The sequence below is a fragment of the Nerophis lumbriciformis genome, linkage group LG05 (genome assembly GCF_033978685.3).
Source record: "Nerophis lumbriciformis linkage group LG05, RoL_Nlum_v2.1, whole genome shotgun sequence".
NCBI lineage: Eukaryota > Metazoa > Chordata > Actinopteri > Syngnathiformes > Syngnathidae > Nerophis > Nerophis lumbriciformis.
Window position 1 is genome coordinate 16,662,733 of NC_084552.2, and position 72,089 is coordinate 16,734,821.

General features: G+C 39.7%; 2 protein-coding genes and 1 non-coding gene across 3 annotated transcripts in view; all 3 read left to right on the top strand.

The window, feature by feature from the left end:
* The window catches only part of LOC133606841 (eukaryotic initiation factor 4A-I-like), a 25,677-nt gene extending 8,892 nt beyond the window's left edge, over positions 1-16,785 (top strand). The window contains exons 4-11 of the mRNA XM_061961208.1: positions 2,580-2,719; positions 10,133-10,301; positions 11,984-12,093; positions 12,183-12,326; positions 12,394-12,531; positions 12,617-12,706; positions 16,167-16,246; positions 16,332-16,785. Of these exons, the coding sequence (XP_061817192.1) occupies positions 2,580-2,719; positions 10,133-10,301; positions 11,984-12,093; positions 12,183-12,326; positions 12,394-12,531; positions 12,617-12,706; positions 16,167-16,246; positions 16,332-16,476 (1,016 nt within the window). The 3' untranslated portion in view covers positions 16,477-16,785. The remainder of the gene's footprint in view (positions 1-2,579; positions 2,720-10,132; positions 10,302-11,983; positions 12,094-12,182; positions 12,327-12,393; positions 12,532-12,616; positions 12,707-16,166; positions 16,247-16,331) is intronic.
* LOC133607035 (small nucleolar RNA SNORD10) lies at positions 11,745-11,885 on the top strand. Its single transcript, XR_009815365.1, has one exon. It is a non-coding gene; the product is annotated as a small nucleolar RNA SNORD10 (small nucleolar RNA).
* A 29,484-nt stretch (positions 16,786-46,269) lies between the features above and the next one.
* On the top strand, positions 46,270-50,833 carry LOC133606840 (transcription factor Sox-19a-like). The gene is made up of 2 exons (XM_061961207.2): positions 46,270-47,262; positions 50,207-50,833. Exons 1-2 carry the CDS (start codon positions 46,607-46,609, stop codon positions 50,484-50,486), a joined length of 936 nt encoding a protein of 311 aa, XP_061817191.1. The 5' UTR covers positions 46,270-46,606; the 3' UTR covers positions 50,487-50,833.
* The last annotated feature ends 21,256 nt before the right edge of the window (positions 50,834-72,089 follow it).

Genomic DNA, 72,089 nt, shown 5'->3' on the forward strand with positions numbered 1-72,089 from the left:
TTTACTAACCCATACATGGAAATACCCGTTGACGTAACTAAATCTCCACCATGCCTTGATTTTAAATTCACAAAAACGAGTTTAAGGTGGTGGAAAAAAACTTATTTTACTGACCAGTTCCTCCAACTTTGTTTATTCCGTGTTTAAGACGTGTGTGAACAACTGGAGCCCCACTCCCCTCTGTGCATGGAGGAGGAAGAAAGGACACACGGCTCAATCACAGTCCCATTTGGTTATGGTTTACATTTATTTCAAACATGCTATACAGATAGGTGAACATTTTACTCTGGTTTGGATGGATTTATTTTGAAAGCAAAATGCGATGAAAGAGTTGCAATCTGTGGGCTCCTTTTTTTTTTTTTTTTTTTTTTTTTTTTTTTTTTATTACCCCCAAAACTCACACAACCTATTTTTAGTTGCAAATGTGACTAAAATGCTTGCACTGTACAGTGCTGCTACTCTGTTCTCACATTAGGCCCTTTTCCTGGAGCTATGTAAAAGTGTGTGGTTTGTGTTTCAACCACATTTCACAGTTCAAAGTAGTTGATACAAATCAGGTTGATGGCGTCTCGAGGAATGGTTTAATATAAATCTACAGATACATGTAAAAAAACAGACAATATTAGATTGCAGTTCTTTTACTAACAAATAAGGAAATGGAAAGCAACAAAACGGTATGCTTTGGAAAATTAAAGTGTACCGAATTGTTCATAAAAAGTCAGGCTTTGTCTGCAATGTCCAACAGTCAGAAAGTTGTCCTGTGGGTAAATGATAAATTCATGAGGCGGTTTCTTTTGCTTAATTTTATATATTTGACATGTTTACCTTTTTTACTTTTTTTGACGTTAAGAATGAGGAAATACTACAAACATGTCACTTTTACAGAATGTGCTTTTTTATATTTAAAGATGAATGTGCCTTAGGGTGTTCTCATTTATCAGGTTATAGTTAGTCTCATGGCATTTAATTTATCAGTTGTCTTAGAAGATGTTTAGCCTCTCAGTATTTTTCGTCAGTTCATGTTTATAAACTGAGCTTGGACAGATCTAGTCCGAGCGCTTGGTGCCAAGGTCCTAACTGTCACGAATGACACAATGTGTCAGCTGACTAAGCGCCCTCTGGATTGAATGCCGCTACTCCAATCAGAGCAGGTGCAAGCAGTCAGCTGCGCCTGTTGTGGCTGGCAGCAGACTGATGTAGTGTAGACGCGCAACACCTTCTTTCATTGTAAATGATCAACTCAACGGGTAAAAAATGATAAGATGCAAAGACTTAAGTCAACATGATCATCATCTTTGTAGTTGGAGTTCCATGCAGCACTCTCAATTGGTTGACGACTCGATGCGCACCCTGAACTCCACTGTTTAAAAAAACAAAAAAACCCCACATTGTTCTATTTTATTTTATGCTTAATTAAATCTACCATGTTCACATTGGTTAAAGTTTGTAGTTATGTTACCTTGGATTGATGGATAGTGTCATTTTGATAATAGTTTAGTTTATATTGTAATTTGTAATATTTGAATGATAACTGTGTTGTGGCAGTTGTGGATGTCACCTTTTGTGGAGGTATGAGGAAACACTTGATTAATTTTTCCAAACACATTTTTATTGGTAAACTGCCAACAAGACAATACTAAACTGGAAGTGCTTAAAGTTTACTGGCTTTGTATGTACACTGAGAAAGTCTTAAATCCATAGTGTTTTTAATTGTGTTTTTGAAACGACCCAAAGTGTTTTGCCAAGAGGGTTATTTATAATGTGCTTGTTCTATTTTTGACCAAAGTGAAACAAAGAAAATAATTGGAAGTTGTCTTTATTTTTTAAGTTGTTATGCCGTGATTTTACCAGTCTGGCCCACGTGGGAATACATTTTCCTCCATGTGGCCCCTGAGCGTAACTGAGTGACACCCCTGCTCTAATATAGGGAGAAGCATAAAGGGATAAGCAGTAGAAAATGGATGGATGGATATCGCACAGGAAGGAAAGCTTACATTCTTTTGTGGTGTAAAAATTGTGTCCATCAACAAATGTTAACCATTGAATCAATTCGTTCATACATTATTGAATCTTATTGAATTGTTCATACACTAAATTCAATTGCATCAAATCGCTCTGTTTTATAGTTTTTGAATCGCTTCGTAACACATGTATCGAGATGCGAGGCGCATCGTCCATCACAAAGATATTTACATCCTTAATTCTAGCGCATTATTTAGTCTATATAATACATATTTGACCCCCCCCCCCCCCCCCCCCCCTCCCCTCTCCAATTAGGCAAAGCCCAGTATTACTTGCAGTCTTAGAGCAGTCGCCACTGCTGGATATCTACTGTATATCCCCAACAGGTCTCAAGATGAACCGCCTGTGGCATGTTCAAACAAGGTGGGTAAGGGAAGTCAGCAAGTCAGATCGGTAATTTTGGGACAACTGTTTGCTCTAAGGGCTGGGTCAGTTAAGCAGGCCGTAATCAAATCTGATTTTAAACATTGCTTGTTGACCTAGTTTGGCATCCCAAGTCGAGGGTGCCTTTTTGTCCATAAAACCTCATAGAATTAAACCTTTGTGTTGTGTTGCAGGTTATGATGTGATTGCTCAGGCCCAGTCTGGAACTGGAAAGACTGCCACCTTTGCCATTTCCATTCTCCAGCAGATCAACATGTCCCTGAAGGGCACCCAGGCTCTGGTATTGGCCCCTACCAGGGAGCTGGCTCAACAGGTAATCAAGAGAGAGTGTGTACACATTCCTCTAGATTGCCACAATATCATAATTACATTGTTTGCATATATTTTCTTTTAAAAAGGCAAACAAATTGTACATATATTTAAAAACAAACCTTAATTATTGTATTAACAGTATTAACTTTGGAACGCTCAATCTCTCAACAGCAACATCTCGATATTTTTAAATCTTCTTTAAAAAGACTTACCTGCGCTGGCTTTTAACACAAGCTGAGCTGGACATGTGTATTGACATGTTTATCTTTTTCTTTTTATCAATTTTTTAACTGTTTTATATAATTTATAATTTATTTTTTTATAGAATTGTTGTGCTTATTTTGATTATTTTTAATTTATCTTTCAGGCTAAATCTGTGCAGCACTTTGGGGCAGTAGTCTCTTTTAGAAATGTGCTATATAAATCTACCATGACCATATATATTTTTTTCTTACATCATATTGTTTTGCTCGGTTTGTCAGTTGTTGCTGCTTATTGTACTTTGTTGAGATGCATTTTCTTCTAGAGAAGTCTCCAATCCTTTTAGTCACCATGGAAGACCACTTGCACTAAATCTAGCATCTATTTCTGGTGTTTTTGTAGACTCTACTCGTGTTTCGAGATGCTTTACCTCTGTCGCTCCATGTCCGTGACAAAAAGCAATAGCTCCAGAGAGCCTGACGTCATAATTGCTTTGCGCTGCTGGTAGCCTTTCTCTCTTTTAAAAGCCGCTTCCGTCCTCTTTAAGTTTTGCAGATCGCTGTCTGCGGGTATATCTCGGATACATAAAAGTACGCCCACATTGCAGACGTGCTGCCTCCAATTCAGACAATCCCGTGCGTATTGCTTGCATCATCACAACATTCGGTTTAGGCAGCGCTGTTCCGGTGATCAAAGTATTTTTTTAATGGCCCAAATTTTACTGCATCACTAATCAATAGTGCACGAATAATAAACTCTATACAGTGGGTTCAGAAGGTATTCAAAACCTTTTACATTTTTCACTTTGTTTCATTACAGCCATTTGCCAAAATATCAAATTCAGCACCCTATCTTGACAGAAAAAAAGGGAAATGTAGATATTTTTGCTAATTTATTCAAAAAGGAAAACCGAAATATCTCATGGTCATAAGTATTCAGACCATTTCTCAGTATTGAGTAAAAGCACCCTTTGGAGCTAGTACAGCCATAAGTCTTTTTGGGAATGATGCAACAAGTTTTTCACACCTGGATTTGGGGATCTTCTGCCATTCTTCTTTGCAGATCCTTTCCAGTTCTGGTGAACATTGGTAGACAGCCATTTTCAGGTTTCTACAAAGATTTTCAATTGGGTTTAAGTTGGGGCTCAGACTGGGCCAGTCAAGAATGGGCACAGAGTTCTTTGAAGCCACTCTTGTGTTATTTTAGCTGTGTACTTGGGGTCATTGTCTTGTTGGAAGGTGAACCTTCAGCCCTGTCAGAGTTCCTGAGAAAAGGTTTTCTTCCAGGATATCTCTGTACTTGTCTGAATTCATCTTTCCTTTGGTTGGAACTAGTTGTCTTGTCCCTGCAGCTAAAAACATCCCATAGCATGATGCTGCCACCACCTTGTTTCACTGTTGGGATTGCAAATGCCCAATACAAAACAGTGCCTGTTTTTCTCCACACTTACCGCTTAGAATTAACACCAAAAAGTTCAATCTTGGTCTCAACAGACCAGAGAATCTTATGTCTCATGGTGTTCTCATGTGTTTTTTGGCAAACTCTATGCAGGCTTTCTTGCACTGAGAGTCTTTCATCGGGCCACTCTGCCATAAAGCCCCGACTGGTTGAGGGCTGTAGTGATGGTTGACTTTGTGGAACTTGCTCTCAACCTACTGCACAGTGATCTTTGGGTTCTTCTTTACCTCTCTCACCGGGGAAAGTCTATTCCAGGGTGAAGGAGAGGAGAGTTAGTCGAGCCTCGGATTCAGGAGGAGCAATGTGGTTTTCGTCCTGGTCGTGGAAGACGGGACCAGATTTATACCCTCGCTAGAGTACTGGAGTGGGCATGGGAATTTGTACAACCAGTCCACATGTATTTTGTGGATTTGGAAAAGGCCTTCAATCGTGTCCCTTACTGTGTACTGTGGGGGGTGCTCCAGGAGTACGGGGTCCAGGCTCTGTTGCTACGGGCCATACGGCCCCTGTACAAGCGGAGCAGGAGTCTGATTTGAATTGTCGGTAATAAGTCAGACATGTTCCCAGTGGACGTTGAACTCCGTCAGGGCAGCCCTTGGTCACCGGTTCTGTTCATTATCTTTATGGACAGACTTCCTAGGAGCAGTCAGGGTGTGGAGGGTTTCCAGTTTGGTGGCCAGATCACATCTCTGCTTTTTGCAGATAATGTGGTCCTGTTGGCTTCATCGGGCTGGGACCTTCACCTTTCGCTGGGGAGGTTTTCAGCCAAGTGTGAAGCTACTGGGATGAAGATCAGCACCTCCAAATCTGTCCGAAAAGGGTGGACTGCACCCCTCGGGTCAGGGGTGTAGTTCTGCCTCAAATGGGTGAGTTAAAATATCTCGGGGTCTTGTTCACAAGTGAGGGAAAAGTAGAACGTGAGATTGACAGACGGATTGGTGCGGCGTCTGCAGTGACTGCACCGGTCTGTTGTGGTGAAGGAGCTAAACCAGAAGGCAAAGCTCTCAATTTACAGGGCAGTCTACGTTCCTACCCTCACCTATGATCACAAGCTTTGGGTAACGACCGAAAGAACAAGGTCGCGGATACAAGCGGCAGAAATGAGTTTCCTCCGCAGGATGTCTGGTATCACCCTCAGAGATAGGGTGAGGAGCTCTGTCATCTGGGAGAGACTCCGATTAAAGCCGCTGCTCCTTCACGTGGAGAGGAGCCAGCTGAGATGACTCTGGCATCCACTACGGAAGCCTCCTGGACGCCTCCCCGGTGAGGTGTTTCGGGCATGTCCAGCCATTAAGAGACCTTGGGGCAGAGTTAAGACACATTGAAGGGACTATGTCTCACTGCTGGCCTGGGAATGCCTCGGTATCCCCCCCTATAGAACTAGACGAGGTTGCCGGGGACAGGGAAGTCTGGGCATCTCTGCTTAGACTGCATCCCCTGCGACCCAGATTGAACGCGTCATTTGCCACCTCAGTAGAATGCATGTTTTTACCTCTGGCACGGTCACTAAAGAAAAAATATGGGAGTTATGTATTCTATGAGAAATGCAATGTGCGCATGAATTTTCCAGCCTGGCGCTGGTTAGATCTAGCTTAACTGACTCCTCACGTGGACCAACAGACACTGTAATTGCCTGTGTCCGAGCTTGCTCTAGTGTAGTTGTGGCGTTTTGTGAAGTTTAGACTGTATTTTCACATACTTTGCTGAGTTCACAATTGTAAATACAATTGGATATGGTTTTAAGAATACAATTAAGCATACTGGTACTTTAAATGTTTACATTCCAATTACAATCTTGAAATATATGCGAAATACAAGTTTATTGCATTTGTAAGCATATACAAGCAATATGTATTTGTTCATAGGTGGTTAATTTGGTCGTAAAATTAATTAGCCCAGGCCTAGCTGTTGAAGGTTTCTGAAACCAGCTTTCTTAACTGTAAATATTGGCACAGATGTACTCAGCCACTGCCTTTTTGAGCTTTTTAGCATCTTTGGAATCATTTTGAGTACTTTGCATGCTGCTCAAAAACCTCTTGAGAGTGGGAGCACCGGGAGGAGTCACTTTCCCTGAACCTGCACCAGACATCTGTGGTTGAAAAAGGAAGTGATAGTACCGGTAATATGTTTTGTCATACTAGCAGCTAGGGGTGTATACTATCAAAACACACCTTGCACACCCACCTAATATCCTAAATGATTGTATTGATTCATGATATATTTGATATGATAAACAGTACCATGTGAAAAGTTTGTGCTGTGCCTACATAAATAAATATTACTTTCAGCGGAGTATAATTGTAATGATCTGTGGGATGTTTACAAGATGACATAAAATCATTGCATTTTTGACTTGTCTAAGAATTAAAAGCAGATGTTGATAAGACTTCCCTGTTGTGAGATAGTTAATGTGCCAAAACATTTTAACGTCTTTATTTATACCAATTACAGATAGTACAAATAAGAGTACCTACCGATGAATACTGGTATCGATACAATTCTAACGATGTACATCCCTACTAGCAGCGGCCCTAATTACCTTGTGGTACATCACTTAGAAAATATGTTTGATGCGACTGACCACATATGCCATAAGCTAAAAGTAGGTAAAAATAGAATAGATCGCTTTATGGACATTGTATTAAATGCTTCATGATTTATGGTTGCCAGGGGTGTAACGGTACACAAACATTTCGGTTCGGTACGTACCTCGGTTTAGAGGTCACGGTTGGTTTCATTTTCGGTACAGTAAGAAAACAACAAAATATAAATTTTTTGGTTATTTACCAAATTTGTAAACAATGGCATTATCCTTTTAACATTGGGAAAACTATAATATTTCTGCCCACGTTAATCAACATTAAACTGCCTCAAGTTGTTGCTCAGATTAAATAGAATGACAAAACTTTTCTTCTGCATATAAAAAGTGCAACATTAAACAGTTTCAAGTCAACTCATCATGCTTAATTTATTACAGCATTTGGGAAGCCTGTAGTTTATTTTTATTATGTAAATGTTATGTATGTATCAACATGTGATAGCAGGGACCATGCCATTCAAAACCAGGCTGCTCCATTACTATTGATTAATGTAACTATAGCTGAAAAAATATTACAATAGCAATAGGAGAGACTACATGCACACACACACGCACATGCAAACACACACCCCAAAATTAGCTAACGCTACGCTAAAAGCTAATTAGCCTTCACCTCAAGCCAGGACTGCGAGCGAGCTGAGCTGCAGTTTGTTTCTAGAAGGTCAACGGGCTCATAGTGATGTTACTAGTAGTTGACTGGGAGGTGTTTATTTTAATTTGGGGAGAGTACGAATGCCTTATACTCACTTGCTAAACACCTAGCTGCTCGACGCTGAAGCACTGACTACATGCGCCCTAAATACGCGCAGCTGATTGGCTGTTACCGCTTTGTGTGTACCAATCAGATGGTTGTGTGGGTGGGACAATGCTGGGTGCTGAGACAGAGGCAGAAGGAGCAAAGCAGCTTGTTAAGACTTTAGCTTAGAAACTCGTTCGGTAAAGCCCCATACCGAAACGGTTCAATACAAAATACGTACCGTTACACCCCTAGTAAATACTAAAAACAATACTGGGGCTTAAACTACTCAGAAGACATTTACCAGGTAAAACACATTGTTAAAAAGATAAGACACAAATTAAAAGAATTTGTACCAAAAGTTAGTCAATTTACTTGCATAAGTTCATGCTATGCGGGCAGTTTCAACTTCGCTAATATGCTAATTTATGGGTTAGGGCCAACCAGATATATGCGGCGCCTATGCATCTATGTGGGCATAATGGGAAGCTAGTATACTACATTCTTATCTGTCCGTTTTTAAACTCCTTGTGCAGGTCTGGATGCTTTATATGTTAATTCTGAAGGGTAAAGGGGTCATATTTTTCATATTTTGTGGTCTACATAACATGCAAGGCTGGTTCTTTGGTCAAAATTTTGCATTGATTATTTTACAATCTTCATGCCACTTTCTGGTCGTATTTTCAGCGTACACCGTTTTGTGGACACTTATTAACGTGCCTCCACTTTGACTGTTGTCTTCTCCCCTCAGCCATGTTGTAGTTTTTAGCACTTCCATATGGAGTCTGACATAGTTTAATGGCAACATTGTAGAATGCATGAACAAGTCGATCTGCCCCACAACAAGAGTATGGAGAAACAGGAGCTTATTGACCACAACGTCTGACTACCATGGTGAACTTGTGCAAAGCTCTTCGAGTAAAGCTTTACCATATATGAAGATATCTGTTGATATCACCAAAGGATTAATTTGGCCAAATTCCAAACTGTATGTCCGCCATGCCTCATGGTTTGATTGATAATTTTTGGGACTTGTGCAGAGCCAAAATACTCAAACAGGTACGAGAAGTTGGTTTTGCAAAACCGATCCCTTTTTAAAGCATCGCACGCTTCAATGTTTATAGCTTCACCTTTATCGTCAGTTTTGAAGCCCAAATACCTCCTTATTGCACTTTGTGCACCCTCATTATTGATCGGTAGACTTGCTGCCACTGCCATTCTCCCTTCTTTGTCTCCACACTGTTTTTTGCTTTTAAAGTATCTGTACTTTGTTAGTACCGGTATACTATACCAGTGTTTTTCAACCACTGTGCTGTGGGAGATTATCTAATTTCACCTATTTGGGTAAGAATATTTTTTGCAAACCAGTAATTAGTCTGAAAATTATGTGTTGTTGTTGAGTGTCGGTGCTGTCTAGAGCTCGGCAGAGTAACCGTGTAATACTCTTCCATATCAGTAGGTGGCAGCCAGTAGCTAATTGCTTTGTAGATGTCGGAAACAGCGGGAGGCAGGGTGCAGGTTAAAAAGGTGTCCCATTGCTTAAACCAAAAATAAACAAATGGTGAGTGCCCCTAAGAAAAGGCATTGAAGCTTAAGGAAGGCTACGCAGAACAAAACTAAAACTGAGCTGGCTACAAAGTAAACAAAAACAATGCTGGACAAAAGCAAAGACTTACTGTGGAGCAAAGACAATGTACATCCGAACATGACATGACAATCAACAATGTCCCCACAAAGAAGGATTAAAAACAACTTAAATACCGGTAGTCTTGATTGCTAAAACAAAGCAGGTGCGGGGAATAGCGCTCAAACGAAGACATGAAACTGCAACAGGAAAATACCCCAAAAAGAGAAAAAGCCACCTAAATAGGAGCGCAAGACAAGAACTAAAACACTACACACAGGAAAACAGCAAAAAACTCAAAATAAGTCAGGACGTGATGTGACAGGTGGTGACAGTACACCTACTTTGAGACAAGAGCTAAATTGATGCATGGTTGGTTATGGTTTAAAGTCATATCCAACAATTGCGACGACTTTTTACTGTCAACTGAGTTTTGTTTTTTAATGACTTCTGCTGGTGGTGTGCCTCCGGATTTTTCCAACGCAAAAAATGTGCCTTGGCTCAAAAAAAGGTTGAAAATCACTGTACTATACAACCCTAAGTACTACAAATCATAATCTGTTTCTCACTTAAAAGAAAAAAGTCACTTTGGATTGATCGTCGGCTATGGGAAAAATCTAATCAATACACTCGACTATGAAAATGTAGTCAAAGACAAACCTGTAAGAAACTTTGCATGTTACTTTTTGGGACCGCTTAAAGTGTACTATATAAATGTAATAGATCCAGCCTCATTAGGCAAAAAGCACTATTAGAACTGACTAAGCTTTTTAACCCGACTAAATCTGTCATCCAGATTCAGAAAGTGGTGTTGGCTCTAGGCGACTACATTGGCTCCAGCTGCTACGCCTGCATTGGAGGAACAAGCATTCGAAGCGAAGTCCAGAAGCTGCAGGCAGAGTCCCCCCACATTGTGGTGGGTACCCCAGGCCGAGTCTTTGACATGTTGACCCGCAAAAACCTCTGTAAGTATTCAAAGATTTAGCTTGGGTCTTAAAAGGCTTTTTTGAGTGTTTTCCCTAAAATAGTGCCCGCTCCTAAATATTTTACAGTTATCAGTACAGTACATGGTATCCAAATAGATAAGTGTTCATTCTAAGCAGCCTTACCTCAAGTGAATTTTTTGTAAACAAACTAAAGTCAACAATACATGTATGGCGAGGCATGTCTTTAACTCAGACAGAGCATTTGCACAGCTGATATAATAATATGCGCATTCGCAATGCCTTGATTTTAGTGAGGCGTACACAGTCTTAGTTATACTAGGGCTGGGGGATATAGCTAAAAACTATCACGATTTAAGTGTTCTTTTATGTCATTTATATTTTTTTGACCTATCAAAAATAAGGACCAGGAGAAAAATACAAATGTAAAGCTTTATTCAAAATGTAACCTTCCGCTGAGCTTTCATGGCAAAAATTAAATGTCAACACTAAACCATCAATATAAGCAGAAGTCTAAAATCACATTGAACACTTAACAATAACCTCTCAAAATTAAGGTGCAAAATAAGAAATATGTAAATAAATAAAAAATGCTTAAAGTGTAAAGAATAGAGAACCTAAAAACTCTTCTCTGCAGGTTTAGTGCTGGGCTGTGCTCAAAGGGGAGTATGGCTAAGGTGATGTGATCTTTGGTCTATATTTGGTTCGTTTGGGGTGGGGTTCCAACAAACTGTCATACTGTGACTGTTACCAGAGAGCGAAATAACTTCTCAACTTCCGGTTTCTTACTACAAAAGAAGAAAATGGGAACGTTGTATTGAACATGTTTTTTTTAATTCATTTTATGTATCTTTTGCAATATACTGTATATTGGTTAATTGCCCAGCCCTGAGTCCTAATTGGATAGTAGTGTTTATTTCAATTCTTATTTTTTTATCTGTTACTACTATTAGTTTCCACTATCGCACCTTAAGTTGGAGTCCATAATCTCGTTATATGCACATATAGTGTCAATAAAGTCTATTCTATTCTAAATGCAAAGGAATTAATAATTATCATAATTTATATAGGTTTGTTTTCCTTATTTTCGGTTTCAGCCAAACATTTGTCATTTCTGTGTTAATAATCATTGGTACTTAAATGTCCATATTTGTCAGTATTAAAAGTTACACTTTGTAAAACACTTTCACATGGACTGAATGAATGAGTTTTTTGTGTCTGTATATGTAAGCACAATGGGAAGCAGAGTTTAAACAGCTGAGCGAGATCCTAAATAACTTTAAACACTGCCTTTGCGCCATGGCATTGTTTTTTTGTTTGTTTTCCTTCCATGAGTGCATGTTACAGTAGTTTGAACTAGGAGAGCGGTTTATCCCTAGCTGATGTACAGCAGCTTTAAGAGTTAAAAACAAATGGAAATCCTATATGTCAACACGGGCCAATATTTGAAGAATGGGGGTTTGCTGTATCATGATGAAACTCATGCGTGTCAACTGACTCTGGAAGCGCCCTGCTGGGTTAGCGCTCTGGTGGGCGTTTTGCTCACCTGAGTTGCAAGCCTGAGCAGGGGCCCGGGGATGTGATCTTAGATCTCTTCTGAATACAGCACTCACCAGACAGGGTGATGACCTTCTGCCCCCTCCCCTGAAGAGTGTTTCTTCTGGCCTGCTATAAAACTAAAAAAAGAAACAAAACTTTTTCAGCTTCCAAACACATCAGGATGTTTGTGCTGGACGAGGCTGACGAAATGCTCAGTCGAGGCTTCAAAGACCAGATCTACGAGATCTTCCAAAAACTGCCGTCCAACACGCAGGTAACCTTTGGAAACAACCCGGAGCTTAAAAGTTAAGCTATAGTAAACTTGGTGGGTCATTTTTGTATGTGCGCTTTATTTTTGTCAAGGTTGTCCTACTTTCGGCCACCATGCCAGCCGACGTCTTAGAGGTCACAAAGAAGTTCATGCGTGAGCCCATTCGTATTCTTGTCAAGAAGGAAGAGCTGACCCTGGAGGGTATCCGCCAGTTCTACGTCAACGTGGAGAAAGAGGTTTGAACAATGGTAACTGGGACTTTTGTGATGAATATTTTGTCCTGACTCGTGGACACAATTCCAGGAGTGGAAGCTGGAAACGCTGTGCGATCTCTATGAAACCCTGACTATTACGCAAGCCGTCATCTTCATCAACACCAGGAGGAAAGTGGACTGGCTCACAGAAAAGATGCACTCAAAGGACTTCACCGTGTCTGCTATGGTAAAAAAAAACAAAAAACTCTTGAAGTGTGTTCAAACTAATCCGCATTAATGCTAACATTGCTCTTTTGGTTTTTTTTGGACAGCATGGTGATATGGACCAGAAAGAGAGAGACTTAATCATGAGGGAATTCCGTTCAGGCTCGAGTCGAGTCCTCATCACCACGGACCTTCTGGTACACACTTGTTTATTTTTTATTACCGTATTTTCCGCACCATAAGGCGCCCTGGGTTAAAAGCCGCGCCTTCAATGAACGGCATATTTCAAAACTTTGTCCACCTATAAGCCGCCCGGTGTTGTAAGCCGCATCTAACTGCGCTAAAGGAATGTCAAAAAAACAGTCAGATAGGTCAGTCAAACTTTAATAATATATTAAAAACCAGCGTTCTAACAACTCTGTTCACTCCCAAAATGTACGCAAATGTGCAATCACAAACATAGTAAAATTCAAAATAGTGCAGAGCAATAGCAACATAATGTTGCTCGAACGTTAATGTCACAACACACAAAATAAACATAGCGCTCACTTTCTGAAGTTATTCTTCATTCATAAATCCCTCGAATTATTCTCCTTCGTTGTCCGAATTGAAAAGTTGGGCGAATGTGAGATCCAAAATGTCGTCTGGCGCTGTCTCCGTCTCCCTGTCTTGGTGAACGTCACGTGTGTTCGCCTTCTGTCATCCATTGTTCCCACGCAGTTAGCAGTCTAGCTTCGAATGCCCTGTTGACACCAATATCTAGCGGCTGGAGGTCTTTTGTCAATCCACCCGGAATGACGGCGAGTATTGAATTAAGCGCGTAAGCGTGTCTCTTAATGTGATGTTATGAGCTAGCAAATATAACAACTACACTACCCAGCATGCAACGATGGTGACGAGCATGCGCGGTAGCCCTGAGAAGCGTTGTTGTATGCTGGGAGTTAGAATGTGGTTATGAGCACGCTGTGAGTAAACGTTGAGAACTCAGTTAACACGCCTCGTCTGCATTATTTATAATTAGACAGACAACACATTTAATAGGAGCCATTTTGGGGTCTTTACATAAACACACAAATGGAAATGAAACGTCACATATCCCAGCATGCACCGCGCGCTTCTTCTACGGGGAAAAAAGATGGCGGCTGTTTACCGAAGTTGCGAGACCGATACTTTATGAAAATGAATCTTAATATTTATCCATATATAAAGCGCACCGGGTTATAAGGCGCACTGTCAGCTTTTGAGAAAATTTGTGGTTTTTAGGTGCGCCTTATAGTGCGGAAAATACGGTAATCTTTTATGGTCTATCAATACCAAAGTGTGTTGTCGACTTTAAAAATGCCTCTTCTTGGATAAGACATTTTAATTCATAAATATTACTAATACCCTTTTCCCAAGCTGTGACGATAACTTCTTGTTTCTCAAGACCAATACTGATATATCTGTTCTTTAAATTTAGATGAAACTGTAGTTTGTGCACACTGTTGGTAAGGAAGACTCCAAGATGACAAAACCACACTTAGATTTGTCCTGACAAAAAATATCCAACAAAAATCAGACTGCTTTAGCCTTTGCTTGTGTCTGAGAAACGTCTTGCACTTTCAAACGGTGCGGTAATGCGGCTGGCTTTAGGGCATTTACTTTATCAGCAGCCATCGTCATAAGCTTTCAAAACAAAATAAGGATGACAGGCGGGAGATGTTTTTTCAAAGGAAGTGGTATTGAAACTAACACGTTAGTAGCTCTTATTTCTACCACGCAACCTTCCGATAGCTAACATTAGCATTATCACTCTGATTTGAGCATCAAAAGTCAGGAGTCCAGCAGGAACAGAGCCAAGGCAGCATCGGTCTGAAATTCCATGTCTTTGACCTCACGCTAGTGAGTAAAAGCCGTGGCAATGTTGATCCTCACTGCCTTTTTATCTGTAAGTTCTGTGTTTTTGTCTCCTCGGACAAAACTTTTCGTTGTTTTGGAGCTTCGGCCATGATAGCAGGCCTTTTTTTTTTTTTTTTTTTTCTGGCAGCACAGCGTTCTCATCAACTTCAGTCGTTTTAACGAATGGAGTGACGTATGCGGTAAAGCAAGTCGGCACATTTGTAGGTTTTTGTTTGGCAGGGTTCCTGCCTCCATCAATAGGCCCTTTACCACCAAAAGTTTAGGGACTTTTGGTTTCTGTAGAAGTGTGGTTTGTGTTTCACAGTTCAGGGTAGTTTATAGAAATCAGGCTGATGTATGGAGGAGTGGTTTAGTATATTTCTTCACTGATACTTGTAAATAAACTGACAATCAGGTCACAGTTTTTGACTATAACCTAAGTAATTGACATACAAAAGCTGAACTCACCTCACTAAGTATTAAGACTCATAACTACCAACACATGTGACTGGTTTCAATTATGTCAAGTAGTGCCACAGGTTAATGGCCTCACTACCTTGACACATTAATATATTCTAAAGGACGCCCAACCATATTAAAGGGGAGCTGCACTTATTTTTATTTTTTGAATTTTGCCTATGGTTCACAATCATTATGAAATATATAACAGATGGTTGTTTTTTTTAAGCATTCTAAATAAATGTCCGTTTACAGCGGAGCCAATGGGAGATCCTCTTCATTACACCCAATAAAATGACATTCAAAAAGCACTAACAATACTTAATTACATTCCCTGACTTATAAGAACCAAGTACCGTGTTTTTCGGATTAGAAGTCGCAGTTTTTTTTCATAGTTTGGCCAGGGGTGCGACTTATACTCTGGAACGATTTATGTGTGAAATTATCAACACATTACCGTAAAATATCAAATATTTATTATCTCATCCAACTGACTATGACTCTGACCTAAGCGACGTGCCGATAGAAGAAGAGGAGGCGGCGCATTGTCGACCTTTAGAGTTGGCAGAGTTGTTTAGAAGCGACACAGAGGAAGAAGATTTCATGGGATTTAGCGATTAGGAGTGACAGTTTGGTAAACGTATAGCATGTTATAGTTATTTGAATGACTCTTACCATAATGTTACGTTAACATACCAGGCACGTTCTCAGTTGGTTATTTATAACGTACACTTATTCAGCCTGTTCACTATTCTTTATTTTAAATTGCCTTTCAAATGTCTATTCTTGGTGTTGGATTTTATCAACAAAATTTCCTCAAAAAATGCGACTTATACTCTAGTGCGACTTATGTTTTTATCCTTCTTTATTATGCATTTTCGGCCGATGAGACTTGTACTCCGGAGCGATTTATAATCCGAAAAATACGGCATTAGTGATATTATTATTATTATTATTATAATTATTATAAGCGCTAACATAGACAAACTATAGCGGCTCTGTGATCACAAGCTTATGTGCCAAATGTTTACATGATCGACTGATGAGCTGCTTCCTGGTTGCCCTGCTCGTCAAACTTAATTGTAGATCGTAAATCATGCCTGTGTTTCTGCAGTTGAGTAATGAAGTCCAAGGTTCCCTCTCCTACCAACTATTGTGTTGGTTCAGGACTGAAAGTACTTTTGGTAGAGAATACACGATCTGCTCTCCACTGTGGCTCGGTCTCTGTCCAAGTTGCACAACTGTATGACAGATCACATTGTTGTATAACATAAAACATGGCCGAGCTAACGTCCCTACATCTGCTGTTTTGATTGGTAGGCTCGCGGTATTGATGTGCAGCAGGTATCGCTCGTCATCAACTACGACCTTCCGACCAACCGGGAGAACTACATCCACAGGTGAGTACCCCCTGAGCACCTTCTTTTGCCACACCAAAAATGGCCTCCAACTGGAGATGTTTGGATTCTCTCCCCATCACATCAGGATTGGCCGTGGTGGTCGTTTTGGTCGTAAGGGTGTCGCCATCAACATGGTGACCGAGGATGATAAACGCACACTGCGGGACATCGAGACCTTCTATAACACCACCATCGAGGAGATGCCCATGAATGTGGCCGATCTTATCTAAAAAAACAAAACAAAAAAAAACAGATTTATCGATTTGCCCCTTCATTTAAAAGAAAAACAAAACTCCGCTTGACCGTTTCCTTTCCCTGGGAAGGAAGCCTATATAAAGACGTTCCAATCCAATCAGATGTCCTGCTAATTTGCATACATGTTTTAACCTTGGTGGCTGTTGCATAATTAGAATACTACCATTGCAAGAAGTGGAAGCGCTGCATTGGACCACAGTGTTTAGATCTCTGTGTACTTAAAACAAAAAAAAAACATTGGGGGGGATTCAGAGTACACAATAAAAAACAACCTGTATAGTTAACGGCTGTTTCATACTTATTATATTAATCTGTTCATCGCCAGTAGTCAGTCAATGGATGATGGTGGACTACAGGTGAGTTGTGCTATATTGTTTAATTCATCACTTTAGTAGCATTTATTTTTTATTTAAAGAAAACACGGTGGCCCCTTTGTGTGAACTACCTCAATGGTGACATAACGTGTGATGTTTATAGGACCAAACCAGTAGTCCGACTTTAACAACCTGTTCTCATGTGGAGGCAAGGGTCTCCATCTTTGGGCTATTTTAAAGTGAATTTATTGACCTGTTAAACTTCTTTTTTTTATAGACAGAAGACGGTGTATTAAATTTTTTTCTACATTGAATTCTGTATAGTATTTATTTTAATTGTCTTTAGAAACAATAAAGGTGTACCCTTTTTCACAGTGGAATCTGACTTGTTAAGTGTACTAAAAACGTTGGAACATTGGTGCTTTTCTCGAAATCAGCCCGTCCTAAAGGATTTATTTTTGTAAATCATAAAAGTAACAGATGGATGTAACAGTTTGTTGCAAAGGATATTTGGATAAGTTTTTGCGAAGCGCGTATCGAGGTGTGTCCAGTGCAAAGGAGGAACCGGAAATGACGTGTGAAGCATAGCTCGTGACGTTGGACGCGGTTCGGCCCCGCCTGCACCACGTGACACCGAAAATGTGGGCTTTTTGTTTTTTAAAATAGTCATAGAATGACTGTTACCCAAACCGGTCACCGCGTTGTCATTTATATCAAATAGCTAACTTGTGTCACATGTATCAGCGCTTTTGGTTACGTCATGGTCCGTGCTAATGCCCTGACGCGGGTTCGATCCCCGGCAACGTCAGTTCTCGGACGTGTTTATCCCAGTAAACATTATCTTTGATGAGGTGACTCATTTTGTGTTCATACTTTTTAATTATTGGCCTAATGGGCAGCTTTTTTCAACAACAAAAAAAGATGGCTTAAAACAAAAAATTTACTAGATCTGCTCTGTTCTGTACAGCATTGTCCAGTTTACATTTTCTTAAGGTGACAAAAACCTGTCCTATCATATAACTCTGCCATGTTGGCAAAATATAAACATATAATATATTAAACAAATTTATTATACTTTGACCAAATAGTTTTGCTAATTAAATAAACATCGAACATTTCAACGAATTACGCTTGGGATGCAGCTGCTTGTAATTACACATCTGACCAGCAGGTGGTGTCTTGTGCGACAAGTTTCGCACCAACCGTAGTTTGATGCCTCACGTGGCCATTTCAAGTTTACGTCATTCTGTTGGCGCTGAACACGCAACTCAAACCCCAGAGATTAATATCAATATTCATTATTATCCTTATGGCCATAGATTAATCACCGTAAAACACCTGTTTGATGACCTAAACACGACACCATCGGTGTACGTCACTGCTATATGTTGCCATGAAACTTCAGTGACGTCACGTTCTGTGATGTTTGAATGTTTTGTTTTAAAAAAACTAACAACTATGAGTGAAAGGAAAGCAGAAATAAACATGAACAAGAGGTAGATTTTTTTTTTTTAAATTATCGCCACAATTTCAACTACTTTCACTCTTCTGTCATTCCAATGACAGACGCACGGGGGCGCCACTGACTGACTCCCGTATTTGGTTTTAAACAGGACATTTGAGCTTAAACCTATATGAGTATTGTGTATTGATGTAAATAAAGAAGTTAAAACAATAATTTATTTGTCATTGAAGGTTGTGAGCACACCGTTTGTTTATTTTCAGTTTTGTGTGTAATATTAGAATGTTATTCAAATTAGATTACAAAACCTGCTGTAAACCAAGTAGACAGGAAGTGACGTTACCCTCGTGCATGCGTGGATCGTTCGTGTTTTCCTGAGTGACGCGGATATATACAGCGATGCCGCATTGACCGCTGGTGCCTATTGGCGCTGACGAGCCGGAGGGCCGCCATCTTAAAGCGGTCAACATCTCCATCTAGTGACAGGATCCATGAAGTGTCAGCACATTAAAGTTAAAGTACCAATGATTGTCACACACACACTAGGGGTGGTGAAATTTGTCTTCTGCCTTTAACCCGTCACCCTTGTTCACCCCCTGGGAGGTGAGGGGAGCAGTGAGCAGCAGCGGTGGCCACGCCCGGGAATAATTTTTGGGGATTTAACCCCCAATTCCAACCCTTGATGCTGAGTGCCAAGCAGGGAGATAATTGGTCCCATTTTTTTATAGTCTTTGGTATGACTCGGCCGGGGTTTGAACTCACGACCTACCGATCTCAGGGCTGACACTCTAACCCAGGGGTCCCCAAACTTTTTGACTCGGGGGCCGCATTGGGTTCAAAAAATTTGGCCGGGGGCCAGGCTGTATGTGTGTGTATATATATATATATATATATATATATATATATTTGTCTTTATAATCTGTTTTGTCATTTAACATCAGTTAACATTGATGTTCATCAACATGTAACATTGTCACGTTATCGATGGGAAAATTCATTTTTAGACAATATGATTGGCCTGAGCGACTAGGAGACAACGAGAGTAACAAGCGGTAGAAGATGGATTTAAAAGGAAAGATTAAAAAAAGAAAATATATATATATATATTTTTTTTTTTTACTTGGGACTTCCCGTGGGCCGGATTTTGGGGACCCCTGCTCTAACCACTAGGCCACTGAGCAAGTTTATTTTCTCATGTTCTACATATGGTGAATGTTTATATTCACCTTGGAGAAAGGTGAATTTTATTTCAGTTTGAGCCCATAAATAAATAAAGCCCCTTAGTTTGATATTTGCAGGTTGATTGGATCACTTCTCGTAGGAAAAAAGGCTCTAATTGGGACTTCGGAATGCAAAAGTGATAGCCCTATCCTTGAGAAAAGACCACAATCTACCGATCACTCTAACCACGAGGCCACTGAGTGGGCCTAATGGTAATCCATCATAACTTTCTAACTTTCTCAATACTAAACTGATTTTCACGCGTTTCTTTATATAGCTATGCTACAGTGCAAATGAATTGTCGTATTTTAATATTCAGTGGGATTAACAACAATACAATATTCAGACTGTAGACAACACTAAACACATACATACACTTTTGTATTTATATTATCTACCTTCTAATTATAGGTGCCGATCTACATATCTGCCAGTGGGTGTTTGGACGGGCGGTAAATCTGACGCTACTTTTTTGAGCATGCGCGGTTTTTGCTTGGCGGTGAGAAACAATTTGCCATCAATCCCAGGTGGGTGCTCGGGCCCCAGAGCAGCCTATGCTTTTTATAAGGTACTCCAACCAGTCTTCATATACAGGTAAAAGCCAGTAAATTAGAATATTTTGAAAAACTTGATTTATTTCAGTAATTGCATTCAAAAGGTGTAACTTGTACATTATATTTATTCATTGCACACAGACTGATGCATTCAAATGTTTATTTCATTTAATTTTGATGATTTGAAGTGGCAACAAATGAAAATCCAAAATTCCGTGTGTCACAAAATTAGAATATTACTTAAGGCTAATACAAAAAAGGGATTTTTAGAAATGTTGGCCAACTGAAAAGTATGAAAATGAAAAATATGAGCATGTACAATACTCAATACTTGGTTGGAGCTCCTTTTGCCTCAATTACTGCGTTAATGCGGCGTGGCATGGAGTCGATGAGTTTCTGGCACTGCTCAGGTGTTATGAGAGCCCAGGTTGCTCTGATAGTGGCCTTCAACTCTTCTGCGTTTTTGGGTCTGGCATTCTGCATCTTCCTTTTCACAATACCCCACAGATTTTCTATGGGGCTAAGGTCAGGGGAGTTGGCGGGCCAATTTAGAACAGAAATACCATGGTCCGTAAACCAGGCACGGGTAGATTTTGCGCTGTGTGCAGGCGCCAAGTCCTGTTGGAACTTGAAATCTCCATCTCCATAGAGCAGGTCAGCAGCAGGAAGCATGAAGTGTTCTAAAACTTGCTGGTAGACGGCTGCGTTGACCCTGGATCTCAGGAAACAGAGTGGACCGACACCAGCAGATGACATGGCACCCCAAACCATCACTGATGGAAACTTTACACTAGACTTCAGGCAACGTGGATCCTGTGCCTCTCCTGTCTTCCTCCAGACTCTGGGACCTCGATTTCCAAAGGAAATGCAAACCAAACCAAACCAACCCAAACCATCAGTGGGGTGCCATGTCATCTGCTGGTGTCGGTCCACTCTGTTTCCTGAGATGAAGAATGATTAAATTGTTGATACCGTGTGAGTATATCAACATTTTAATCAATATTCACTTACATTATATCAACATTTAATCAATATTCACTTACATGATATTGACATTTTAATCAATATTTACTCACATGGTATCAACATTTTAATCAATATTCACTCACATGATATCAACATTTTAATCAACATTTAATGTGAGTGAATATTGATTAAATTGTTGATACCATGTGAGTAAATATTGACTAAAATGTTGATATCATGTGAGTAATATTGATTAAAATGTTGATAACATGTGAGTAAATGTTGATTCAAATAGTGATATCATGTGAGTGAATATTGATTAAAATGTTGATAACATGTGAGTGAACATAAATTAAAATGTTGATATCAAGTGAGTGAATAATGACTAAATTATTGATACCATTTGAGTGAATATTCATTAAAATGTTGATACCCTGTAAGTGAATATTGATTAAAATGTTGATACCGTGTAAGTATATCAACATTTAATCAATATTCACTTACATGATATCAACATTTAATCAATATTCACTTACATGATATTGACATTTTAATCAATATTTATTCACATGGTATCACATTTTAATCAACATTCACTCACATGATATCAACCTTTTAATCAATATCCACTCACATGATATCAACATTTTAATCAACATTTAATGTGAGTGAATATTGATTAAATTGTTGATACCATGTGAGTAAATGTTGACTAAAAGGTTGATATCATGTGAGTGATTATTGAATATAGTGTTGATATCATGTGACTAAATGTTGATTAAAATATTGATACCATGTGAGTGAATATTGATTAAAATCTTGATACCATGTGATTGAACATAAATTAAAATGTTGATATCAAGTGAGTGAATAATGACTAAATTAATTGATACCATTTGAGTGAATATTCATTAAAATGTTGATACCATGTGAGTATATCAACATTTTAATCAATATTCACTTACATGATATCAACATTTAATCAATATTCACTTACATGATATCAACATTTAATCAATATTCACTTACATGATATTGACATTTTAATCAATATTTACTCACATGGTATCAACATTTTAATCAATATTTAATGTGAGTGAATATTGACTAAATTGTTGATACCATGTGAGTAAATGTTGACTAAAATGTTGATATCACGTGAGTGAATATTGATTAAAATGTTGATACCATGTGAGTGAATGCTGATTAAAATGCTGATTCCGTGTAAATGAAGATTGATTAAAATGTTGGTATCATGGAAGTGAATATTGATAAAAATGTTGATAACATGTGAGGAAATGTTGATTCAAATAGGGATATCATGTGAGTGAATATTGATTAAAATGTCGATACTATGTGAGTAAATGTTGAATCAAAAATTGATGTCATGTGAGTGAATATTGAATATAATGTTGATATCATGTGACTAAATGTTGATTAAAATGTTGATACCATGTGAGTGAATATTGATAGAAATCTTGATACCATGTGAGTGAACATAAATTAAAATGTTGATATCAAGTGAGTGAATAATGACTAAATTAATTGATATCACGTGAGTGAATATTGATTAAAAGGTTGATACCATGTGAGTGAATATTGATTAAAAGTTTGATACCATGTGAGTGAATGCTGATTAAAATGTTGATTCCGTGTAAATGAAGATTGATTAAAATGTTGGTATCATGGAAGTGAATGTTGATTAAAATGTTGATAGCATGTGAGTAAATGTTGATTCAAATAGTGATATCATGTGAGTGAATCTTGATTAAAATGTTGATATCGTGTGACTAAATGTTGATTAAAATGTTGATACCATGTGAGTGAATATTGATTACAATCTTGATACCATTTGAATGAATAGTCATTAAAATGTTGATACCATGTGAGTATATCAAAATTTTAATCAATATTCACTTACATGATATCAACATTTAATCAATATTCACTTACATGATATCAACATTTAGTCAATATTCACTTACATGATATTGACATTTTAATCAATATTCACTCACATGATATCAACATTTAATGTGAGTGAATATTGATTAAATTGTTGATATCATGTGAGTAAATGTTTGACTAAAATACTGATATCATGTGAGTGAATATTGATTAAAATGTTGATACCATGTGAGTAAATGTTGATTAAAATGATACAATGTGAGTGAATATTGATTAAAGCAATTGACATAATGTAAGTAAATGTTGATTAAAATATTGATATCATGTGAGTAAATAATGATTGAAATGTTGATACCATGTGAGTAAATATTGATTAAAATGTTGATATCATGTAAGTGAATATTAATTAAAATGTTGAAAGGGACAAGCGGTAAAAATGGATGGATGGATGGATGGATGGATGTTGATATCATGGGAGTGAATATTGATTAAAAAAATTGATACTATGTGAGTGAATATTGATTAAAATGTTGATACCATGTGAGTGAATATTGATTAAAATGTTGATATCACCTGAGTGAATATTGATTAAATTGCTGATACCATATGAGTGAATATTGATTAAATTATTGATATCATGTGAGTGAATATTGATTAAATTGTTGATACCATGTAAGTGAATATTGATTAAAATATTGATATTGTGTGAGTGAATATTGATTAAATTGTTGATACCATGTGAGTGAATGTTGATTAAAATGTTAAAATCATGTGAGTGAATATTGATTAAATCATTGATATCATGTGAGTGAATATTGATTAAAATGTTGGTATTATGACGGTGAATATTGATTCAAATATTGATACCATGTGAGTGAATATTAATGAAAATGTTGATACCATGTGAGTAAATGTTGATTAAAATGTTGATATTATGTAAGTGAATATTGATTAAACTATTGATATCATATGAGTGAATATTGATTCAAATATGATACCATGTGAGTGAATATTAATGAAAATGTTGATATCGTGTGAGTGAATAATGATTCAATCGTTGATATCATGTGAGTGAATATTAATTAAATTGTTGATATCATGCGAGTGAATATTGATTAAAATGTTGAAAGGGACAAGCGGTAAAAATGGATGGTTAGATGGATGTTGATATCATGTGAGTGAATATTGATTACAAAAATTGATACTATGTGAGTGAATATTGATTAAAATGTTGATACCATGTGAGTGAATAATGATTCAATCGTTGATATCATGTGAGTGAATATTAATTAAATTGTTGATATCATGCGAGTGAATATTGATTAAAATGTTGAAAGGGACAAGCGGTAAAAATGGATGGTTAGATGGATGTTGATATCATGTGAGTGAATATTGATTACAAAAATTGATACTATGTGAGTGAATATTGATTAAAATGTTGATACCATGTGAGTGAATATTGATTAAAATGTTGATATCACATGAGTGAATATTGATTAAATTGTTGATACCATGTGAGTGAATGTTGATTAAAATGTTAAAATCATGTAAGTGAATATTGATTAAATAATTGATATCATGTGAGTGAATATTGATTAAAATGTTGGTATTATGACGGTGAATATTAATTCAAATATTGATACCATGTGAGTGAATATTAATGAAAATGTTGATACCATGTGAGTAAATGTTGATTAAAATGTTGATATCATGTAAGTGAATATTGATTAAAATGTTGATATCATGTGAGTGAATATTGATTAAAATGTTGATATCATGTGAGTGAGTATTGATTAAACTATTGATATCATATGAGTGAATATTGACTCAAATATGATACCATGTGAGTGAATATTAATGAAAATGTTGATATCATGTGAGTTCATATTGATTAAATTGTTGAAAGGGACAAGTGATAGAAAATGGATGGATGGATGGGTGTTGATATCATGTGAGTGAATATTGATTAAAAAAATGGATACTATGTGAGTGAATATTGATCAAAATGTTGATACCATGTGAGTGAATATTGATTAACATGTTGATATTATGACGGTGAATATTGATTAAAATATTGATACCATGTGAGTGAATATTAATGAAAATGTTGATACCATGTGAGTAAATGTTGATTATAATGTTGATATCATGTAAGTGAATATTGATTAAAATGTTGATATCATGTGAGTGAGTATTGATTAAACTATTGATATCATATGAGTGAATATTGATTCAAATATGATACCATATGAGTGAATATTAATGAAAATGTTGATATCATGCGAGTGAATATTGATTACAATGTTGAAAGGGACTAGCGGTAAAAATGGATGGATGGATGGATGTTGATATCATGTGAGTGAATTTTGAATAAAAAAAATTATACTATGTGAGTGAATATTGATTAAAATGTTGATACCATGTGAGTGAATATTGATTAGAATGTTGATATCACCTGAGTGAATATTGATTAAATTGTTGATACCATGTGAGTGAATATTGATTAAATTGTTGATACCATGTGATTGAATGTTGATTAAATAATTGATATCATGTGAGTGAATATTGATTAAAATGTTGGTATTATGATGGTGAATATTGATTCAAATATTGATACCATGTGAGTGAATATTAATGAAAATGTTGATACCATGTGAGTAAATGTTGATTAAAATGTTGATATCATGTAAGTGAATATTGATTAAAATGTTGATATCATGTGAGTGAATATTGATTAAAATGTTGATATCATGTGAGTGAGTATTGATTAAACTATTGATATCATATGAGTGAATATTGACTCAAATATGATACCATGTGAGTGAATATTAATGAAAATGCTGATATCATGTGAGTTCATATTGATTAAATTGTTGAAAGGGACAAGCGATAGAAAATGGATGGATGGATGGATGTTGATATCATGTGAGTGAATATTGATTAAAAAAATGGATACTATGTGAGTGAATATTGATCAAAATGTTGATACCATGTGAGTGAATATTGATTAAAATGTTGTTACCATGTGAGTGAATATTGATTAAAATGTTGATATTATGACGGTGAATATTGATTAAAATATTGATACCATGTGAGTGAATATTAATGAAAATGTTGATACCATGTGAGTAAATGTTGATTAAAATGTTGATATCATGTAAGTGAATATTGATTACAATGTTGATATCATGTGAGTGAATATTGATTAAAATGTTGATATCATGTGAGTGAGTATTGATTAAACTATTGGTGTCATATGAGTGAATATTGACTCAAATATGATACCATGTGAGTGAATATTAATGAAAATGTTGATATCATGTGAGTTCATATTGATTAAATTGTTGAAAGGGACAAGCGATAGAAAATGGATGGATGGATGGATGTTGATACCATGTGAGTGAATATTGATTAAAAAAATGGATACTATGTGAGTGAATATTGATCAAAATGTTGATACCATGTGAGTGAATATTGATTAAAATGTTGATATCACCTGAGTGAATATTGATCAAAATGTTGATACCATGTGAGTGAATGTTGATTAAAATATTGATATCATGCAAGTGAATATTGATTAAAATATTGATATCATGTGAGTGAATATTGATTAAAATATTGAAACGATGTAAGTGCTGCTTGTACACAACTGCAGTTAAATGAAGTAAAAAATACTATTTTCCACACATGTGACCTGCTTTATGACAAACATTCCAAGTTTTCAACACAAAATAAGTTTCCGTGTTTTGGGCCGTAATTGTAGTGTTTTAGTAGATTGAAGCTTTTTGATAGCAATATTTGGTTTGGGATGTTTCTCCTAAAGAGAGCGAACATCTTTGCCACCATTCAAACGAGTGAACTGTCACAACTTAGTTGCTGCTGCTTTGTTGCATTGGCCACTAGAGGAAGACACAATACTTGTTTCCATTCAAGCCAGTGTGGAACATTCCTGATCTTTACACATTTGGTGTGTGTTGAAGATGGGACACTACATGAATATTTTTTTTTCATGATCAAATGAGTAAATATAGCAAAAAAAAAAAAAAAAAAGGCAACTCAATCTGAAAAAGTAGAATGACATATCCACATAACAATATCTGTATATGACATTTTTACAATGTGACAAGCATCAATTTGCTACAGCAATACGTTTCCTGCTCCACTCAAATTTAAGTGGTTGGACTACCAAGAGGTAAAAAGGTTATTTTGTTCAAAGGATGAGTTGTTTAGTTTTTGTCAAACAGCGGTCATTAACTTCATTTTACACTTGCGTTACTGTTAAGAACTCTAAAAACGTCCACTTAAAGGCCTACTGAAATGCGATTTTCTTATTTAAACGGGGATAGCAGGTCCATTCTATGTGTCATACTTGATCAGTTCGCGATATTGCCATATTTTTGCTGAAAGGATTTAGTAGAGAACATCGACGATAAAGTTCGCAACTTTTGGTCGCTGATAAAAAAGCCTTGCCTGTACCGGAAGTAGCAGACGAGTAGCGTGACATCACAGGTTGTGGAGCTCCTCACATCTGCACATTGTTTACAATCATGGCCACCAGCAGCGAGAGCGATTCGGACCGAGAAAGCGACGATTTCCCCATTAATTTGAGCGAGGATGAAAGATTTGTGGATTAGGAAAGTGAGAGTGAAGGACTAGAGGGCAGTGGGAGCGATTCAGATAGGGAAGATGCTGTGAGAGGCGGGTGGGACATGATATTCAGCTGGGAATGACTAAAACAGTAAATAAACACAAGACATATATATACTCTATTAGCCACAACACAACCAGGCTTATATTTAATATGCCACAAATTAATCCCGCATAACAAACACCTCCCCCCTCCCGTTCATATAACCCGCCAATACAACTCAAACACCTGCACAACACACTCAATCCCACAGCCCAAAGTACAGTTCACCTCCCCAAAGTTCATACAGCACATATATTTCCCCAAAGTCCCCGAAGTTACGTACGTGACATGCACATAGCGGCACGCACGTACGGGCAAGCGATCAAATGTTTGGAAGCCGCAGCTGCATGCGTACTCACGGTACCGCGTCTGCGTATCCAAAGTATCAAAGTCCTCCTGGTAAGAGTCTCTGTTGTCCCAGTTCTCCACAGGCCAATGGTAAAGCTTGACTGTCATCTTTCGGGAGTGTAAACAATGAAACACCGGCTGTGTTTGTGTTGCTGCAGTCGGCCACAATACACCGCTTCCCACCTACAGCTTTCTTCTTTGCCATTGTTCATTGAACAAATTGCAAAAGATTCACCAACACAGATGTCCAGAATACTGTGGAATTTTGCGATGAAAACAGACGACTTAATAGCTGGCCACCATGCTGTCCCAAAATGTCCTCTACAATCTGTGACGTCACGTGCAGGCGTCATCATACCGAGATGTTTTCAGCAGGATATGTTGCGCAAAATTTAAAATTGCACTTTAGTAAGCTAACCCGGCCGTATTGGCATGTGTTGCAATGTTAAGATTTCATCATTGATATATAAACTATCAGACTGCGGGTCGGTAGTAGTGGGTTTCAGTAGGAAAATCGGATTTAAAACATTTGTACGTCAAACTCATTTCAGCTCAGGGGCCACATGGAGGAAAATCTGTTGACTGGTACAATCATGGCATGATAACCTAAAAATAAAGACAACTTCAGATTGTTTTCTTTTTCAGAAAAAAATAGAAAATGTAGATATCAATGCTTTGTTTTTTGTTTTTTTTACACTTAAATGATAGCATTCTGTCTTTATTTGTCATTATTTCTGCTTCCGTAATAAACTATGTGATAATGTTCATCAGTCAAATAGGTGGAATTGAGTCTAGCAGAAATGTAAAATGCTCCCATGGTTGGGCATTTTAATCTATCAGACGATAAAAGGAATAACAATATCATAATGAAATTACAGGATGTTATTAATGTCATTGTAAACGTTGCGTACTTGCCAGTTGTGCAGAGTTGACAAAGGTTTTAATGATTGTTTTCACGCTCTTCAGACAGAAATATTTTTTCCAGACTTTGCAATCTCTCCCCTACTCCTCCTCCTCCTGCACCCGGCCGCTCACTGTTAAAGACAACAGATGATTAGATTAACACGTACCACCTGTGAACTCTAATCACCTGCCAGCTGTGTCTCGCCGTCAGCACATGCCCCGCCCCTACCCGATGGTGCTCGACCTCAGCACCGTGGACAGCGGCGGTGACCTTTGCTCCTGCAAGTGCGCCACACTTATTGTCCTCAACTGATGTACCAACATCATATGCTTTATTCTGTGCATATATGTGTGTTTAGCATCAACTTGGGAATTTGGACTCAATTCATGAATCACACATGAAGTTAGAAGGGGATACAAAACAAGCTGGTGAGACTCCTGCTCAACCTCCCCATACAGGACTCACCTAACTCAAGCCCACTTTACCAAATTGGGATGGCTTAGAGTTGAGGAAAGAGTACACCGAATCGCAATGTGCCTGGTATTCAAAATACTCAGAGAAACTGTCCCCAAGTACCTGTCCAACTGCAAACCCCGTTTCCATATGAGTTGGGAAATTGTGTTAGATGTAAATATAAACGGAATACAATGATTTGCAAATCATTTTCAACCCATATACAGTTGAATATGCTACAAAGACAACATATTTGATGTTCAAACTGATAAATGATAAATAAATGATAAATGGGTTGTACTTGTATAGCGCTTTTCTACCTTCAAGATACTCAAAGCGCTTTGACACTACTTCCACATTTACCCATTCACACACACATTCACACACTGATGGCGGGAGCTGCCATGCAAGGCGCTAACCAGCAGCCATCAGGAGCAAGGGTGAAGTGTCTTGCTCAGGACACAACGGACATGACGAGATTGGTACTAGGTGGGGATTGAACCAGGGACCCTCGGGTTGCGCACGGCCACTCTCCCACTGCGCCACGCCGTCCCTAAACATTTTTTTTAGAATTTGATGCCAGCAACACGTGACAAAGAAGTTGGGAAAGGTGGCAATAAATACTGATAAAGTTGAGGAATGCTCTTCAAACACTTATTTGGAACATCCCACAGGTGAACAGGCAAATTGGGAACAGGTGGGTGCCATGATTGGGTATAAAAGTAGATTCCATGAAATGCTCAGTCATTCACAAACAAAAATGGGGCGAGGGTCACCACTTTTTCAACAAATGCGTGAGCAAATTGTTGAACAGTTTAAGAAAAACCTTTCTCAATGAGCTGTTGCAAGGATTTTAGGGATTTCACCATCTACGGTCCGTAATATCATCAAAGGGTTCAGAGAATCTGGAGAAATCACTGCACGTAAGCAGCTAAGCCCGTGACCTTCGATCCCTCAGGCTGTACTGCATCAACAAGCGACATCAGTGTGTAAAGGATATCACCACATGGGCTCAGGAACACTTCAGAAACCCACTGTCAGTAACTACAGTTAGTCACTACATCTGTAAGTGCAAGTTAAAACTCTCCTTTGCTAGGCGAAAACCGTTTATCAACAACACCCAGAAACGCCGTCGGCTTCGCTGGGCCTGAGCTCATCTAAGATGGACTGATGCAAAGTGGAAAAATGTTCTGTGGTCTGACAAGTCCACATTTCAAATTGTTTTTGGAAACTGTGGACGTCGTGTCCTCTGGACCAAAGAGGAAAAGAACCATCCGGATTGTTATAGGCGCAAAGTTGAAAAGCCAGCATCTGTGATGGTATGGGGGTGTATTAGTGCCCAAGGCATGGGTAACTTACACATCTGTGAAGGCGCCATTAATGCTGAAAGGTACATACAGCTTTTGGAGCAACATATGTTGCCATCCAAGTAACGTTACCATGGACGCCCCTGCTTATTTCAGCAAGACAATGCCAATCCACGTGTTACATCAACGTGGCTTCATAGTAAAAGAGTGCGGGTACTAGACTGGCCTGTCTGTAGTCCAGACCTGTCTCCCATTGAAAATGTGTGGCACATTATGAAGCCTAAAATACCACAACGGAGACCCCCGGACTGTTGAACAACTTAAGCTGTACATCAAACAAGAATGGGAAAGAATTCCACCTGAGAAGCTTCAAAAATGTGTCTCCTCAGTTCCCAAACGTTTACTGAGTGTTGTTAAAAGGAAAGGCCATGTAACACAGTGGTGAACATGCACGAGAGGGAGTTCCTCAGACCTCGCTGCCCCCCCAAATTCAAGACTCTTATGGGAAAAAAGTGCATTCTACTATTTTGCCACTACCAACAAACCTTAAAATTCAGACTTCCCTACTAAATTTTAAAACTGCCATAAAATCATGGCTCAGCACAAACTCTACCTGATCTGAACCAAAATTGGTCCCCAGCAACTTTCCGAAGCATCAAGCAGGTTTATATGTGGTTAAAGTGCATCCGGCAGTGGAAGCTCCTCTATGGGGGTCTTGGGGCACTATCAGGTTAACCCCTTTACTACTGTTACCCCAGGTGGCCCTTGGCAAAGGCCTAGTACCTGACTGCCCCCAAGCCAGGGATACGGCTGCGATGGTGGATGAAGGCTGCAGCAGAAAAGGGTCCCCAGTCGTATTGGACTCCATACCACTGGACCCTGACCCGGTTCTGTCAAAGATCGTGTGGTGACTGTCTGTGCACCAGTCTCCTCACGTTAAACTAAGTCACGCACGGGCATCCTCCATAAAGGGATACACCCTTACCAATTTTTTGTATATATTGTTTTTCAAATCACCTGACATGTGTACTGTGTATATCTACATCATTTATCAAAGTTTTAAACGTGATTTTTTTACATACATGTTATAGGTTATATGTCTTTTATTATTGAATGTATCAAATGTGATGAATATTTCATGGAGCACAACGGAAACAAGCCTTTTGGCTTTCTGTGCCATCCATTTGCCTTTTCAACCTCTTAAGGCCCAGGCTGTTTGTTTACATGCTTTTCTGTTTATTTCTCTTGGCTATTTGAGCTTATTGGACCCTAATTAGAATCAAAACCAAGAATCATCTTTTGATATGATGTACTTAGTCCATAAGTACACAAACGTGTACTTCATGTTTCGTGCATACTTGCCAACCTTGAGACCTCCGAATTCGGGAGATGGGGCGGTGGGGTTTGAGGTGGGGGGAGGGGGGGTTGAGGTGGGCGGAGTTGGTGGGGCGGGGTTTGGTGGTAGCGGGGGTGTGTATTGTAGCGTCCCGGAAGAGTTAGTGCTGCAAGGGGTTCTGGGTATTTGTTCTGTTCTGTTTATGTTGTGTTACGGTGTGGCTGTTCTCCCGAAATGTGTTTGTCATTCTTGTTTGGTGTGGGTTCACATATTTGTGACAGTGTTAAAGTTGTTTATACGGCCACCCTCAGTGTGACTTGTATGGCTGTTGACCAAGTATGCTTTGCATTCACTTAAGTGTGTGTAAAAGCCGCATATATTATGTGACTGGGCCGGCACGCTGTTTGTATGAAGGAAACGCGGACGTGACGACAGGTTGTAGAGGACGCTAAAGGCAGTGCCTTTAAGGCACGCCCCCAATATTGTTGTCCGGGTGGAAATCGGGAGAAATTTGGGAGAATGGTTGCCCCGAGAGATTTTCGGAAGGGGCAATGAAATTCGGGAGTCTCCCGGGAATAATCGGGAGGTTTGGAAAGTATGGTTTAGTGACATGCAAATTCTTATTTTTACACTTATTTTTTTCAAATTCCATTGTCTTCTGACACCACTAGATGGCAGTATAAGTGTCCACATAAGTGGCCATAAAACCCCAATTCAGTAGTGTACACAATTTTGGAAATAAGAGCTCAAAGGTGCTGTCCACGCATGTGGCCACTAAGCCTTTAGAGGTTTTAAAGCATTGCATGGATTAAATTCTTTAAGATGTCAATAAACTTCTTAATCAATTAATCAATACATATTATTTCAGCATATTAATGTGCGCCCGAAAAATGTGCCCCCATTACCAACATCTTTGACAATCAAGGCATGAATGTACCTAGCCACATTTTGTATACTGTCACTTATAAACAACGTGAGTAAGTAGTGTCCAAACACGGACACATAAGCTCTATCTTAACACTAGATATGGCTCCGCCCCCTCTGAAGTCATGTGCTTGCTATTGCGACATCTAGTGGACACATTTAGAACAGCAGTTTCCTTCATTCCAAACATTTACGCTCACTTTTATACTCCAACTCATCTCGCGGCCCGGGGGAAAACCTGTTCGCGGGCCTGATCCGGCCCACGGGCCGTATGTTTGACACCACTGCTTGAGCATATCTGTATGTGGAATTAAATTATGGGATGGATTAACCAAATAAATCAAATAAATGCATTTTAAGAGACTGTTCACAATTATGATGAACATCTTGAATTATTCATGTATTTAATATTTATTTACTTACTATGGTATATTAATTATTTATTTATTTACTGTTCTGTTACAGAGAACAAGGAAATTGATAAAATTGCTATGGCATGAAAAGGGGTACACTGCAAAAAGTCAGTGATCAAAAACAAGAAAAAAAATACAAAAATGAGGGGTATTTTATTTGAACTAAGCAAAATTATCTGCCAATAGAACAAGAAAATTTGGCTTGTCAAGACTTTCCAAAACAAGTAAAATTAGCTAACCTCAATGAATCCAAAAATACCTTAAAATAAGTATATTCTCATTAATAACAAGTGCATTTTTCTTGGTAGAAAAAAAAAGAGACCTTTTTGCTCAATATGTTGAAAAATATTCTTAAATTAAGTAAATGCTAGTGCCATTATCTTGACATAATGCATCATGATTTCTTTTGTCATGCTTGAAGTAAAAAAAGTAGTTTTATACTTGTGAGTGTTGATGACACAGCTTTGCAACAGTTGATATTCTAGTTTCAAGCATGTTTTACTCAATATAGGTCATCAAATCTCAGCAACAAGCTGTAATATCTTACTGAGATCATTTAGGACCAAAACACTTAAAACAAGTAAAACACTCTAACATAAAATCTGCTTAGTGAGAAGAATTATCTTATCAGACAGAAAATAAGCAAATATCACCCTTATTTGAGATATTTAATCTTACTTAGATTTCAATTTTTGCAGTGTAGAATTAAATAAGCTCTGCTTCTTCCTACTACTTTTTGGGCGTGCTGTAATGAAACCGCTGGAAACATGTGACGCATTACATCATGTTCCAAATAAACTGAAACTAAGAGTTGTTTTACTTTCACTTTCTTTCAGTTTTTTTGCAATTATTTGACAGTTAAAATGCTACCAAAAAAAATGTTTTGGCTGCATTACAGTCATTTTACTATTCACCTACTCAGTGGCCTAGTGGTTAGAGTGTCCGCCCTGAGATCGGTAGGTTGTGAGTTCAAACCCCATACCAAAGACTATAAAAATGGGACCCATTACCTCCCTGCTTGGCACTCAGCATCAAGGGTTGGAATTGGGGGTTAAATCACCAAAAATGATTCCCGGGCGTGGCCACCGCTGCTGCTCACTGCTCCCCTCACCTCCCAGGGGGTGAATAAGGGTGATGGGTCAAATGCAGAGAATAATTTCATTGGTACTTTAATTGTGGGTGCCGGGTAGCCAGTTTTGCTGGACGTGGGTTTTGTTTACATGGTGCTGTACTGTCCCCTTGGTAACTGGATTCTAATGAATCCATCCATCCATCTTCTTCCGCTTATCCGAGGTCGGGTCGCGGGGGCAGCAGCCTAAGCAGGGAAGCCCAGACTTCCCTCTCCCCAGCCACTTCGTCCAGCTCTTCCTGTGGGACCCCGAGGCGTTCCCAGGCCAGCCGGGAGACACAGTCTTCCCAACGTGTCCTGGGTCTTCCCCGCGGCCTCCTACCGGTCGGACGTGCCCTAAACACCTCCCTAGGGAGGCGTTCGGGTGGCATCCTGACCAGATGCCCGAACCACCTCATCTGGCTCCTCTCGATGTGGAGGAGCAGCGGCTTTACTTTGAGCTCCTCCTGGATGGCAGATCTTCTCACCCTATCTCTAAGGGAGAGCCCCGCCACCCGGCGGAGGAAACTCATTTCAGCCGCTTGTACCCGTGATCTTGTCCTTTCGGTCATAACCCAAAGCTCATGACCATAGGTGAGGATGGGAACGTAGATCGACCGGTAAATTGAGAGCTTTGCCTTCCGGCTCAGCTCCTTCTTCACCACAACGAATCGATACAGCATCCGCATTACTGAAGACGCCGCACCGATCCGCCTGTCGATCTCATGATCCACTCTTCCCTCACTCGTGAACAAGACTCCGAGGTACTTGAACTCCTCCACTTGGGGCAAGATCTCCTCCCCAACCCGGAGATGGCACTCCACCCTTTTCCGGGCGAGAACCATGGACTCGGACTTGGAGGTGCTGATTCTCATCCCAGTCGCTTCACACTCGGCTGCGAACCGATCCAGCGAGAGCTGAAGATCCTGGCCAGATGAAGCCATCAGGACCACATCATCTGCAAAAAGCAGAGACCTAATCCTGCAGCCACCAAACCAGATCCCCTCAACGCCTTGACTGCGCCTAGAAATTCTGTCCATAAAAGTTATAAACAGAATCGGTGACAAAGGGCAGCCTTGGCGGAGTCCAACCCTCACTGGAAACGTGTCCGACTTACTACCGGCAATGCGGACTAAGCTCTGGCACTGAGCATACAGGGAGCGGACTGCCACAATCAGACAGTCCGATACCCCATACTCCCTGAGCACTCCCCACAGGACTTCCCGAGGGACACGGTCGAATGCCTTCTCCAAGTCCACAAAACACATGTAGACTGGTTGGGCAAACTCCCATGCACCCTCAAGGACCCTGCCGAGAGTATAGAGCTGGTCCACAGTTCCACGACCAGGACGAAAACCACACTGTTCCTCCTGAATCCGAGGTTCGACTATCCGGCGTAGCCTCCTCTCCAGTACACCTGAATAGACCTTACCGGGAAGGCTGAGGAGTGTGATCCCACGGTAGTTAGAACACACCCTCCGGTTCCCCTTCTTAAAGAGAGGAACCACCACCCCGGTCTGCCAATCCAGTGGTACTGCCCCCGATGTCCACGCGATGCTGCAGAGTCTTGTCAACCAAGACAGCCCCACAGCATCCAGAGCCTTAAGGAACTCCGAGCGGATCTCATCCAGCCCCGGGGCCTTGCCACCGAGGAGCTTTTTAACTACCTCAGCAACCTCAGCCCCAGAAATAGGAGAGCCCACCACAGACTCCCCAGGCACTACTTCCTCATAGGAAGACGTGTTGGTGGGATTGAGGAGGTCTTCGAAGTATTCCCTCCACCGATCCACAACATCCGCAGTCGAGGTCAGCAGAACACCATCCTCACCATACACGGTGTTGATAGTGCACTGCTTCCCCTTCCTGAGGCGGCGGATGGTAGTCCAGAATTGCTTCGAAACCGTCCGGAAGTCGTTTTCCATGGCCTCACCGAACTCCTCCCATGTCCGAGTTTTTGCCTCTGCGACCGCTGAAGCCGCACACCGCTTGGCCTGTCGGTACCTGTCCACTGCCTCAGGAGTCCTATGAGCCAAAAGAACCCGATAGGACTCCTTCTTCAGCTTGACGGCATCCCTCACCGCCGGTGTCCACCAACGGGTTCTAGGATTACCGCCACGACAAGCACCAACTACCTTGCGGCCACAGCTCCAATCAGCCGCCTCGACAATAGAGGCACGGAACATGGTCCATTCGGACTCAATGTCCAGCACCTCCCTCGTGACATGTTCAAAGTTCTTCCGGAGGTGGGAATTGAAACTCTCTCTGACAGGAGACTCTGCTAGACGTTCCCAGCAAACCCTCACAATGCGTTTGGGCCTGCCAGGTCTGTCCGGCATCCTCCCCCACCATCGCAGCCAACTCACCACAAGGTGGTGATCGGTAGAAAGCTCCGCCCCTCTCTTCACCCGAGTGTCCAAATCATGAGGCCGCAAATCCGATGACACAACTACAAAGTCGATCATGGAACTGCGGCCTAGGGTGTCCTGGTGCCAAGTGCACCCTTATGTTTGAACATGGTGTTCGTTATGGACAATCTGTGACGGGCACAAAAGTCCAATAACAAAACACTGCTCGGGTTCAGATCCGGGCAGCCATTCTTCCCAATCACGCCTCTCCAGGTTTCACTGTCGCTGCCAACATGAGCATTGAAGTCCCCCAGTAGAACGAGGGAATCACCCGGGGGAGCACTTTCGAGTACTCCCTCGAGTGAATCCAAAAAGGGTGGGTACTCTGAGCTGCGGTTTGGCGCGTAAGCGCAAACCACAGTCAGGACCCGTTCCCCCACCCGAAGGCGGAGGGAAGCTACCCTCTTGTCCACCGGGTTGAACTCCAACGTACAGGCTCTGAGCCGGGGGGAAACAAGAATTGCCACCCCAGCCCGTCGCCTCTCACTGCCGGCAACGCCAGAGTGGAAGAGAGTCCAGCCCCTCTCGAGAGAACTGGTTCCAGAGCCCTTGCTGTGCGTCGAAGTGAGTCCGACTATATCTAGCCGGAACTTCTCCACCTCGCGCACTAGCTCAGGCTCCTTCCCCCCCTGCGAGGTGACGTTCCACGTCCCAAGAGCTAGCTTCTGTAGCCGAGGATCGGACCGCCAAGTGCCCTGCCTTCGGCTTCCGCCCAGCTCACATCGCACCCGACCTCTATGACCCCTGCTATGGGTGGTGAGCCCATTGGAGGGGGGACCCACATTGCCTCTTCGGGCTGTGCCCGGCCGGGCCCCATGGGGACAGGCCCGGCCACCAGGCGCTCGCCATCGTGCCCCACCTCCGGGCCTGGCTCCAGAGGGGGCCCCCGGTGACCCGCGTCTGGGCGAGGGAAATCTGGGTTCCTTGTCAGTGTTATTCATAGAGATCTTCGAGCTGCTCTTTGTCTGATCCCTCACCTAGGACCAGTTTGCCTTGGGAGACCCTACCAGGGGGCATAGAAGCCCCCGGACAACATAGCTCCTAGGATCATTGGGACACGCAAACTCCTCTACCACGTTAAGGTGGCAGCTCAGAGAGGATTCTAATGAATCGTACAAAAAAAAATCAAGGGGCCGCACCAAGACTAACTGTACATATTCCTTGAAAAATAAGTGAAATTGGTGGAACTGATCCACACAAGCACGTCATGGACCAGAGATTTAAGAAGCCAAACGTGTACAGTATATATACAGTACAGGCCAAACGTTTGGACACACCTTCTCCTCATTCAATGCGTTTTATTTATTTTCATGACTATTTACATTGTCACTGAAGGCATCAAAACTATGAATGAACACATGTGGAGTTATGTACTTAACAAAAAAAAGGTGAAATAACTGAAAACATGTTTTATATTCTAGTTTCTTTCCTTTGCTCTGATTACTGCTTTGCACACTCTTGGCATTCTCTCGATGAGCTTGAAGTGAAAACCATTTCAGGTGTGTGCGAAACAGTAATCAGAGCAAAGGGTGGCTATTCTGAAGAAATGAAAAACATATTTTCAGTTATTTCACCTTTTTTTTTGTAAAGTACGTGACTCCACATGTGTTCATTCATAGTTTTGATGCCTTCAGTGACAATTTACAATGTAAATAGTCATGAAAATTAAGAAAAACGCATTGAATGAGAAGGTGTGTCCAAACTTTTGGCCTGTATACTTGCCAACCTTGAGACCTCCGAATTCGGGAGATTGGAGGTGGGGTTTGGTGGTAGCGGGGGTTGTATATTGCAGCGTCCCGAAAGAGTTAGTGCTGCAAGGGCTTCTGGGTATTTGTTCTGCTGTGTTTATGTTGTGTTACGGTGCGGATGTTCTCCCGAAATGTGATTGTCATTCTTGTTTGGTGTGGGTTCACAGTGTGGGGCATATTTGTAACAGTGTTAAAGTTGTTTATACGGCCACCCTCAGTGTGACCTGTATGGCTGTTGACCAAGTATGCATTCACTTGTGTGTATGTGTGTGATAGTCGCATATATTATGTGACTGGGCCGGCACGCTGTTTGTATGTGACGACAGGTTGTAGAGGACGCTAAAGGCAGTGCCTTTAAGGCACGCCCCCAATGTTGTTGTCCGGGTGGAAATGGGGAGAAATTTGGGAGAATTGTTGCCTCGGGAGATTTTCGGGAGGGGCACTGAAATTCAGGAGTCTCCCGGGAATAATCAGGAGGGTTGGAAAGTATGGTTTAGTGACATGCAAATTCTTATTTTTACACTTTTTTTTTTTTAATTCCATTGTATGTTTTACTCTTCTGACACCACCAGATGGCAGTATAAGTGTCCACATAAGCGGCCATAAGACCCCAATTCAGTAGTGTACACAATTTTGGAAATAAGAGCTAAAAGGTGCTGTCCACGCATGTGGCCACTAAGCCTTTAGAGGTTTTAAAGTATTACATGGATTCAATTCTTTAAGATGTCAATAAACTTCTCACTCAATCAATCAATACATATTATTTCAGCATATTGATGTGTGCCCGACAAATGTGCCCCCATTACCAACATCTTTGACAATCAAGGCATGAATGTACTTAGCCACATTTTGTATACTATCAGACTCGGCCGGGGTTTGAACTCACAACCTACCGATCTCAGGGCGGTCACGCTAACCACTAGGCCACTGAAGTACTAGGGCTGTATGGCATACCGGTACTAGTGTAGTATCAAGGTACTAATGAATCAAAAATGGTACTTTACTCTGTTTGAAAAGTACCGGTTCCCAACAGGCATGGCGGAGCGCCATCACGTCATGACATTGCTGGGTTTACGGGCAGAGGAGCACGTTCGGCAGCGCACAATCACGGAGTACTTACAAACAGACAGTGTGTAGACAGAAAAGGGAGAACGGACGCATTTTGGCTTAAAAACTTTGATTGATTGAAACTTTTATTAGTAGATTGCAAAGTACAGTACATATTCCGTACAATTGACCACTAAATGGTAACACCCGAATACGTTTTTCAACTTGTTTAAGTCGGGGTCCACGTTAATCAATTCATGGTAAACTGACAATAAAGGTGAAGTTATAACACTGAAACGCCATCAGGAAGAGGTGCTTTAAGAAATGGCTAGCTAGCTTGCGGCTAACATCCATCCGCAGTCGGCAGTGTTTTAGCTACTTCTAAATCACTAATCCTGGTCTCCATGGCGACAAATCAAGTAAGTTTCTTACAAGTATCATCCCTGCAGGACGAGGAATAGCTAAACATGCTTCTCTACACACCGTAGGAGGATACAAAAAGGATAACAAAAGCTAGCGCGCCTGAACGTAAACAAATGCCATGGGTGGATCTACACCTGACATCCACTGTAATGATACCAAGTACAATAGCGTATCTAGTCGATACTACTATGATTACATCTACATTTTTTATCGCCACAAAAACTTCTTCCTTTTTTAAAAATTCATATTATGTTTATAAACTCAGTAAATATGTCCCTAGACACATGAGGACTTTGACTATGACCAATGCATGATCCTGTAACTACTTGGTATCGGATTATACCTAAATTTGTGGTATCATCCAAAACTAATGTAAAGTATCCAAACAAGAGAAGAATAAGTGATTATTACATTTGAACAAAAGTGTAGATAGAACATATTAACACAGCAGATATTATCAGTAAATGAACAAGTACATTATTAATCAATTTTTACAGCTTGTCCTTTATAATGTTGACAAAATAATAGAATGATTAATGACACAATATGTTACTGCATATGTCAGCAGACTAATTAGGAACCTTTGTTTGTTTACTTACTACTAAAAGACAAGTTGTCTAGTATGTTCACTATTTTATTTAAAGACAAAGTTGTTCTTCGATTGCAATAAGAAACATTTGTTTAATGTACCGTAAAATAAAGCTAATAATTAGGGATGTCCGATAATGGCTTTTTGCCGATATCCGATGTTCCGATATTGTCCAACTCTTTAATTACCGATACCGATATCAACCGATACCGATATCAACCGATATATACAGTCGTGGAATAAACACATTATTAGGGATGTCCGATAATGGCTTTTTGCCGATATCCGATGTTCCGATATTGTCCAACTCTTTAATTACCGATACCGATATCAACCGATACCGATATCAACCGATATATACAGTCGTAGAATTAACACATTATTAGGGATGTCCGATAATGGCTTTTTGCCGATATCCGATGTTCCGATATTGTCCAACTCTTTAATTACCGATACCGATATCAACCGATACCGATATCAACCGATATATACAGTCGTGGAATTAACACATTTTTAGGGATGTCCGATAATGGCTTTTTGCCGATATCCGATGTTCCGATATTGTCCAACTCTTTAATTACCGATATCGATATCAACCGATACCGATATCAACCGATATATACAGTCGTGGAATTAACATATTATTAGGGATGTCCGATAATGGCTTTTTGCCGATATCCGATGTTCCGATATTGTCCAACTCTTTAATTACCGATACCGATATCAACCGATACTGACATCAACCGATATATACAGTCGTGGAATTAACACATTAGTATGCCTAATTTGGACAACCAGGTATGTTTTTTTTTTAAATCATAAAATAAAATAAGATAAATAAATTAAAAACATTTTCTTGAATAAAAAAGAAAGTAAAACAATATACAAACAGTTACATAGAAACTAGTAATTAATGAAAATGAGTAAAATTAACTGTTAAAGGTTAGTACTATTAGTGGACCAATCATGTGTGCTTACGGACTGTATCCCTTGCAGACTGTATTGATATAGGAACCAGAATATTAATAACAGAAAGAAATGAGTATGAATGAGTGTAAATGGGGGAGGGAGGTTTTTTGGGTTGGTGCACTAATTGTAAGTGTATCTTGTGTTTTTTATGTTGATTTAATAAAAACAATAAAAATTTAATTTAAAAAACCCGATACCGATAATAAAAGAACCGATGCCGATAATTCCCGATATTACCTTTTAACGCATTTATTGGCCGATAATATCGGCAGGCCGATATTATCGGACATCTCTACGCATTATCATGCCTAATTTGGACAACCAGGTATGATGAAGATAAGGTACTTTTAAAAAAAATTAATAAAATAAAATAAGATAAATAAATTAAAAACATTTTCTTGAATAAAAAAGAAAGTAAAACAATATGAAAACAGTTACATAGAAACTAGTAATTAATGAAAATGAGTCAAATTAACTGTTAAAGGTTAGTACTATTAGTGGACCAGCAGCACGCACAATCATGTGTGCTTACGGACTGTATCCCTTGCAGACTGTATTGATATATATTGATATATAATGTAGGAACCAGAATATTAATAACAGAAAGAAACAACCCTTTTGTGTGAATGAGTGTAAATGGGGGAGGGAGGTTTTTTGGGTTGGTTAAAGTTAAAGTACCAATGATTGTCCCACACACACACTAAGTGTGGAGAAATTTGTCCTCTGCATTTGACCCATCCCCTTGTTCACCCCCTGGGAGGTGAGGGGAGCAGTGGGCAGCAGCGGTGCCGCACCCGGGAATCATTTTTGGTGATTTAACCCCCAATTCCAACCCTTGATGCTGAGTGCCAAGCAGGGAGGTAATGGGTCCCATTTTTGGTATGACTCGGCCGGGGTTTGAACTCACAACTAGGGATGTTCGATAATGGCTTTTTGCCAATGTCCGATATTCCGATATTGTCCAACTCTTTAATTACCGATACCGATATCAACCGATACCGATATCAACCCATATATGCAGCCGTGGAATTAACACATTAATATACCTAATTTGGACAACCAGGTATGGTGAAGATAAGGTACTTAAAAAAAAAAAATAGTAAACTAAGATAAATAAATTAAAAACATTTTCTTGAATAAAAAAGAAAGTAAAACAATATAAAAACAGTTATATAGACACTAGTAATTAATGAAAATTAGTAAAATGAACTGTTAAAGGTTAGTACTATTAGTGGACCAATCATTTGTGCTTACGGACTGTATCCCTTGCAGACTGTATTGATATATATTGATATATAATGTAGGAACCAGAATATTAATAACAGAAAGAAATGAGTGTGGTGCACTAATTGTAAGTGTATCTTGTGTTTTTTTATGTTGATTTAATAAAAAAAAACAACAAAAAAAAAAAACAAAAACAAAAAAACATACCGATAATAAAAAAAACGATACCGATAATTTCCGATATTTCATTTTAACGCATTAATCGGCCGATATTATCGGACATCCCTACTCACAACCTACCGATCTCAGGGCGGACACTCTAACCACTAGGCGCACTAATTCTAAGTGTATATTGTGTTTTTTATGTTGATTTAATAATGAAAAATTATAATAAAACAAAAAACAAAAAACCCGATACCGATAATAACAAAACCGATACCGATCATTTCCGATATTACATTTTAACGCATTTATCTACGTCTCTACTAATAATGCCATTTTTTGTGGTCCTCTTTATTTAGAAAAGTATCGAAAAGTATCGAAATACATTTTGGTACCGGTACCGATACCGAAATAGGGACAACCCTATTAAGAACATTAAAAACATCAACTTCACTAGTCATCAAAGGAGTATATTTACTGGATCTTAGTTTCTTTTTAATGATTTAGTTTCTTTTTGTCCGAAACATTGCCTTAAAAGCTTTATGATGATGACAGTTTGACCCCAGAACAGATTTAATCCCCTCGCATGATTTCTAAGACGGAGAAAGTCCAGCACATCTCTAAATATGGCGTCCATTGAGTGTAAACATCTCCAGTCTAGGTGGCCCGTCTCCTTCTACTTCTTCTTCCATGCAATCATTCCCCCACCCGACCCCCTGTCGGGCGCTGGATTGTGGGGTGGATTATGCGAGTGGGGGGCTCGTAAAAGGTCTGCCAGGGTCTTTCTGTTTGTGTGTGACGGATGGCTGGGAGGCTGAAGGAGGGGGTCTGCTTTGCATGAGAAGAGGGGAGAATAGAGGTCTATTCAAGGGGGCCTGTCACCCTCCAATCCCCCCCTTACGAGCACACATGCATCCCTTTTCATTCCTCAGCTTTACTTTTTCTCCCCCCCCCCCAAACTTCTTCTTCTGGCCTTCTTTACTTTCTGATTATTATTGATGTCATCCTCATCATCTTCATTTCTCTTCTCATTTCCCCTCCTCTCCATCACGGCCAATCCTGCCGTTATCCTCGTCGCCCGAGAACGTCACGGTCCAGAAAGTCACGATCCAGAAAGTCATGTGACTTTTTAGAGCGACATCATTTTAAAGAAAGTTATATCACGTTGGAGAAGGCAGGAAAATGGTGGCTATTTGATATATTTATGTGTGGAATTAGTTCCAATGTCCTGTAATGTGATATTAGCATAAGCGCTAATGTGTTTTAACAGGTGCGATGGCTGCCTTTAGCCAAAATATGCTATTCTGCTTGTGTAGCATCCAAATTATTTGGAAAAAATAGTGACATATTTTGTAAAAAAAAAAAAAAAAAAAGTTATTAAATTATTTACAAATAACAAATAAACAAAATTCGAATTGATGTGATTATTCAGTTGTTCATATTTTATCAATATATACTACTTATTTACTTAAGGTAAAAAAAAAAGCTAACATTAAAATATTTTTTTTCCCCCCCAACATTTTGGGCTCTGAGCCCCTCCCACCCAAACAAATGAGAAAATCATTACATACATGAAAACTTACTAAAAAAAATACCACCACCATGAAAATTTTTTGAAATCAAACAATGAAAAGAATAAAGACAAAACAAATAAAAAAAGTTTGGAAACACCTTTTTTTCGTGACTATTTACATCGTAGATTGTCACTGAAGGCATCAAAACTATGACACCTGTGACGTGAAAACCCTTTCAGGTGACGACCTCTTGAAGCTCATCGAGAGAATGCCAAGAGTGTGCAAAAGCAGTAATGAGAGCAAAGGGTGGCTATTTTGAAGGAACTAGAATATAAAACATGTTTTCAGTTATTTCACCTTTTTTTTGTTAAGTACATAACTCCACATGTGTTCATTCTTAGTTTTGATGCCTTCAGTGACAATCTACAAGGTAAATAGTCATGAAAACAAAGAAAATACATTGAAATAAAAAGCTGTGTCCAAACTTTTGGCCTGTACTATACGTGTACACATACATAGAAGGTGAGTGTATATATATATATGTGTGTGTATATATATATATATATATATATATATATATATATATCAACACTAAATTGGCCCTAGTGTGTGAATGTGAGTGTGAATGTTGTCTGTCTATCTGTGTTGGCCCTGCGATGAGGTGGCGACTTGTCCAGGGTGTACCCCGCCTTCCGCCCAAATGCAGCTGAGATAGGCTCCAGCACCCCCCGTGACCCCAAAAGGGACAAGCGGTAGAAATGGATGGATGGATACATATGTATATATATATATATTTCTTTATTATATAATCCGGAATGATTTGAGATACAAATGCTTTTTAGTTACATTTTCAGTCATGAAATTGACTTTCTATATATATATATATATATATATATATATATATATATATATATATATATATATATATATATATATATATATATATATATATATATATATATATATATATATGTGTGTATATATATATATATATATATATATATATATATATATATATATATATATATATATATATATATATATAAAAATTTGAAAAACAAGTAAAAAAAAAATACATAATACAAATGCAAAATACAAATACAATCATTTTAAAATAAAAGTACAGGCCAAAAGTTTGGACACACCATCTCATCCAATGCATTTTCTTTATTGTATATGTGTATATATATATATATATATAAAATAAAGAAAATGCATTGGATGAGAAGGTGTGTACAAACTTTTGTTCTGTACTTTTATTTTTAAATTATTGTATTTGTATTTTGCATTTGTATTATGTATGTATTTTTTATTTTACTTTTATGTATATTTTTTTAAACTTGTTTTTCAAATCCTGGGACCAGACCCAACTGAGAACATACATTGATAACATAAATAATTGTAAAATTAAATAGACAATACTAACTTTTAAAATCTTGGAATAATTCTAATAATTAATTTTAAAAACAGTAATAATAATAAAAAAAAGGTATTTATTCTAATTAATAATACAAATATACATATGAGATATACTAATATACATTTAATTTAATTTAAAAAAAATACGATAGTAAATGATGTATATACCAACTATACTGTTAATTAAAAAGTAAAAAAACCAAAAAACAATAACAAACCCGCGACTCATTCTAGGATCTGGCCCCACGGGTTGTGCACCACGTGGAATAAAGTGCTTATTGGCAATACAGCATTAAGGGCTCCTTCTCTCTATTCACATTCTAATTGGCTCACACAGCCCAGCAAATCGGATCGTGATTGGTCGCGCGGGGGAGGCAAGGGGGAAGTGAGGCTTGAACAGGAGAGCGGGCTGCACAACAAGTGTTTCACAGCACAATAACAACTTGCACTGAGGACTCCACTCAACTTTCTCCTTCTGGCTTTTTTTTTGGTTTGACAACGAACAAGTTCGGTTTGGAGGAACTTTTAGTGAGGGGTGGGGGGAAAAAAGAAGAAAAAAGGAACAAGTTAGGACATTAATTGTTAATTGGCTCATTTGGATCACCCGGTGCTCCCGCTCCAGCTGCGGGAACACCAGGTTATCACAATTGTTGTAAAAACATCGATTTAACGTTTTTAAGTCTTTTTTTCTTCAAACATGTATAGCATGATGGAGCACGAGTTAAAGCCCAACGGGCAGCAGGTTCATCATTCCTCCCAGGGGATATCACCCATCCCAGGCAACATGAACCCGGGGAATGGCGTCTCTCACCCGGGCTCCAAATCCGCCGGCGTCGTGGACCCGATGGACAAAGTGAAGCGGCCCATGAACGCCTTCATGGTGTGGTCGAGGGGGCAGAGGCGCAAGATGGCTCAGGAGAACCCCAAAATGCACAACTCTGAAATCAGCAAGCGGCTGGGGGCGGAGTGGAAGCTGCTGAGCGACGCCGAGAAGCGGCCGTTCATCGACGAGGCCAAGCGGCTGCGCGCCGTCCACATGAAGGAGTACCCGGACTACAAGTACAAGCCCCGCCGCAAGACCAAGCCCATGCTGAAGAAGCACGACGCCCAGATGCCCAAGTACCCGGCCCTGTCCGCGGGGAACCTGCTCCAGCAGGTGACGGCGGCGCAGGGGCAAGGAGTGAGCCCCAGGATGGAGAGCTACGGATGGGGCCCCGCGGGAGGTTACGCCGGCATGCAGGGCGAGGCGCTGGGCTACACTCAGCAGCTGCACCGCTACGACCTGTCGGCCCTCCAGTACCCCCCTGCCATGACGGCGGCGCAGACCTACATGAACGGGAACAACTCCTACAGGTGGGTGGTTGCACACCTAGAGGGTCTCCTGGTTGCAGTGAAGTGAATTAAATTTATATAGCGCTTTTTCTCTAGTGAGTCAAAGCGCTTTTACATAGTGAAACCCAATATCTAAAATACTTTTAAACCAGTGTGGGTGGCATTGGGAGCAGGTGGGTAAAGTGTCTTGCTCAAGGACACAACGGCAGTGACTAGGATGGCGGAAGCGGGGATCGAACCTGGAACCCTCAAGTTGCTGGCACGAGTGTCTCAAAGGACTGCACAAGCCACAATGATCCCACATCAGGGCAAGAAAAAAACTCAACCCAATGGGATACAATGTTTTAAACTTTTTGATCAACTTTTTTGGTAAATGGGCCATCGTGGGCTCAGGTCCCCCGGGACCACGTCAAAGTATCTTTCAGCAAGATGCTCCTGATGCTCTGCCATCAGCAGGTGAATGTGGTCAAAGTATCTCCAAGGTAGAACATCGCTGTGCAAGTCAAATCCATTCCACAATATGGATGATTTAAAAAAAAAAAAAATACTGAAGTTTTTTGTTGTTGTTAGTTTTTTAAAAGACCGTCAACCTAGGGGGATGGGTAGTCCCCTAATTGATGATCTGGGCCCAAAATTGGAACGTTGAGGGGGATGGTGGGGGCGGTCGCCCTGAGAGGGTGTGCAAACTTAAATACATTTGTCATATAAAATACAATATAAAATGCTCTACAATTGTCATATTTATCCGGAATTAAGTCAAACATTTCGGCAGGAGTAACAGTGACGCACTTCTGCTGTGCTGCCATTTTATAGATTGTTTAATTTTAGAAATGTCTTGACTGACTTCAGACAAATAAAGCAATGATAAATAATGTAGTTAAAATTGTATAGTATTTTCTTATTTTGACAAACATTCTTAAATTCTATGAATATATATTTCTACTATATTTTTTGAAACCATGATTGTTTTTGTGGGGAAAAAAAAAAAAAAAAAAAAAAAAAAAAAAAAAAATATATATATATATATATATATATAATGCCAGCTATATGTATATACACTGACAAGCTCTAAAGCTTTTTTATATACATATAAAATTAGATAAAAACAATTTTTTTAACACAATATGCATTTAATGTGTAGAATGTGTGTGTATAATGTGTGTGTATGTGTGTGTATATATATATATATATATATATATATATATATCTATCTCTTGAAATTAAATTTTAAGATATATATATATATATATATATATACATCTTGAAATTATATTTTAAGAATATATTTACATTTAAAAATATAAAAAATAAACTAACTATAGCTGTATTTGGTGAAATACTCAACATATCCATAACTAAACATTTGCGGTCAACTAAAATATTAACAAAAATATTTAAGTTCTTGTACATATTTTTTTATTGTAGATAGTCTAATATTTTAATAATTCAAATTTAGTTTTATGTTCAAAATGTTCTACACCCTAATTTTATTTTATCCTCACCCACTAAATGAATATAACATAAATGAGATGCTATAGACTTACACTTTGAATAAAACGATTCAAATATGTTTGTAATGCCTGAAATGTATACTTCCAAGTCTGTGTGTGTGTATATGTACACTTCTCATGCTCACATACATATACTCGGATCAAAATAAAACCAAGAACAGGCCTCACTGTTGTCCTAAAAGTGACACTCACACAAACCCAAAGCTCTCCTGTCTGGAATGTTGATCAGGGTGACACACAGGCTGTGTGTGTGGTCCCTTTTCTACCCACAATGCATCACTGCTTTCTTGCCTCTCAAGTCTTCCTAGTGTGGGCCAAAGCTCATGATCCACATCACGCAGTTGATACGATAAGATGTATTTAAAAACAAAAAGTATTTCGCTAAGCAGACATGCCATTCAATATTTTCGTTTTATTTGAGATATAATGCCAATTATTACATTTTAGAAAAATACTATAATTTACTCCAAATACAACCAATTTAACTTCAAAACACGCTATCGGGTGTTGCACTACTACTAGTATAGATAAGGTAGCTGTAAAGCTGCAATTTAAATATATTTATATATACCGTATTTTTCGGACTATAAGTCGCAGTTTTTTTCATAGTTTCCAGTGCGACTTATGTTTTTTTTTTCCTTTTTTATTATGCATTTTTGGCAGGTGCGACTTATACTCCGGTGCGACTTATACTCCAAAAAATACGGTATATGAATAATTTATATTATTTATTTATTTATTTAAACAACTTTTGAAAAATTGTGCCCGCCGCCCAACACTGCGCCCCCTCGCCACATAACCAATCCTTGACATTGTGCCATTAAAAAACCCCCAAAAACTTTTCCTTCTTTTGGGATTGCTGCCACCCCCCCTCTATGTCTGAAACTTTTGGCATCTAGGTGGTGGTCACCCTATACCCTTCATGTATGTACTATATATATATATATATATAATATATATATATGTATATATATATATATATATATATTTTTTTTTTTTAAAGTAGCTATTTTAAAATATTTTTTTGCTTCTTTTTAAATAGGACACCTCCCTCCAAACTTTTGATGCTTAAGGAAGGTGAATGCCCCCCTCGTCTGAACCCCATTTTACATTTGATGTGATTTTTATTTGGTGCCCGTGTCACCCAGTTTCTCAGAAAGAGAGTGAACATCCCCCTAGAAAGCCCGGACCCCCACTTCGAGCACCCGGCTATTTTAACACCATAACTGTTTTTTTTAGGGCCCCAGGGGGTAAATGGCTCCCCAGTTATTCTATGAGGACAAATGCTTATTTAGACCACTGAACACATTTGAGAAATCTTTGGGGCCCGGGGTGACTGCCCTCCTGGACGACACCCCCCACAAGCCTGTTTTAGTTTATGCTGTAATGACTGGGTTTTTTGCAATATGTCTGAAATGTGCCCCGCCCCCTTTTTTCCCTCCCGCCCCTTACAGCCCGATGTCTTATACCAGCAGTCCCCAGCAGCCCAGCCCAGTCACCATGTCCATGGTCAAACAGGAACCAGTTTCCCACTCGCCTCCGACACCCACCCACCACCGGGGCGGCCCCCTGCAGGGTGACCTCCGGGACATGATCAGCATGTACATACCGGGAGGGGGCGACACAGGTGACCCCGCGGCGGCGGCGGCAGCGGCGGCGGCGGCGGCACAGAGGGGCTACGGCAGCGTCCAGCAGCACTACCTCAGCGGGACAGTCCCACTCACTCACATCTAGAAGCCGCGCCCCACACCCCGAAAGTGTACATATTTTTTAAAAGTTTTTTTTTTTAGACCCACGATTCGGCTCTTGACTGACAAATCTGAGCGGGCCTTGAGACCAACCTGTATAACAAAACACTTTTGGTTTTGTCTTAAAATGGATGACGCCACCCATGGAGACGGTTTTTCTTCTTCTTTAACATAAATGAACAAACATGTTTTTAATTCTAGTTTGATATGGACACAGTTTTGCTTTTAGAATTGCATTAATGCTCTCCGTGGCCGTTTGGGGCCCAATGGGGGGTTCGCAGGTGGCTCCTGTGTGGACCTAAGCGGGAAGTTGTTTTTTAGCTGGAAGCATCCGTTACTAACGACACACTTTTTTTCAAGAAAAGGGAGCAGAAAAAAACTGATGTGTGAATGTTTACATTTTAAAATCAAATTAACCTGCTATTTTTTTCTTATAGATTTCTATTCTGTGTATAAATACAGAAAGATAGTTACTGTATGTAGCATTCTTGTAAATATTGTACACATTTTGAAGCTCTTATAATAAGAGCCTTTTTTGGATTAAAAAAAAGACCTTTATGGCTTTCATGACTATTAATAAAAAGTAAAAAACATACAATTGTAATGTTTATTTTTATTTTGAAGATGTATTTGTACTTGATTGTTTGATAACATGTCTATAAATGATTTAGTTCAAGGTAATCTCATATGTTGAATGTGTTTTATTTGAAGGTATTTTATCCATACATCCTTTTTATACCGCTTGTCCTTTCCTGAGGGGTGCGCTGGAGACTATCCCAGCTGCATTCGGACAAGTCGCCCCCTCACCGACTCAAATGTAATTGTGTATATCCATCCATCCATCCATCTTCTTCCGCTTATCCGAGGTCGGGTCGCGGGGGCAGCAGCCTAAGCAGGGAAGCCCAGACTTCCCTCTCCCCAGCCACTTCGTCCAGCTCCTCCCGGGGGATCCCGAGGCGTTCCCAGGCCAGCCGGGAGACATAGTCTTCCCAACGTGTCCTGGGTCTTCCTCGTGGCCTCCTACCGGTCGGACATGCCCTAAACACCTCCTTAGGGAGGCGTTCGGGTGGCATCCTGACCAGATGCCCGAACCACCTCATCTGGCTCCTCTCGATGCGGAGGAGCAGCGGCTTTACTTTGAGCTCCCCCCGGATGACAGAGCTTCTCACCCTATCTCTAAGGGAGAGCCCCGCCACCCGGCGGAGGAAACTCATTTCGGCCGCTTGTACCCGTGATCTTGTCCTTTCGGTCATAACCCAAAGCTCATGACCATAGGTGAGGATGGGAACGTAGATCGACCGGTAAATTGAGAGCTTTGCCTTCCGGCTCAGCTCCTTCTTCCCCACAACGGATCGATACAGCGTCCGCATTACTGAAGACGCCGCACCGATCCGCCTGTCGATCTCACGATCCACTCTTCCCTCACTCGTGAACAAGACTCCGAGGTACTTGAACTCCTCCACTTGGGGCAAGATCTCCTCCCCAACCCGGAGATGGCACTCCACCCTTTTCCGGGCGTGTATATATAAACATATTTTATAGACATTTATAATTGAATTAATTATTATACTCATTTAAATTTATGACTCCACTAACCAACAATTTTTGGGGGACTTTTCCATTCAAAAACAAAGTCTTGAAAGGTTTCAATATTTATTTTTTTATTTTTTTTACAAAATGAAATAAAAATGAAAAACAAAATAAAAAATCATGACGTGTATAGCACAGTATATATCAGGGCTGTCAAAATGATCGAGTTTACTCTTGATTAATCACAAATAATTATCGCATTAATTGTGAACACACTGTACCTAATCATGCAATTGACTTTGACCATACAAGCTTTTACCTTTTTCTTGCATTATTAGCGTAGCCCCGCCCCCCACTTGGCTTCACTGGAACCACAGTGGGAGACGAGGACAGACCGGTGTGTTTCCTTTAATGTTAATAAGCTTACAACAAGCTTCTGCAGAGATATAGTTATAACAATTGTATTTAAAAATATATATATTCTACTAATAGTCATGGTGGAGAGAGGGGGGGTTTCTTCTTCCTTGGGCCTATGTGTCAAAGTCAAGTGCCCGCGAATGAATTATCTATGGGATAATATTTGATTAGTATTAGAACTGGCCCGCAGGCCACAGCCGCCTGCTGCTGTTTTGCACGCACCAATACTCCCATCATTGTTAGCGCTAGGAATTTTCAAAACGGGGTCCCAGGGACTCCAAGTCATAAAAATGGGGTCCCACAGTAGCTTTTTGGGGTCCCACTTTTTTGTAACCGTTTTGAAAACAACTGATGAATTATCCTGTTATACATCACATTCTCATACTTGCCAACCCTCCCGGATTTTCCGGGAGACTCCCAAAATTCAGCGCCTCTCCCGAAAACCTCCCGAGACAAATTTTCTCCCGAAAATCTCCCGAAATTCAGGCGGACTCAGGTCCATGCGGACCTGAGTCCGCTTTCCCACAATATAAACAGCGTACCTGCCCAATCACGTTATAACTGTAGAATGATGGAGGGCGAGTTCTTGGTTTCCTATGTGAGTTTATTGTTAGACAGTTTCATTAACGTCCTCCCAGCTCGGCAACAACACACAACAACAGCAGTCACGTTTTTGTCTACCGTAAAGCAATTCCTCTGCCGTAAACAGCAATGTTGTGACACTCTTAAACAGGACAATACTGCCATCTAGTGCATTTGATGAAAGCACTTTTGTGCGTGCCATACAGCAATGCATCATCAGAGAGGGTGTTCAGCATGGTTAGAAAAATATTGACAGAGAATAGAAAAAGGATGGACAATTCAACCCTTAACTCAACAATGAGTAGATGAATGTTATGTGTGTGTATATGTGTAAATAAATGAACACTGAAATTCAAGTATTTATTTTATATATATATATATATATATATGTGTGTGTGTATATGTATGTATGTATGTATGAAATAGTTGACTTGGTGAATTCTAGCTGTAAATATACTCCTCCCCTCTTAACCACACCCCCAACCAGGCCCCCACCCCCCACCTCCTGAAATCGGAGGTCTCAAGGTTGGCAAGTATGCACATTCTATATTGTGTTTTGGAAAAAGGTTGTCATAAACATCCATCCACCCATCTATTTTCTACTGCTTATCCCTTTCAGGGTTGCAGGGGGTGCTGGAGCTCAGATGCATTTGGGCGGAAGGCGGGGTGCACCCTGGACAAGTCGTTACCTCATCGCAGGGCCAATATAGATTAATTCATTAAAAAAAAATATATATATATAGTCAAGAAAACACATTTTTATGCATATGTAAATGTATTCAGTTATAAACATTAATTCATTTTCTTCAGTCCTTCATGGATCTAAACTTTACCGCTGCTGGTATTTTTTTCTATATTTTTATCGTAATATTTTCAGAATGTGTTTGTTCTATTTTTGGCCAAAGTAAGACAAAAAAACAATCCGAAGTTGTCTATATTTTTCAGTTTTAATGCCATGATTTTAATAGTCCGACCCGTGTGTGCACAGATTCTTCCTCCATGCGGCCCCTGAGCTAAAACGAGTTTGACACCCCTGTCCTAGGGGCTGCGCAACGGAAAATATTTGAGAAGCACTAATCCGGGTTCCTCCTACCTCCAAAGACATGCACCTGGGGATCGGTTGATTGACAACACTAAAGTGGCCCTAGTGTGTGAATGTAGTCTATCTGTGTTGGCCCTGTGATGAGGTAGCGACTTGTCCAGGGTGTACCCCGCCTTCCGCCTGAATGCAGCTGAGATAGGATCCAGTTCCCCCCGCGACCCCGAAGGGCATAAGCGGTAGAAAATGGATGGATGGATGGAAAAAAATAATAATAATACATTTATAATATATATAAAACATCCTCCCCCTATGAAGACATTTCACATAAACATTCCAAAGGTTACAGCAGTTGAACTGGTCTTTCAATATTGTCTAATCAGATATGCTTACAAGTCCATCTCTTCCCATGACCAGGGTAATAACCACTCCAGTCTTCCAAATCTGGCGTGGTGTCTTGTCATCTCCGTCCGCCTTAACAGGCCCTAATGGTATGAGCAGATCTCAGGTCCATTAAGTGCTCCTTTTTGCAACCAGTCCTGAAGTTGTTGAGAAGTCACTGGCGATATTTCCATCTTGGGGTAAGTTTTTCTCCGTTGGAATTGCAGGTTTGTCTCGTGGCATGTAGATGCACCGGTGGCAAGGCGGATATAGGCCTTCTAATCAGAACATGAGCCGGTGTTAGAGGTTGAGGCTCTTTAAGTTCATTGTAGACCAAGGGGTCTTGGATTTAGAATTCTTCTTCTACTTCAGTCAAAAGGGACAGTAAGTCTTCACAGCTCAGTGAAGCTCTTCCCATCACCTTTCTCAAACATCTCTTAACTGACCTAACCATCCTTGATCCGCTGGTTTAAAGGTTCTGGCATTACCTGAGTAAACAGTTCTACAGAGGCCTCTTCTTGATATGAATTTCTTGAATGACAGGTCCGATACAAGCTCTAGGTGGACGGCTCTGGTAACACAACGCTGTATACGCCTTTGGCTTGACATAAAGAGGTCCAGCAAAAACAACTACGACAGTTTCAAAAGGAGGTGACTCCGCAATCCGGTCTCTTGGCAAGGGTGCTGTTGTCTGTTGTATTGTCTTGACTGAGAGTTTTCTTCAAATAGGGCAAGCTGAAAGAATCTTTTTCACTCTTTGTCTGGCTCCAAGAATCTAATACCTTTCTCTTCGTTGCACCAGTTTGTCGGGCACCTCCCGAGTGCATTACCTGGACATGACTGTGCTTGATCAGCATTTCTGACAGTTTGTGAGTTGGAGCCAAGACGATACCGTTCACAAAAACTCATGTCTAAGGGTTGCAGTCTTCCTCCCACACAATTCAAACCATTTTGATCCAAAAACGGCTTTAGGTCTCTGATCTTTGAGTCCTTATGAGTGTCATTTCCTTCTGGTAATTTTGACCTTGTGCCTTCAAAATCCAGTGTTTTTCGGCGTCGGCTAACTCAGCTGTCAGTTCTCCTTGGCTCCGTTTGTTGGCACGGCACTTGTAAATGAATCTCTTAATCCAGGCTGTAGTTCTGAACAGAGTTTTCAGTTTATTGTAGTATTCCAGCTCCAGTAGTTTTTTGTGCCGGCTGTTCTGTTTTGTATAACGGAACTGTGACATGACTCTGTTGGAGCTCAGCCTTTGTCTCTCTCGAGGGCTCTTCATACAACAACTCTGGCTGAGTCTTTGAATTCAAAGATGGTGGTCCTGACCACCAGAACTCTTCTTCCTTTAGCTTTGAGGCTGTCTGACCTCTAGTGGTAAAGTCAGCTGGATTAAGTTTCTCACCACAGTGGGACCAGCTTTCTGGGTTAGTCAGTGACTGGATTTCCATCACTCTATTTGCAACAAACCGTTTCCATTTATGCCCTGAACTCCGGACCCACTGAGTCACTATCATGGAGTCCAACCACATTGGGAGTCGGTTTGGGTGCATGTTCATTGACTTTGGCAGGTTATCACCCATTCTTGCTGCAATAATAGCTCCCACTAGCTCAATACGTGGCGGAGTGAGTTTCTTGATGGGTGCAACTCTTGACTTGGACATGAGTAGTTTGGTCACTGTCGTTCCTTCAGCTGTCTGCCCTTGGAGATAGGCTTATGCTTTTTCACATGCAACATTTGTTCCCCTTGCAGTGTCTCAGTTCCACACCACCTGGGAATCACAACGTGATGTAGTTGAAGGAGTTCAATGCACCACTATTGCCACCTTTGAGGGAGGTTGCCGGGCAGCTCCTCATCCCAGCTAATGCCCTTTTGCCACATATCTTGGAAGAGACATTTACTTTTCATTGTGAATGGGATCAAAAAGCCCATGTGGTCGAATATCTTAGTCGATGACGGAAAAACACTTAGTTTTGTATTTTCCTTGTCTCTAAAAATGTTCATGAGGTGTTTAAGACAAAGTCGTCAGTCTCCGGCCTCCGCACGAGTCCAAGCACCTTTGACTCACAGCCATGTGTTTCAGGTTCTGCTGTAAAGTCCAAATCACTGTCCTGCCATTTAGCCTTCAGTTCCGGGGAATTTGTTATCCATTTACAAAGATTCATGCCTGCTGTGAAAATGATTTCTTTAGCCCCTTTGATTAGCACATAAGCGTTTTCAACATTTCTTACCCCAAAAAAGTCTGCGGGCTATAGAACGTTTTCTATTCGGGCTCCAGTACTCTGGAATGCCCTACCGGTAACAGTTAGAGATGCTACCACAGTAGAAGAATTTAAGTACCATCTTAAAACTCATTTGTATACTCTAGTCTTTAAATAGACCCCATTTTAGACCAGTTAATCTGCCGTCTCTTTTCTGCTCTGCCCCCCTCTCCTTCATGGAGAGGTTATCGGGTGACCACAGAGGTTCAAAGTCGGGACCTGGGGTGGACCACTCCTCTGTGCATCAGTTGGGGACGTCTCTGCGCTGCTTACTTGTCTCCATTCAAGATGATCCCCTGCTGGCCCCACTATGGACTGACTCTCGCATTATTAACTAGATCCACTCGACATCCATTGCACCAGCTGCCCAGGGGGTCCCCACATCTGTGGTCCCCTCCGAGGTTTCTCGTTGCGCCCATTGGGTTGTGTTTTTTTCTCGCCCTGATGTGGGATTTGAGCCGTGGATGTCTGCTGTTGTCAGTCTGGGTGTGTGTGCCAAGTCAGGAGAGCGCATCCTGACCATAAAAGGAGATGTTCGTGTGTAAGTGTCTGGAAAACAACCGCTTTAAGTCATAACTCAAATGTTGGCGTTGAGCTAGACAGGTGGTCTTTTCTCAAGGATATGGTTATCACTTTTGCATTCCGAAGTCCCAATTAGAGCCTCTTTTCCTACGAGAAGTGATCCAATCAACCTGCGAATATCAAACTAAGGGGCCTTAGCTATTTATGTGCTCAAACTGAAATACCACTATTTAATTCAACTTGGTGGTTTGCTTTTTCCAAAGTGAATATAAACATTCACCATATGTCGAACATGATAAAATAAACTGGCTCAGTGGCCTTGTGGTTAGAGATCGGTAGGTCGTGAGTTCAAACCAAGGCCGAGTCATACCAAAGACTATAAAAATGGGACCCGTTGTCTCCCGGCTGGCACTTAGCATCAAGGGGTTAGAATTGGGGGTTAAATCACCATAATGATTCTCTAATGCGGCCACCGCTGCTGCTCACTCCTCCCCTCACCTCCCAGGGGGTGGAACAAGGGGGATGCGTCAAATGCAGAGGGTAGTTTCACCACACCTAGTGTGCGTGTGATTATCAGTGGTACTTTAACTTTAACTTTAATATGAGTTAATTCATTTCAGGACTCCAAGCCTCTTGTCAGGACGTCACACTCATCATAAAGTTGTCTTAGTAGGATACCTATCTTGTTGCATATTTGGATGGACTTTATTAAATATATTTATATTATCATTTGGTGCAGCCGGGGATAGAAAAAGAAAAAAAAGGAAGACAGAGGGGGAAATTGTGGGGACAAGAGGGGGATTAGACAGAGAGACAAAAACAACAACAACAGCAAACATAACAACAACAACAACAGCAACAACAATAGAGCAACATCAGCAAATATGACATGTACAAATATGATGGTAAAAGTAATAGCAAATAAGCAGTTAGCGAAAATAAAAAATAATACAGAAATGACAATGAGCATTATTACACTACAAATGGATCAATACAAATACCAATAGAAATAGCACTATTGCTAATGAACAATACCAATCCTTTCCTTTATTATCAACAATACAGTTGTTCAAATGCAACAATACATATATGTAATGATAACTTGAGATACGAAAGAATGCAGAAAAATGGAGGGGAAGAGAGAGAAGCAACCTACCTTAACCTTGTAGATTGTTATAGTAACAATAGGTTAAGCTTTGTCAGTGTGGCATGTGTTATACCCAGTTTACCCTAGGGCAACAACATTAATATATGTTTGATGAAACGTGATTATGTGCATGAGCATATGTACAGAATGTGTATATGTGTTTGTACAGTGAATGTATATGTACAGTATGTGTATGTGTTTGTACAGTGAGTGTATATGTACTAGAGATGCGCGGTTTGCGGGCACAACCGCGGAGTCCGCGGATTATCCGCGGATCGGGCGGATGAAATTAAAAAAAATTAGATTTTATCCGCGGGTCGGGTCGGGTCGGGTGATTGAAATTAAAAAAAATTAGATTTTAAATAGATTCAGGCGGGTGGCAGTTAAACCAATTCGGAAATATATATACATAGTTAAATGTTGTTACCCACATACGAAAAACGAGCAGGCACCTGCAGCATATGCCACAACAGAAGAAAAAAAAGAAAAGAGATGGACACTATTACGGAGCGGAGAAGGGACGCCTCGCCGGGGTCCGGGACCGAGGCCCCTTCCCCCGAGAGGGCCCCACCGGGAGCCGTAGCTGAGGCGATCCGCTAGAAGGGCCCGACGCACGTCCAGGGTCACCACCGCGCCCACCGCACCGACACCCCGCCTCGTCCGCCTTCGCCGCGGCCGGCGTCACGCGCAGCAGGTAAGCAGCTTACCTGCCCGCCACCCTTGTGGCCTGGGGCTCGTAACAGGGGTCACTCCGCGCGCTCCGCCCGCGCAGCTTACCTGCCCGCCACCCCTGTTGCCGGGGGCGCGTAACAGGGGTCACTCCGCGCGCAGTGCGCTCACAAAAGGGGTGGGGCTCACCCTGGTTGATATAGACAGCAGCTAGGACGGTGGCCATGGAAGTTGGAACCCGCTAAGGAGTGTGTAACAACCCACCTGCCGAATCAACTAGCCCTGAAAATGGATGGCGCTGGAGCGTCGGGCCCATATACCCGGCCGTCGCCGGCAGCGAGACGCGCTTGGAGGTGCGCTCAGCGCGGCTCCCATATGATTGCGCACTGGTGTGCGTCTGGGCCGTGACAGCGTGGCACGCGAATGTCTGTGCTGCATTGGATCAGTCTCCTTTCTTTAACAGGCAAAAGCTTTATAACCTCACTAATGCCTTGCATCGTCTATATTAGATATATAACAACGGGCGGGTGCGGGCGGATGCGGTTCTGATCAAATGTTAGGTCGGGTGGATTGCGGATGGTTGACGACTTTCTGATGCGGTTGCGGATGAAATAATTGCCTATCCGCGCATCTCTAATATGTACAGTATGTGTATATGTGTGTTTGTACAGTGAATGTATATGTACAGAATGTGTATATGTGTGTTTGTACAGTGAATGTATATGTAAAGTATGTGTATGTTTGTATAATGAATGTGCGTGTGGATGTACGAACTTTGAGTATGTAAACATGTACTGTATTTGTATATGTATGTGGGAGCGTAGGTACCTATGTATGTGTGTATGTATGTATGTGAGTATATGTGAATTTGTATGTACAATACATTCGACCCCCAGTGTGTGTGGGAGCCAGAGTACGGCCCCAGCCTCCTCGAGAGCCCAACCCACAAACAGTAGGTGTGGTGCCCAGGGAACCAGGGACCCCCCCCCCCCCCCCCCCCCCACGCAGCCAAGCCGGACAGCGACAGGAACCCCAGAGCCCGGCCCACCGCGCTGCCCACAAGGGCCAACAGCAGGCCGCAGACAGACGCACCCGGTAGAGGACAAGGCACGAGAAAAGCAGGGGACAGCCAGACCCCAAGCCAGCGAGAGACCACACCCCACACTGGCAGAAAGGCGGGACGCCCCGCCTGGGGGGCCCGGAGACCCCCGCAACCGGACGGGAAGACCGCCCCCGCCCCACCAGCAACCGGGCCCCCACGAGCCCTCTCCCAGCCCCGGGCCACCCCACCCAAGTCGGCCGCCGCAGGACCACCCAGCACGGGGCCACGGGAACCACCCACCCCACCCGCAGGGACCCCAACGATGGAGATGGAACAACCAGCAACCGCCCCGCCGAGCTCCCCCCCTGAGGGAGGGGGAAAAAAAAATAAAAAAAATAATATTAATAAAATATATTAAAAAATACAAATAAATAAATAAATAAATACATTTAAAAAAAAGAATTAAACGAAGATCACAGACATGCTGACACACAAGGTCACTACCCCAGCAACTGTCGGCCAAATTTTTTTAACCCAATGCGGCCCCTGGTGTAATATATACCAATCGGTGGTGGGCTCTATCTCGGGGTACGCCAAAGAATCACAGAATTAAATATTTATAAATAATTCACTATTTAAGTGTGTTTTAAGAGGGTTTTATTTTTCTAAATTTAAACACAGTGTTAACTGTTCAAACTGTGTGTGACGTTACGGTGGCCAAAACAATCAAATATACATCTGCCTTGTTTTTAATGAACACTAAAGCCTACTACGCAGAGGTGGGTAGAGTAGCCAGAAATTGTACTCAAGTAAGAGTACTGTTACTTTAGAGATGTATTACTCAATTAAAAGTAAGGAGTAGTCACCCAAATATTTACTTGAGTAAAAGTAAAAAGTATGTTGTGAAAAAACTACTCAAGTACTGAGTAACTGATGAGTAACCTGTTCGTTTAATGATGACGGCAACAAATAATGCACAAAAACATAAAAATAGCAATGTGCAAATTCAGAGCCAGGAATATATCTTAAGCAACTAAAACAATAATATATATTAAATAATAATACATTAATGTAAAAAAAATTAAAGCAAATTGAGCCACAATAACTTAACAGCACCATAGGCTCAGTAGGCAGAGATTACAAAGGAAAATAACAAGTTAGCCTTTACGCAAACCATAAACTGATAGGTGTGGACTGCACCTAGGAACACACTGTGCACTTCTGATTGGTGTTTGTATGCATGCGTGAGTGTGTGTGCGACTGCGTGTGTGTGTGTGTCTTTGTGTGTGTGTGTGTATGTGTGTGTGTCTCTGTCTGTCTCTATGAGGCTGCAGTGCGTTAATAAATGTCCCCACACGATGTACATTTGACAGTGATTCATAGCAGGGAAGCTAACATCAGCCTACAGTGACAGACAAAATATTTCTTCCTCAAATTTGACGTTGAGTTCATGTAAGCTGAAATGTCCACTTGTTTGTGGAGACACATATGACAACGCATTACATAACTGTTTTTTTGGTTGTCTGAAGCGTGAACATTGATTTTAAGTGAGGCCAGGGGTGTTTAAGTTTGTTGTTGTCTCTGCCATTGTTGTTGTTGTTTGCCACTGAAACTTTATGTGTAGTTAATCATGTGACTGTCTGATTGGTGAAACGAAGTCAAACGTCACCAGTGACTGCATTTGATTGGTGAAACCCAGGCATGCGATAGATCCTACTTTGAAGGTGTGTCTGACAAACCAAAACAAACAAAGCGTGCATTAACAGATCGATAAAAATCAGTAGCGAGTAGCGAGCTGAATGTAGATATATGGAGCGGAGTAAAAGTAGCGTTTCTTCTCTATAAATATACTCAAGTAAAAGTAAAAGTATGTTGCATTAAAACTACTCTTAGAAGTACAATTTATCCCAAAAGTTACTCAAGTAGATGTGACGGACTAAATGTAGTGCGTTACTACCCACCTCTGCTACTACGCTAGTGTATGTTAATGTTGGTCACTACGGTGGTACTTGGAGAGCCGAGTGTTTTTTGAGGTGGTAAAGAAGTTGGAGTACCATGGATACAACACATGTTTAACCAACCATGCAGTAACTAAACACTTTATCCATAAAAGTCTGAAGAAGATTTTTTAGAAGTTAACATTTTTTTAATACTTTTGTCAGTTGTGTGTACACCTGCCCAATACGATCAATAGAACATTCAAAAAAAAATTGCAGGGACCCTTTGTGACCCTCACTTTGGTCAGGCACGTTACAAAGTAATTTAGGGATGTCCATTAAAAGGGACATGTTAGCCCTAGCCTATGACAGGGAAGGCTGAAGATGGCTGGGAATGTTCTAGGCCAGGGGTGCTCACACTTTTTCTGCAGGCGAGCTACTTTTCAATTGATCAAGTCGTGGGGATCTACCTCATTCATATATATAATTTATATTTACTTATTTATGAAATATATGTTTTTGTTAACAAGTTAGAGGTGTTTAATGATAATGCAAGCATGTTTAACACATATAATTAATATTGTTAATAAATTAAAGGTGTTTAATGATAATACAAGTATGTTTAATACATATAGTTAATATTGTTAACAAGTAAAGGGTGTTTAAAGATAATGAAAGCATATTTAACTCATATAGTTAATATTGTTAAAAAATTAAAGGTGTTTAATGATAATACAATCATGTTAAATACATATAGTTAATATTGTTAACAAGTTAAAGGTATTTAATGATAATACAAGCATGTTTAACACATAGTTACTATTGTTAAAAAATTAAAGGTGTTTAATGATAATACAAGAATGTTTAATACATATAGTTAATATTGTTAACAAGTTAAAGGTGTTTAAAGATAATACAAGCATGTTTAACACATATAGTTAATATTGTTAATAAGTTAAAGGTGTTTAAAGATAATACAAGCATGTTTAACACATATAGATTCCTTTCTTTCATGAAGACAAGAATATAAGTTGGTGTATTACCTGATTCTGATGACTTGCATTGATAGGAATCAGACAGTGGTGCTGATAAGGTCCGCATTTTCGAATGGAGGAGAAAAAAAGTCCTCCTTTCTGTCCAATACCACATGAAAGTGGTTGGTTTTTGGCATCTTATTTGTCCAGCTTCCGTACTCCTTTGTATACACTTTACAAGAAATACATTGTCGGCAAACTCCGTAGCTTGCTAGCTTGTGCACGCCAGCTTTCTGAGACTCCTATTTTGTTAGCGCAACTGTGCAACTGTGCAGTCGGTCTTTGGAGTTTTGACGACAGGTACGGCGCCAGAGTCTGTTGAAATAAAGAGTTTCTCGCCTTCCAGTCGGTAATTTTAATGAGCTGGCAGCAGCCAGTGTCATCTCAGAAGACCCTCGGGTGCCGTGAATGTCAATCAAGTGACGAAAATGACGTCATTGTGAAGATTTATGATCGCTCATTTTTAGGACTATTTTTTTAATGCCTGGCTGGTGATCGACTGACACACCCTCCAAGATCGACCGGTAGCTCGCGATCGACGTAATGAGCACCCCTGCCCTAGGGTAAACTGGGTGTAACACACGGTACACTGACAAAGCTTAACCTATTGTGACTATAACAATCTACAAGGTTAATGTAGGTTGCTTCTCTTTCTCCCCCTCCATTTTTCTGCATTCTTTCGTATCTCAAGTTATCATTACGTATATGTATTGTTGCATTTAAACAACTGTATTGTTGATAATAAAGGTAAATTATTGGTATTGTTCATTATAAATAGCGCTATTTCTATTGGTATTTGTATTGATCCATTTGTAGTGTAATAATGCTCATTGTCATTTCTGTATTATTTTTTATTTTTCGCTAACTGCTTATTTGCTATTACTTTTACCATCATATTTGTACATGTCGTATTTGCTGATGTTGCTCTATTGTTGTTGTTGTTGTTATTTGCTGTTGTTGTTTTTGTCTCTCTGTCTAATCCCCCTCTTGTCCCCACAATTTCCCCCTCTGTCTTCTTTTTTTTCTCTTTCTATCCCCTTCTGCTCCGGCCCGGCTGCACTAAATGATAATATAAATACATTTAATAAAGTCAAATACAAATAAGGCAACAAGAGAAGTATCCTACACTTCTCTTTTGTAAAGTAAATCTGAACAGCCGAAATGGGCATCTACATCAACTATATGATTTGCCTGAGAAGCTGGACAGGACACACAAAAAAAAAAAAAAAAAAAAAAAAAAAAAAAAAAATGTATATATATATATATTTTTTTTTAATAATGTAATGCGATCTACCAATACTACCTTTGCGATCGACTGGTAGATCGCGATCGACGTATTGAGCACCCCTGTTCTAGGCAGTGCAGTGGGATGATTTTAAAAAGCTGCGATTATTTACTTTATTTTTTGTGATCCGGCCCGTGGGAAATCCCAAGTAGAATTTATTTTATTTTATTATCAATATTATTATTATTTTTTACATTTTTTTTTTTTTTTTCCAAATCTGTCCTTTCTAATCCATTTTCTACCGCTTGTTACTTTCGGTGTCTCCAAGCCGCTCAGGCAAATCATATTGTCCAAAAATGCATATTATATGTATATACATATATATATATATATATATATATATATATATATATATATATATATATATATATATATATATATACATGTATATTAGAGATGTCGGATATTATCGGCCTGTCCATATTATCGGCCCATAAATGCGTTAAAATGTAATATCGGAAATAATCGGTATCGGTTTTCTTATTATCGGGATCGTTTTTGTTGTTGTTGTTTTATTATTATTATTTTTTATTAGATCAACATAAAAAACACAAGATACACTTACAATTAGTGCACCAACCCAAAAAACCTCCCTCCCCCATTTACACTCATTCACACAAAAGGGTTGTTTCTAGAGATGTCCGATAATGGCTTTTTGCCGATATCCGATATTCCGATATTGTCCAACTCTTTGATTACCCATACCGATATCAACCGATACCGATATCAACCGATACTGATGTATACAGTCGTGGAATTAACACATTATTATGCCTAATTTGGACAACCAGGTATGGTGAAGATAAGGTCCTTTTTTAAATATTAATAAAATAAAATAAGATAAATAAATTAAAAACATTTTCTTGAATAAAAAAGAAAGTAAAACAATATAAAAACAGTTACATAGAAACTAGGAATGAATGAAAATGAGTAAAATTAACTGTTAAAGGTTAGTACTATTAGTGGACCAGCAGCACGCACAATCATGTGTGCTTACGGACTGTATCCCTTGCAGACTGTATTGATATATATTGATATATAATGTAGGAACCAGAATATTAATAACAGAAAGAAACAACCCTTTGTGTGAATGAGTGTGAATGGGGGAGGGAGTTTTTTTTGGGTTGGTGCACTAATTGTAAGTGTATCTTGTGTTTTTATGTTGATTAAAAAAAAAAAAAAAAAAAAAGCGATACCGATAATAAAAGAACCGATACCGATAATTTCCGATATTACATTTTAAAGCATTTATCGGCTAGTTGTTTCTTTCTGTTATTAATATTCTGGTTCCTACATTACATATCAATATATATCAATACAGTCTGCAAGGGATACAGTCCGTAAGCACACATGATAAATGATAAATGATAAATGGGTTGTACTTGTATAGCGCTTTTCTACCTTCAAGGTACTCAAAGCGCTTTGACACTACTTCCACATTTTACCCATTCACACACACATTCACACACTGATGGAGGGAGCTGCCATGCAAGGCGCTAACCAGCACCCATCAGGAGCAAGGGTGAAGTGTCTTGCTCAGGACACAACGGACATGACGAGGTTGGTACTAGGTGGGGATTGAACCAGGGACCCTCGGGTCGCGCACAGCCATTCTTCCACTGCGCCACGCCGTCCGATTGTGCGTGCTGCTGGTCCACTAATAGTACTAACCTTTAACAGTTAATTTGACTCATTTTCATTAATTACTAGTTTCTATGTAACTGTTTTTATATTGTTTTACTTTCTTTTTTATTCAAGAAAATGTTTTTAATTTATTTATCTTATTTTATTTGATAATTAAAAAAAAACAAAGGACCTTATCTTCACCATACCTGGTTGTCTAAATTAGGCATGATAATGTGTTAATTCCACGACTGTATATATCGGTATCGGTAATTAAGAGTTAGACAATATCGGATATGGGCAAAAAAGCCATTATCGGACATCCCTAATATATATATATATATATATATATATATATATATATATATATATATATATATATATATATATACAGCGCGCCCCCTGAGTCCAAAAGTTGGGGACCCCTTGGTATAATGTATACCAATTTTATTTTCCTAAATTCAAACACAGTGTTACTGTTCAAACTGTGTGTGACGTTACGGTGGCCAAAACAATAAAATATACATCTGCCTTGTTTTTAATGAACACTTAAACCTACTACGCTACTGTATGTTAATGTTGGTCACTCCGGTGGTACTTGGAGAGCCGAGTGTTTTTTGAGGTGGTAAAGAAGTTGGAGTACCACGGATACAACACATGTTTAACCAACCACGCAGTAACTAAACACTTTATCCTTAAGTCTGAAGAAGATTTTATTTAGAAGTTAAAAAAAAAAGTCAGTTTGTCAGTTGTGTGTACACCTGCCCTATGATCAAAAGAACATAAAAAAAAATGGCAAAATACATAGAAAAGACCCAATTAAAAACCTTGCAGGGACCCTTTGTGACCCTCACTCTGGTCAGGCACGTTACAAAGTAATTTAGGGATGTCCATTAAAAGGGACATGTTAGCCCTATCGGTGCCCATGACAGGGGAGGCTGAAGAGGGCTGGGAGTGTTCTCGGCACTGCAGTGGGATGATTTAAAAAAAAAAAGAAAAAAAGCTGCGATTATTTACTTTCTTATTTTGGTCCTCTTTAAAATTCACTTTCTCCCCCTCTCCAATTCGCTTTCGCTGCCCCCCCCCCCCCTCCCCACACCCCCTTGCCCGCTTCCCACACAAAGCTAGTGGATGATGGCCCCCGCGCGTATAATTGGCCGTTTCGGAGGCGGCATTGTCCGCCGCCTTTCAGGACGCAGGTGCATATAGTAAAGCGCGGCGAGTCTCCGCTCCTCCCTTCGGCCGGCTTTGTTCGCCCTCTGCCTGGCCTCCACCCTCCGACAGCCCCCGCTGTGCAGAAAATAAGGGGCTGCTTTTCTGCTTTTTTTGCCCCCTCCTTCGTCCGAGCAGGCTTAACCCTTTCACCGACCGCCGCCTTTTCTCATGGAAATGCGCCACAACCCCCCCCCCCAAGACCCCCCCACCGAACCCCGAACTTTGCACCAGCTAATCGGTCGGTGGAAGGGGGTGGATTGTGGGAGAGTTGATTTACAAATGAAAGTTTCTGCCATGGCTTCCCAAACATGATACTTGAGGTACTTCAGCTGGGGATATTATGTCAAAAAGTAATAAATATAGTGATGACAACTTAGTTGTGATATCATGAAAAAAGTGAGGATTTGACCGAAAACAATGTTCTAATTTTGCAAAGTCGGGAAAAAAAAGTACTTATACCAAAAGTGTGATATTGAGAGAAAAGAGTGGTGTTATAATCAGGAAAAAGTGTAATATTAAATACAAAAATGCGTAATATGAGAACCACGTGGTAATTTGAGGACGATTAATGCGATTTTTTTTGTGATTAATCACATGATTGAAGTTATTTTCAACAGCCCTAATATACATACATACACACATACATACATACATACATACCGGTACATACATATATATACAAACTGTATATCTTACACCATACAAAGTTTCTGCCATTGCTTCCCAAACATGATACTTGAGGTACTTCAGCTGGGGATATTATGTCAAAAAGTAATAAATATAGTGATGACAACTTAGTTGTGATATCATGAAAAAAGTGAGGATTTGACCGAAAAACAATGTTCTAATTTTGCAAAGTCGGGGGGAAAAAAGTACTTATACCAAAAGTGTGATATTGAGAGAAAAGAGTGGTATTATAATCAGGAAAAAGTGTAATATTAAATAAAAAAATGTGTAATATGAGAAACACGTGGTAATTTGAGGACGATTAATGCGATTTTTTTGTCATTAATCACATGATTGAACCTATTTTTAACAGCCCTAATATACATACATACATACATATACAAACCCCGTTTCCATATGAGTTGGGAAATTGTGTTAGATGTAAATATAAACGGAATACAATGATTTGCAAATCATTTTCAACCCATATTCAGTTGAATGTGCTACAAAGACAACATATTTGATGTTCAAACTGATAAACTTTTTTTTTTTGTGCAAATAATCATTAACTGTAGAATTTGATGCCAGCAACACGTGACAAAGAAGTTGGGAAAGGTGACAATAAATACTGATAAAGTTGAGGAACGCTCATCAGACACTTATTTGGAACATCCCACAGGTGAACAGGCAAATTGGGAACAGGTGGGTGCCATGATTGGGTATGAAAGTAGATTCCATGAAATGCTCAGTCATTCACAAACAAGGATGGGGCGAGGGTCACCACTTTGTCAACAAATGCGTGAGCAAATTGTTGAACAGTTTAAGAAAAACCTTTCTCAACCAGCTATTGCAAGGAATTTAGGGATTTCACCATCTACGGTCCGTAATATCATCAAAGGGTTCAGAGAATCTGGCGAAATCACTGCAAGTAAGCAGCTAAGCCTGTGACCTTCGATCCCTCAGGCTGTACTGCATCAACAAGCGACATCAGTGTGTAAAGGATATCATCACATGGGCTCAGGAACACTTCAGAAACCCACTGTCAGTAACTACAGTTGGTCGCTACAACTGTAAGTGCGAATTAAAACTCTCCTATGCAAGGCAAAAACCGTTTATCAACAACACCCAGAAACGCCGTCGGCTTCGCTGGGCCTGAGCTCATCTAAGATGGACTGATACAAAGTGGAAAAGTGTTCTGTGGTCTGACGAGTCCACATTTCAAATTGTTTTTGGAAACTGTGGACGTCGTGTCCTCCGGACCAAAGAGGAAAAGAACCATCCGGATTGTTATAGGCGCAAAGTGTAAAATCCAGCATCTGGGATGTTATGGGGGTGTACTAGTGCCCAAGACATGGGTAACTTACACATCTGTGAAGGCGCCATTAATGCTGAAAGGTACATACAGGTTTTGGAGCAACATATGTTGCCATCCAAGCAACGTTACCATGGACGCCCCTGCTTATTTCAGCAAGACAATGCCAAGCCACGTGTTACATCAACGTGGCTTCATAGTAAAAGAGTGCGAGTACTAAACTGGCCTGCCTGTAGTCCAGACCTGTCTCCCATTGAAAATGTGTGGCGCATTATGAAGCCTAAAATACCACAACGGAGACCCCTGGACTGTTGGACAACTTAAGCTGTACATCAAGCAAGTATGGGAAAGAATTCCACCTGAGAAGCTTAAAAAATGTGTCTCCTCAGTTCCCAAACGTTTACTGGGTGTCGTTAAAAGGAAAGGTCATGTAACACAGTGGTGAACATGCCCTTTCCCAACTACTTTGGCACGTGTTGCAGCCATAACATTCTAAGTTAATTATTATTTGCAAAAAAAAAAAAAGTTTATGAGTTTGAACATCAAATATCTTGTCTTTGTAGTGCATTCAATTGAATATGGGTTGAAAATGATTTGCAAATCATTGTATTCAGTTTATATTTACATCTAACACAATTTCCCAACTCATATGGAAACGGGGTTGGTACATACTGTATATCTTACACCATATAAAGTTTCTGCCATTGCTTCCCAAACATGATACTTCAGCTGGGATATTATGTCAAAAAGTAATATACTGATGACAACTTAGTTGTGATGTCATGAAAAAAGTGAGAATTTGACCCAAAAACAATGTTCTAATTTAACAAAAAAGTATTTATACCAAAAGTGTGATATTGAGAGAAAAGAGTGTTATTATAATCAGAATATTTTGTATTTATTTATTTTTTTCTGCTATTTTACAACGGTTGAAGAAACAAGATAAATTGTGTGGGATTAATGCGATTTTTTTATTATCAATCGCATGATTGAACTTTTTTCAACAGCCTTAATACATACAGTACAGGCCAGAAGTTTGGACACACTTCTCATTTCAATGGGTTTTCTGTATTTTCATGACTCTGAAAACCCTTTCAGGTGACTACTTTTTGAAGCTCATCAAGAGAATGCCAAGAGTGTGCAAACAAAGTAATCAGAGCAAAGGGTGTTTTTTTTTAAATAAAACTAGAATATAAAACATGTTTATTTCACCTTTTTTTTTGACAAGTACATAACTCCACATTCATAGTTTTGATGACTTCAGTGACAATCTACAATGTAAATAGTCATGAAAATAAAGAAAAACCATTGAATGAGAAGGTGTGTCCAAACTTTTGGCCTGTACTGTATATACATACATACATACATACATACATACATACATACATACATACATACATACATACATATACTGTAGTACTTGAGGTACTTCAGCTGGGGATATTATGTCAAAAAGTAATGATGACAACTGTTGTGATGTCATGAAAAAAGTGAAGATTTGTCCCAAAAACAATGTTCTAATTTTGCAAAGTCGGAAAAAAAGTACTTATATCAAAAGTGTGATATTGAGAGAAAAGAGTGGTATTATAATCAGGAAAAAAGTGTAATATCAAATTTAAAAAAAAGCGTAATATGATAAATACGTGGTAATTTGAGGACGATTAATGCGATTTTTTTTTGTCATTAATCACATGATTGAACTTATTTTTAACAGCCCTAATATACATACATACATACATACATACATACTGCATATCTTACATCATACAAAGTTTCTGCCATTGCTTCCCAAACATGATACTTGAGGTACTTCAGCTGGGATATTATGTCAAAAAGTAATATAATGATGACAACTCAGTGAGGTTTTGACCCAAAAACAATGTTCTAATTTTGCAAAGTCGGAAAAAAAGTTCTTATATCAAAAGTGTGATATTGAGAGAAAAGAGTGGCATTTTAATCAGAAAAAAGTGTAATATGAGAAACGTGGTAATTTGAGGACGATTAATGCAATTCTTTTGTCATTAATCACATGATTGAACTTTTTTTTAACAGACTTAATATACATACATACATGCATACATACATACATGCATACATATACATACTGCATATCTTACACCATACAAAGTTTCTGCCATTGCTTCCCAAACATGATACTTGAGGTACTTCAGCTGGGGATATTATGTCAAAAAGTATTGATGACAACTCTGTTGTGATGTCATGAAAAAAGTGAGAATTTGTCCCAAAAACAATGTTCTAATTTTGCAAAGTCGGGAAAAAAAGTACTTATATCAAAAGTGTGATATTGAGAAAAAAGAGTGGTATTATAATCAGAAAAAAGTGTAATATCAAATTTAAAAAAAAAGCATAATATGAGAAATACGTGGTAATTTGAGGACGATTAATGCGATTTTTTTGGTCATTAATCACATGATTGACCTTATTTTTAATAGCCCTAATATACATACATACATACATACATACATACATAAATACATACATACATACATACATACATACTGCATATCTTACATCATACAAAGTTTCTGCCATTGCTTCCCAAACATGATACTTGAGGTACTTCAGCTGGGATATTATGTCAAAAAGTAATATAATGATGACAACTCAGTTGTGATGTCATGATAAAAGTGAGGTTTTGACCCAAAAACAATGTTCTAATTTTGCAAAGTCCAAAAAAAGTACTTATATCAAAAGTGTGATATTGAGAGAAAAGAGTGGTATTTTAATCAGAAAAAAGTGTAATATTAAATTAAAAAAAAGTGTAATATGAGAAACGTGGTAATTTGAGGACGATTAATGCAATATTTTTTGTCATTAATCACATGATTGAACTTATTTTTAACAGCCCTAATATACATACATACATACATACATACATATACATACATACATACATATACATACTGCATATCT

Coding starts and splice junctions, on each gene's coding strand:
- LOC133606840 (XM_061961207.2), top strand. CDS start 46,607: ATGTATAGCATGATGGAGCACGAGTTAAAGCCCAACGGGCAGCAGGTT. Junction 47,263..50,206: donor AACGGGAACAACTCCTACAG/GTGGGTGGTTGC, acceptor CGCCCCTTACAG/CCCGATGTCTTATACCAGCA.